This window comes from Panthera tigris, chromosome B2, assembly GCF_018350195.1.
Source record: "Panthera tigris isolate Pti1 chromosome B2, P.tigris_Pti1_mat1.1, whole genome shotgun sequence".
Taxonomy (NCBI): domain Eukaryota; kingdom Metazoa; phylum Chordata; class Mammalia; order Carnivora; family Felidae; genus Panthera; species Panthera tigris.
Genome location: NC_056664.1, coordinates 64,374,585 through 64,446,673, shown reverse-complemented (window position 1 = coordinate 64,446,673; position 72,089 = coordinate 64,374,585). Strand labels below are relative to the sequence as shown.

The following is a 72,089-nucleotide window of genomic DNA, read 5'->3' as shown; positions in this document are numbered from 1 at the left end:
CATAAAAGAAGGCATATTGTATGAGTCCATTTATCAGAAAAAACAGGCACCACTTCTTTATGCTATTAAACATCAGGATAGTGTTTAGCCTTGAGAGTGGGAACAAGTGGGGAATTCAGGTGGTTCCTTGACCTGGGTCCTGATTATCCGGGTATGGTCATTTGTGAAAATTCACTGTGGTACATACTTCTGATAGGTGGTATCTTTCTGTATGTATATTACACATCAAGAAAATGTAATTTTAAAAAATCCTCCTAGAAGTCCCCCACAGGCCTATTTTCACCATAATGAGTTAAACCAGAAGCAGTATGGAAGAGTGGCTAAGCATTTTGGATTTGGAATTCAGTGGCCTGTATTGGAGCCCTACCTCTATCAGTTACCAGCTGTGTGGCCTTGGGAAGTGACCCAATCTCTCCAGATCCCAGGTGCCTCACTGGTAAATTGGGGGTTATAAAAGTCCCACATCAGAGAGTTATTGGGAAGCATAAATCAAATGATGATTGAAAAACAGTGCAGGTTGCAGCACATGGCTTGATAAATGTGAGCCACAGCTCATTTGTATATTTCTTGCGCTTACAGGGAACCTTAAAACAGTTCTAAACATCTACTACAATTGTAATATTGCATATCTTTTCTTGGTTTCTATTCTGAACCTTCCTTCCCAACACTAAAATAAATTCAGTAATGGGGCGCCTGGGTGGCTCAGTCGGTTGAGCATCCGACTTCGGCTCAGGTCACGATCTCGTGGTCTGTGAGTTCAAGCCCCGCGTCGGGCTCTGGGCTGATGGCTCAGAGCCTGGAGCCTGCTTCCGATTCTGTGTCTCCCTCTCTCTCTGACCCTCCCCCGTTCATGCTCTGTCTCTCTCTGTCTCAAAAATAAATAAACTTAAAAAAATAAAAAAAAAAATTTTTTTTAAAATAAAATAAATTCAGTAAGGTCAGGGAGGATGCCTCATCATAGAAGGGGAGAGTTCAATGATTAAAGGTGTCAGGCAAGTAACACAAATGTATGAATCAGTAGTTGACAACAGTGAGTGAGTCCTAGGAGTCCTGGAGGAGGCCTGGAGTCCTAGGCCAAACGTATTCCAATTAAGTGGAAATACATTGTAAACAGTCTGACAACCAAACAGAATGCTTCTGCAAAGAAGGATTCATCCCCTAAGTTTCTGACTCCTACCATACTCTATCATGAGCATTGCAGTCAGGTAGCTCCCAATGGTGTTGGAGATCTGCCTTTTCTAGCTGTTTCACCTTGAGCGAGTTATTCTAACCTTTTTAGCCTCATTTTATTCATTTGTAAAATGGAAATTATAATATCTTACATTCTGCATTATGAAGATTAAATGGAATTGCTCTGCCCATGCCTGGCATAGAGTTGTAGTAGCTAGGATATAATAGTATTCTTTTATATCTCCCAACTCTTGATTAATGAGCAGCACTAAGAGAGTCAGAAAGATAAAATAATATTAAAAGCAAAAACAAACACACACAAAAAATAACCTTGTGATTTTACTGGTTGATTGATCAAGTGATAATGGAGCTCTACTCTATGTATTAGAAAAATGATATACGGTTTTTGCAAGTAAAATGCTAATGAAATTTGACTGATGACTATAGGCTGTACATTTGATTTATCTTTGGATACATGATTCTGATTTATTTGTCCAAGGTCTACGATTAAGTTTTGTTAATTTATTCAGAATAAATTAACCATTCCAGAATTCAGCTCTGATCTCGCCTATGATCACAAAACAGGATGGTTCTCAGTAGTCCATTACTTTGTCTTTCTCAGGATCCATTAATTCAATTTGAACAATGCTAAGCATCTAGCGTAAGTATGCACACTGGTAGCCATGAAAGATGATATAAATGTTATTAATTTTCAGCTCCTTCTGCAAAGAGTCTTGGAGTGAAATAAAGGGAATAAGCTGTCTAGAACTACCAAAGGCAGACTTGACTTGATCAAATGCAATCTTTTTTTTAGAACAAAGGTCTTTGGAAGTGCAAAAAGGCAATAAAGATCCAGGTATGTGTATAGAGAGTAAAATACAGTTGACCCTTAAACAACATGGGTTTAGAACCCTTGTTTTCTTAATAAAATTTTATTTTCTCTAGATTACTTTATTGTAAGAATACAGTATATAATACATACAACATGTAAATGTGTGTTGAGTGTTCATGTTATTAGTAAGGCTTCCAGTCAAGAGTAGGCTCTTAGTAGTTAAGTTTTTGGGGAGTCAAAAGTTATATGTGGATTTTTGACCACACGGGGGTTGGTGTCCCTAACTGCCACATGGTTCAAGGGTCAACTGTACATAGGAGAAAACTGAGAAAAAATCTATATTTAGGGGATAGAAAAAGAAAGATGACCCAGAAAGAAGACATAAATAGAGTAAACTCAGAGATAGGAGAAATCACAAAAAGTACTTCATTCTTTGAAAATCAACAGAAAAGAAAAATTTTAAGAAGAAAGTTGGACAGTGTCATCAAACCCCAGGGTGAATGGTGAGAATAGAGCACAGACCGCTAGATTTGGTAATGACTCATTCTTTGGGATTGCTAGTGACCTTTCTGAGAGCAGGCTTTGTGGAATGCTGAAGAAGAAAGGGAGGCAGGAAGGAGGAAGGAAGGGGTGGGAATTGAGGTTAGTTAGGAAGCGGAACTTTTTCTTTTAAGAAGTTGTACTATCATAGGAGGAAGACAAAGGTGTAGAATCAACAAAGGAGGGTAGCTGGGGAAAGAGAGGCCATGGAGACCAATCCTGTGAGAGTTTCACATGCATCCTAAGCCTTGAGAAGTAAAATGAGGTGCATGGAAGGGCAAGCTGATACACAGCCACATTGTGTTTGGGAAAATCCTCTTGGCCATACCAGAGAGAACATATTGGAATTTTGTTTGGTTTTGGTCTTTGGTTTGGTGTATTTATTAATTTTGAAAAACATCCTTCCAAACGTTGTCAAGAGGAATCAGTGTGGTAAGAAAGTGATTGAGAGTAGAATAAAACAAAGAAGACAAGATAATCAAAGACAAATCACAGGAAATGACTTCTTTTTTTTAAGTTTATTTATTTATTTTGAGATAAAGAGTGCATGTGTGTGTGCAGGCAAGGGGCAGAGATACAGGGAGAGAGAATCCCAAGCAAACTCCAAGTTGTTAGCACAGAGCTTTGTGAGATTGTGACCTGAGCTTTCATCAAGAGTCAGATGCTTAACTGACTGAGCCACCCAGGCACCACAGCAAACGACTTCTGCTGAGGTATGAGTCAACAGAGAGCAGCAAGTATCCAGAGATTTCTGTTGTTGTTTTTGTTCAGTGTTTGTTATCTTATTTTGTGTAGAACAAATAAATCAAGGAATTGGTGATCTTTATCCACCCATGAGGTAAAGCAGAAGGGACCTTTTCATAAACAGTGGAGTAGAACTATATCCTTTTTTTAAAAGTTTATTTATTTCGAGAGGAAAAAGCTAGAGAGTGAGGGAGGGTCAGAGAGAGGGAGAGAGAAAATCCCAAGCAGGTTGTGTACTGTCAGCACAGAGCCCGACGCAAGGCTCCCATCTCATGAATGGTGAGATCATGACCTGAACCGAAATCAATAGTGGGACACTTAACTGAATGAGCCACACAGGCACCCCTAGTAGAACTAGATCCTTAAGGGGAGTGGGAAGGCTTGAGAAGAAAAGGATGTAAGAAAAGGATACTACAGAAAGACAGGAAGATGAACTGGCCAGCACTGAGAAGGGTGGCCTCAAGGCAAACACTGATTAGCAAGCAGAGAGCCACTGGGCACAATTAGCACTGGGCCTTCTTATAGGAATGTTCATGAGCCCTGCACTGGGAAAACAAATAGTGAGGGAGCGGTGCACGCAAGAGTGGGGTTATATGTGGGAGTCAGTCAAGTAGCTAAGTCCAACCAAGAGAGAAAACGTAATGTGGAAATAGGAGGCATCACCACAAGAACTATGAAAAGGCATGATTAGCAAACAGATGGAAGGGTGTGGGTACACAAGGGAATTTCCAAATTTCAGGATTTGACCTGGAGTAGTTTAAGGATAAGAAGGTACTCATCAAGTAGCAAGTAGAAGTGAGTCTTGTTTTTTCTTTTTTTTAGAAAAGTGAATCTGGGGTGCCTGGGTGGCTCAGTCATTGAGCATCTGACTCTTGATTTCAGCTCAGGTCATGGTCTCACAGTTCATGAGTTCAAGCCCCACATTGGACTCTGTGCTGATGGCACGGAGCCTGCTTGCAATTCTCTGTCTCCCTCTTTCTCTCTGTCCCTTCCCTTCTCATGCTCTCTCTCTCCCTCAAAAGAAATAAATAAACATTAAAAAAAAGAAAAAATTAAATCTTTCTAGAGGACAACAGCTGAGGACAAACACTATACTGCAAAGAAAAATAAAGCAGCAAAAGAGAAATCAGGGTACCCTGAGGGTAGAGTGGGAGGGAGGCTGTTTTCTATCTGTTGGTCATGAAGGCATCACTGATGAACTGACATTTGAAAAAAATAGCAGAATAAAGGTAAAGACATGAAGTTATCTGGAGGAAGAGTGTTCCAGGGAAAGGAAATCAGCAAGTACAAAGGCCCTTAGCCAAGGCTGTGCTCTGGGTGTTCAAGATACAGCAAACAGACTAGTGTGGCTGGAACAGAATGGAGGAGGGGGAAAGTGTAAGGAAATGAGACCAGAGAAGTAGCAGGGACCTAAAGCATCTAAAGTCAGAACTTAGGCTTTTACTTTACAGAAACCCATTTGAGAGGGTTGCAGTATAGGAGTGACAGTATCTAACTTATGTTTTAAGATCTCTCTGGTTGAGGCGCCTCGGTGGCTCAGTCGGTTAATTGTCCCACTTCAGCTCAGGTCATGATCTCATAGTTTGTGAGTTCGAGCCCCACATTGGGCTCTGTGTGGGCAGCTCGGAGCCTGGAGCCTTCTTCAAATTCTCTTGTCTCCCTTTCTCTCTGCCCCTCACCCACTCACATTCTGTCTCTCTCTCAAAAATAAATAAACATTCAAAAAATTAAAAAAAAATAAAAATAAAATAAAAAGATCTCTCTGATCAAGTTGCTTATCACTATAGTATTTCAAATAAAGGTGAGATAACAGTCATTGGGGCATGGTATGGGGCTGTGGTTTTTAAACTCTGTATACTTTAATAAATAAATACATTCTTAGTTCCTAAACCCTAGAGATTCTGGCTCAGTAGTCTGGAGTGGGTCACAGGAACCTACCTTTTTCTTAGGCCCCTAAAGTGATTCTGATGAAATTGGTCTGTGGCCTGTAATTTGTGAACTCCCAGTACCATAAGACATCACACTAAATGACTCTATCACCTTTATCACTACTATAACTTACCTGTACTTTGACAACTAACTTGTTTTACCAGTGTGGAAATACTAAGCATTATAGGTTTTGGAAAAAATCAAAAGAATTCTGTGTGTATGTTATTATTACCTGCAAATTGTGCTGCATACATCTTTGTATCAGTAATATTTATAAGTATTTCAAAAATACGTCTGGTTGCTTTGTGAAGGTTAGCTGGTGTGTGTATGTGTGTGTGTGTGTGTGTGTGTGTGTGTGTGTGTTGGGGTGAGGAGAGAAAGCGCAAAAGCAGGAGACCACTTATGAAGTTATTATAATAATTCAGATGATGGGTAGTAATAGTGAAAGTGGCCAGAGTGGTCAGATTGTCAATATGTTTTAAAGATTTAGCTAAAAAGATTTATTGATGGAACATATGTGAGATGTGATAAAAAAAAAAAAATAGTCAAGAAAAGCTCTAAGGCTTTAGGCCTGAACAACGAGAAGAACGGAATTGCTTTTTGCAAAAATGAGTACTGGAGGAGAAACAGGTTTAAGAAGGGAGGTCTGGAATCAAGGATTTGGCTTTTACTATATACAGTTTGGGATTGCTCTTAGACATCCAAGTGTAGTTACTAATTATGTATGTCATAGAATGCCCAAACCTGAACTTCAGGGGAGATGTAAAATTAGAAGTCACTGGCATACAGATGCTATCCTCAGCCAGAGTGCTAGATGAGGCCAACTAGTGCAAGGGTAGGTGGTAAAGAAAAGAAATACACGAATGGAGCCACAGGGCACCACGGTATTGAGAGTTTGGGGGGATGAGAAGGAATCCACACTGGAGTCTATGAATAGAGGTAAGAGAGAAACTCAAAAAGCAGTGTGTTGGAAAGAAAGTGAAGAAGATATTTTTAAGGAGGAGGAAGTGATCAACTCTGTCAAATGCTACTCATAATTCAATGGTGTGAATGGCTGAGAAGTGAACATTGAATTTAGCAATGCATAGGTCAGCAATGCCCTCAGCAAGAGCTAGTTCCAGGCAATTAAGAGAGTTTACTGTTGTTTTCTTTAAGATGGGAGATACTGCCAAATATATGAATAAACAAAAAATGAAAAAAATTGATTATTCAGAAAATAATTATGTCCTTGAAGAAAGCAAAGATAGGATCTTTTGCACAAGTTAGGGGCACTGGCCTTAAATAGGAGCAGGGAAGTTCTTTACTGGGAAGTAGGCAGAGTATATAGACTGATAGGTCAACAGTGCAGAATTTCTCTAAGTTTTCTTTTGTTGGCTTCTATTTTTCTTTGTGAAATAGTAAATAAAGGTAATGGCTAAGAATACAGAGTGGGGAAGAGAAGCTGGAGGGTTAAGGAGAGAGAAAATATTACTGGCACTACTGGTGTAGATGCTCTTAGCAAAATTCAAATGTTCAGACTTTTAAAATAAGGTGCATCTAATTTTCTCATATTTTACAAAAAGGAGTTTCTGGTTTTGTTATGATATATTTATGTATTACGTTTTGTTTGTGACATCTGCATTTATAAAATGTGTATATTGGAGGATTAAAGCCAGTGGAAGAGGAGATGAAAATAATAGAAGAAGACTAATAAATTGATCCAGGGAGGCCCTCAGGGAATGAGAGGGTGTGGGCTTTAGAACACAAGTGCACAGACTAGTATTGGACAGGAAGGAAGGACATAAAGAGAGGAACAAGTGCATATGTGTGTCTAGGGAGGGATTTAAAACTTGATAGAGTCACTTTTCTCCAGGGAGATACCTGCAGCTGAGAATGATGAAAGCCATGTGGGCATAGTTGTCAAGCTAAAGAGAACAAGGTGGATGAGCAGCTGTGGGGAACAGGAGAGGATGCTGCACAAGCGTGTGCTAAGGATCGCTAAATGTCACTCAGTACCCAACTGAGCTTGGATAGTGCATATCTTGGGATTCAAGAGACCACATGGTTGTGTGATTTTCTCCCTGAAGTTAAAGGATAAATATCTGCTTACATGGAAGTCACCCCTTCCTAAAAATGAAGCAACAGGAGAAGCAAATGTGGCTAATATAAATGTACTTCTTGTGGCATACTAGATACACATTCATTGATTTATTCATTCCACCAAAGGTTACTGAGCATCTTCCATATGCTAGGAGCAAAACTAGGGCCTGCAGTTGAATAGAAACAAGCCATTAATCAAATTAGCTCACAAATACATGGAAAATGGCAATAGTGAGCTCACTGGGAAGGCAAGGGGCAAAGAACTATAACAGCATATAATAGTGATATTTTTTCCCATGGCAGGATGGAAGCAAAGATTACACAAAGATCTGAAGACTGAGTAGGAGTCCCTTAGAGGAAAAGGGTGCGGAAAATGTACCCTGGGGAGAGAAAACAACATATGCCCAACCCCGGAGGCGAGGGGGACACAGTGAGTACCAGGGACTGGAAACCTGAACGCTGGCAAGAGCAAGGACAGAATGAGACAAAAATGAACAGAGCAGGCCTTGAGGACCATGTTAAATATTTTCCCCTTACCCTTAGAGCAAAGGAAGCCACTGAATTTGTTGGCAGGAGAGTCTAGTGATGGGATCTGCATTTCCCAAAAACCATCTTGGGTGTGAAGGTGGATGTCTGGAGGTTCTGCAGGAGCCCCTAGGAGATGACACGGCTGGAACTGGTGGGAGGATGGGCAGTGATGGTGGAGGCAGAGAAGTGAGTGGATTCAAGAGATCACTGGGAGTTAACACTGTTAGTGCCTTGTGGTGGACTGGATAAAAAGGGTGAAGGAGAGGGAGGGGAAGAATATCCGATTTCTGGCTTGTTCAACAGGCTAGATGGGGCAGCTTTGAGAGGTGGGTAGGAAAAGGAGGGGTTCAGTTTTTGTCATATTCAAATAGACACAATCACAGTAGAAACCCTTATATAATTTGTTTGGCTTTAAAATAATCAGCATCAATAAATTTGTTGCTGATGCTAAATATAACCTACATTCTAGCATTTGGTTCTGATATTACATATGTCTGTTTTCAGATTTTGCCTGTTGAATGATAATCCTCTCATCTTGCAAAGAGACTTCATGGCATCATAACGTGTTTTCTATTAGGGAACTAAAAATTAACACCATTTTTATTGGTTAAGAAGGGAAGTTGCAGATGAAGGAAGACCAGGAGCATGTTATATAGTACACTGTAATAGTAATCATCTTAGCAGTTAACAAAGTCTCAGACTCCAGGCTAATTAATTACTTAGCCCCTCCAAACCCAAACTTATTCATTTTTGAATGCAAGACACAAAAACAAGAATAAATTAGTTGGATCCAAAATGTCTCCTAGTTACAAAACTTAAAAGAATTACTTAAACATAAAGTATACAGTAAATAGCTCGGGCTTATATTCTCTATTCTTAGATTTCTGAATTACTATATGAAGCCAGAGCTCTTCCACATCCTCCCCCCCAAAACAAACAAACAAAAAAGACACATGCTCTAAAGTGAATAAATGAAAAGCTTAAAACAAAGGCAACAAAGTCAAGAGAAGAAGAAAATGACAATTTATGTATTGTCAAAATAACACAATTGAAGAAATGAGTTATATATATTTTTAAATGCCAAAAAAAAAGACCACCAAATAAATAGGGGGTAGAAGGATAGCAGCAGAAAGAAAAAAACAGTGGAAGAATGATAACAGTGAGGTATTGACATTGACATAACCAAAAACACCTGCAATGTAATAGCTCCTGATATGCTGTATTAATAAGGCCAACCAGGTTTTTCTGAGTGTTGTTATTATAACTGAATAGTGTTTGTAACATTTATTATTTGTTCCTGATTATTCAAATAATGCATATGATTTTTAAAATATTAAAATTAAATAGCATGTAAAGAAATAACACTCCTAATTCCACTCACTCCAGATGTTAAAATTTTATTATATTTCCTTTTACTTTTTCAAAACTTTTTGAGGATCAATAATTTTTATAAATATAAGATTGGAATAATACATAACACATAAAATTCTGTGTACTGCTCTAAACACTTTTAAGCCTTTAGAGTAAACATTTCTGTTTCCTAAATATTTTTCAGAACATTTTTATGCAGAATTAACAAATAATGCATATATTGCATTATTTATTAAACTAATACCCTATGTTTGGGACTTTAGAGTTTCTTATTTCTCACTAGTTTGAATACTATAATGAAAATCTTTAAACAAATATTTGTTTGCCTCTCTGATTATGTAAACCCATCCCACTACAAACATCAAATAACATAAGCTGCTTTAACATTTTTGCACATATATTGTATTTATTTTGTTTCTATTCGAATTTTATTGAGGAATAATTGACAAATGGAATCATATATATTTAAAGCATACAATGTGATAATTTGATATATATATGTATTGAGAAATAATTACCAGGATCAAGATGATTAACACATCCATCACTCCACATTGTCAATTAACATTTTGTGATGTGTGTTGTAAGAACACTTAAGATCTACTCTCAGCAACTTCCAAGTATACAATACCATATTATTAACTATAGTCACCATGCTGTACATTAGATTCTCAGAACTTATTTTTTGAACTGAAAGTTTCAAAGTTCATACTCTTTAATCTATATCTCCTCATTTTTCCCTTCCTCCTGTCCCTGGCACCACCATTCTATTTTATTTTCTATTACTAAGAAATCAGCTTTTTTTTTTTTTTTTTAAGATGCCACATGTAGGTGATAGCATAGAGTATTTGTCTTTCTCTGTCCGGTTTATTTCACTTAGAATAATGCCATCCAGATTCATCCATGTTGTCACAAATGGCAGAATTTCTTCCATTTTATAGCTGAATAATATTACTGTGTGTGTGTGTATGCGTGCCCGCGTGCATGCATGTGCACACATGAGCCAACATTTTTTATCCATTTATTTGTCAAAAGACATTTAGGTTGTTTCTATATGTTGGCTGTTGGGAATAATGCTGCAATGAACATGGTAGTGCAGATATCTCTTTGAGATACTGATTTCATTTTCTTTGGAAATATACCCAAGAACGGGATGGCTGGATCATATGGTACCTCTAGTTTTAGTTTTTTGAGGAAACTCCATACTGTTTTCCATTGTGGCTGCACCAATTTATGTTCCCACCAACAATGCACAAGGGTTCCCTTTTCTTTACATCCTCACCAACTTTTGTTAGCTCTTGTCTTTTGATAATAGCTTTCCTAATGGTATGAGGTAATATCTCATTGTGGTTTTTATTTCAATTTCCCTGATGGTTAGTGATGTTGAGCTGTACCTATTGGCCACTTTTATGTCTTCTTTCGAAAAATGTCTATTCAGGTCCTTTGTTTATTTTGCAATTGTATTATTTGCTTTTTTGCTAATGAGTTTTATGAGTTTTTTAAAAATATATTTTGGACATCAACCCTTTATCAGATATATGGTTTGGATATTTTCTCCCATTCTACAGGTTGCCTTTTCAATTAGTTGATTGTTTCCTTTGCTATGCAGAAACTCTATACTTTGAGGTAAACCCACTTGTTTATTTTGGCCTTTGTCACCTATGCTTCTGGTGTCTGATTCACTAAATCACTGCTAAGACTAAATGTCAAGCATCTTACCACCTATGCTATCTTCTAGGAGTTTTACAGTTTCAGGTCTTGTGTTGAACACATTTGTAGTTAATTTTTGTGAGTGGTATAAGATAGTGGTCCAGTTTCAGTTTTCTGTATGTGGATATCCAGTTTTATTGAAGAGACCATCTTTTTCCACTGTGTATTCTTGGTGCCTTTGTCAAATATTAATTGACTGTGCGTGCATGGGTTTATTCTGTTCCACTGGTTTATGTGCTTGTTTTTATGCCAGCACTATGCTGTTTTTATTACCATAGCTTTGTAATAGAGTTTGAAATCAAGAAGTGTGATGCTCCAGTTTCGTTCTTTCTCAAGATTGCTTTGGCTACTCAGGATCTTTTGTGGTTGTATACGTACAAATTTTAGGATAGTTTTTTTTTTTTTTTTCTGTTTCTGGGGAAAAGACCATTGAATTTTTGATAGTGATTGCATTATATATCCTTGGGTAGTATGGACATTTCAACAATATTATTTTTTGCAATCTAACAACATGAGCTATCTATTTACTTGTGTCTTCTTCAATTTCTTTCATCAATGCCTTAAAGTTTTCAGGTCTTTAACTTCCTTAATTAAGTGTATTCCTAAACATTTTATTGTTTTTGACGCTATTGTAAATGGGATTACTTTCTTAATTTCTCTTTCAGACAGTTTATTGTTAGAGTATAGAAACACAACTGATTTGTGTATGTTGATTTTGTATCCTGAAACTTTACTGAATTTGTTTATTGGTTGTAACACTGAAGCCTTTAGGGTTTTCTATATATAAGATCATGTCATCTGCAAACAAACATGGTTTACTTCTTCCTTTCCAACTTGGATGTCTTTCGTTTAATTTATTATTTTTTTCCCTAAGTTCTCTGGCTAGGACTTCTAGTAGAGGTAGAGGTAGAGACAGAGAGAATGGGCATCTTTGTCTTTTTCCTGATATTAACTTTTTACCATTCAGTATGATGTTAGCTGTGTACTTGTCATATATGGCCTTGATTATCTTGAGGTATATTCCTTCAATACCTAAGATGTTGAGAGTTTTTAAATTAAAGGGTATTGAATTTTATCAAATGATTTTTTCTACATCTATTAAAATGACTCATTTTTATCCTTCATTCTGTTAATGTGGTATATTATATTTATTTATTTGCATATGTTGAACCATCCTTGCATCCCAGGGATAAATCCCACTTGATCATGGTGTGTGATCCTTTTAAATGTGCTCTTGAATTTGGTTTGCTAGTATTTTGTTGAGGATTTTTGCATCTATGTTCAACAGGGATATTGGACTGTAATTTTCTTTTCTTATGGTTTCCATACCTAACTTCAGTAACAGGGATTTAATTTAATTATCTTCAGTTTTTTGGAACAGTTTGAGAAGGGTTGGTAGTAATTATTCTTTAAATGTTTGGTAGAATTAACCAGTGAAGCTCTCTGGTCTTGTGTTTTTATTTACTCAGAGATTTTTGGTTACTGATTCAATCTCTTTGCTCATTAGACGTCTGTTCAGATTTTCTATACATGATTAGTCTTGGTAAGTTGTATGTTTCTAGGACTTTATACATTTATGTTATCTAATTTGTTGGCATATAATTATTCATAGTAGTCTCTTATGATTCTTTGTACTTCTGTGATATCAGTTATAATCTTTCATTTATAATTTTGAATCATCTTTTTTCTTAGTCTAGCAAAAGTTTTGTCAATTTTAATTATCTTTTCAAAAAATAAGACTTAGTTTCATTGATCTTTCCTATTGTCTTTCTAGCTTATATTTATTTCTGCTCTAATATTTATTATTTCATTCCTTCTGCTAACTTTAGTCTTAGTCTGTTCTTTTCCTGGTTCCTTAATGTATAAGGTTGGGTTGTTTATTTGAGGTTCTTCTTTTTTTTTAACACATAAAAAGTTTTTGTTTTCTTGAACTATAATCCTCCTGTAAATTCACATACAAACATTACAAAATTTCATATTCCAAAAAATACCAAAAAATTCACCATTTTACAGTGTACATTGAAGTGGGTTTTAGTATATTCACCATGTTAAACAACAATCACCACTAATTGCAGAACATTTCCATCTCCCCAAAAAGAAACTCTGTGATATTAGCAGTTAGTCTCAATTTTGCCCTCACTTCTCCCATCCCTTGGCAACAACTAATGTACTTTCTGTCTCTGTGGATTTTCCTATTCTGTATATTTCATATAAATGGAATAATACAATTTTGTGAACTTATGTGGCTTGCTTCTGTAATGTGGCATGTTTTCAAAGTTCACCCATGTTATAGCATGCATCAGTACTTATTCCTTTTTATGGCTGAATAACTTTCCATTGTAAGGATATATCATATTTTACTTATGTGTCCATCAGACGATGGACCTTTGGGTGATTTCCACTTTGGGGCTATTATGAATAATGCTGCTAATTCTGTGCTTAATTTTTTGAGGAACTGCCAAACTGTTTTCCACAGAAGCTGCTCCATTTTACATTCCCACTAGCAGAAGATTCTAATTTTTCCACATATCCTCCAACACTTGTTATTTTACATTTATTATTATTATTCTTCTTCATTATTATTATTATTATTATTATTATTATTAGCATCCTAATGGATATATAGTGGTAACTTATGTGGCTTGCTTATTTTTAGTTTTGGAATAGTGTTTTTTCTCTTCTTTTTTTTAATTTTATTTTTTTTAATTTACATCGAAATTAGCATATAGTGCACCAATGATTTCAGGAGTAGATTCCTTAATGCCCCTTACCCATTTAGCCCATTCCCCCTCCAACACCCCCTCCAGTAACCTTCTGTTTGTTCTCCATATTTAAGAGTCTCTTATGTTTTGTTCGCCTCCCCGTTTTTATACTATTTTTGTTTCCCTTCCATTATGTTCATCTATTTTGTCTCTTAAAGTCCTCATATGAGTGAAGTAATATGATATTTTTCTTTCCCTGAGTGACTAATTTCACTTAGCATAATACCCTCCAGTTCCATCCACGTAGTTGCAAATGGCAAGATTTCATTCTTTTTGATTGCCAAGTAATACTCCATTATATATATATATATATATATATATATATATATATATATATAGTACTCCATATATATATATATATATACACCACATATATATATATACACACACCACATATATATATATATATATATATATACACACCACATATATATATATATATATATATATATATATACACCACATCTTCTTTATCCATTCATCCATTGATGGACATTTGGGCTCTTTCCATACTTTGGCCATTGTTGATAGTGCTGCTATAAACATTGGGGTGCATGTGCCCATTCGAAACAGCATACCTGTATCCCTTGGATAAATACCTAGTGGTGCAATTGCTGGGTCGTAGGGTAGTTCTATTTTTAGTTTTTTGAGGAACATCCACACTGTTTTCCAGAGTGGCTGCACCAGCTTCCATTCACACCAACAATGCAAAAGAGATCCTCTTTCTCCACATCCTTGCCAACATCTATTGTTGCCTGAGTTGTTAATGTTAGCCATTCTGACAGGTGTAAGGTGGGTCTCATTGTGGTTTTGATTTGTATTTCCCTGATGAGTGATGCTGAGCATTTTTTCATGTGTCTGTTGGCCATCTGAATGTCTCCTTTGAAAAAGTGTCTATTCATGTCTTTTGCCCATTTCTTCACTGGATTATTTGTTTTTAGAGTTTTGAGTTTGATAAGTTCTTTATAGATTTTGGATACTAGCCCTTTATCTGATATATTGTTTGCAAATACCTTATCCCATTCCGTTGGTTGCCTTTTAGTTTTGCTGATTGTTTCCTTTGTTGTGCAGAAGTTTTTTATTTTGATGAGATCCCAGTAGTTCATTTTTGCTTTTGTTTTCATTGCCTCTGGAGACGTGTTTAGTAAGAAGTTGCATCAGTGAAAATCAAAGAGGTTTTTTCCAGCTTTCTCCTCAAGGATTTTGAAGGCTTCCTGTCTTACATTTAGGTCTTTCATCCATTTTGAGTTTACTTTTGTGTATGCTGTAAGAAAGTGGTCCAGGTTCATTCTTCTGCATGTCGCTGTCCAGTTTTCCCAGCACCACTTGCTGAAGAGACTGTCTTTATTCCATTGGATATTCTTTCCTGCTTTGTCAAAGATTAGTTGGCCATACGTTTGTGAGTCCATTTCTGGGTTCTCTATTCTGTACCATTGATCTGACTGTCTGTTCTTGTGCCAGTACCATACTGTCTTGATGATTACAGCTTTGTAGTATACCTTGAAGTCTGGCATTGTGATGCCTCCTGCTTTGGTTTTCTTTTTCAAGATTGCTTTGGCTATTCAGGGTCTTTTCTGGTTCCATACAAAATTTAGGATTATTTGTTCTAGCTCTGTGAAGAATGCTGGTGTTACTTTGATAGGGATTGCATTGAATATGTAGATTGCTTTGGGTAGTATCGACATCTTAACAATATTTGTTCTTCCTATCCAGGAGGATGGAAACTTTTTCCATTTTTTTGGCGTCTTCTTCAATTTCTTTCATAAGCTTTCTATAGTTTTCAGTGTATAGATTTTTCACCTCTTTGCTTAGATTTATTCCTAGGTATTTTATGGTTTTTTGTGCAACTGTAAATGGGATCAATTCCTTGATTTCTCTCTCTGTTGCTTCATTGTTGGTGTATAGGAATGCAACCGATTTCTGTGCATTGATTTTATATCCTGCCACTTTGCTGAATTCATGAATCAATTCTAGCAGTTTTTTGGTGGAATCTTTTAGGTTTTCCATATAGAGTATCATGTCATCTGCAAAGAGTGAAAGTTTGACCTCCTACTGACTGATTTGGATGCCTTTTATTTCTTTGTGTTGTCTGACTGCAGAGGCTAAGAATTCCAATACTATGTTGAATAACAGTGGCAAGAGTGGACATCCCTGTCTTGTTCCTGACCTTAGGAGGAAAGCTCTCAGTTTTTCCCCATTGAGGATGATATTAGCATTGGGTTGTTCATATATGGCTTTTATGATCTCGAGGTATGATCCTTCTATCCCTACTTTCTTGAGGGTTTTTGTCAAGAAAGGATGCTGTATTTTGTCAAATGCTTTCTCTGCATCTATTGAGAGGATCATGTGGTTCTTTTCCTTTTTTTATTGATGTGATGAATCACGTTAATTGTTTTGCAGATACTGAACCAGCCCTGAATCCCAGGTATAAATCCCACTTGGTCATGGTGAATAATTTTTTTACTGTATTGTTGGATCTGGTTGGCTAATATCTTGTTGAGGATTTTTGCCTCCATGTTCATCAGGGAAATTGGTCTATAGTTCTTCTTTTTAGTGGGGTCTCTGTCTGGTTTTGGAATCAAGGTAATGCTGGCTTCATAGAAAGAGTTTGGAAGTTTCCTTCCATTTCTATTTTTTTGGAACAGCTTCAAGAGAATATGTGTTCACTCTTCCTTAAATGTTTAGTAGAATTCCCCTGGAAAGCCATCTGGCTCTGGACTCTCGTTTTTTGGGAGATTTTTGATTACTAATTACATTTCCTTACTGGTTATGGGTCTGTTCAAACTTTCTATTTCTTCCTGTTTCAGTTTTAGTAGTGTGTATGTTTCTAGGAATTAGTCCGTTTCTTCCAGATTGCCCATTTTATTGGCATATAATTGCTCATGAAATTCTCTTATTTTTATTTTGGCTGTGTTGGTTGTGATCTCTCCTCTTTCATTCTTGATTTTATTTATCTGGGTCCTTTCCTTTTTCTTTTTGATCAAGCTGGCTAGTGCTTTATCAATTTTGTTAATTCCTGCAAAGAACCAACTTCTGGTTTCATTGATCTGTTCTACTGTTTTTTTGGTTTTGATAGCATTAATTTCTGCTCTAAACTTTATTATTTCCTGTCTTCTGCTGGTTTTGGGTTTTATTTGCTGTTCTTTTTCCAGCTCCTTAAGGCATAAGGTTAGGTTGTGTATCTGAGATCTTTCTTCCTTCTTTAGGAAGGCCTGGATTGCTATATACTTTCCTCTTATGACTCCCTTTGCTGCATCCCAGAGGTTTTGGGTTGTGGTGTTATCATTTTCATTGACTTCCATATACTTTTTAATTTCCTCTTTAACTGCTTGGTTAGCCCATTCATTCTTTAGTAGGATGTTCTTCAGTCTCCAAGTATTTGTTACCTTTCCAAATTTTTTCTTGTGGTTGATTTCGAGTTTCATAGTGTTGTGGTTTGAAAATATGCACAGTATGATCTCGATCTTTTTGTACTTATTTAGGGCTGATTTGTGTCCCAGTATATGGTCCATTCTGGAGAACATTCCATGTGCACTGGAGAAGAATGTATATTCCGCTGCTTTAGGATGAAATGTTCTGAATGTATCTGTTAAGTTCATCTGGTCCAGTATGGTCTCTCAAAGCCATTGTTTCCTTGTTGATTTTTTGATTAGATGATCTGTCCATTTCTGTGAGTGGGGTGTCGAAGTCTCCTACTATTATGGTATTACTATCGATGAGTTTCTTTATGTTTGTGATTAATTGATTTATATATTTGGGTGCTTCCACATTTGACGCATAAGTGTTTGCAATTGTTAGGTCTTCTTGGTGGATAGACCCCTTGATTATGATATAATGCCCTTCTTCATCTCTTGATACAGACTTTATTTTAAAGTCTAGATTGCCTGATATAAGTATGGCTACTCTGGCTTTCTTTTATTCACCATTAGCATGATGGTTCTTCATCCCCTTACTTTCAATCTGAAGGTGTCTTTAGGTCTAAAGTGGGTCTCTTATAAACAGCATATATATGGATCTTGTTTTCTTATCCATTCTGTTACCCTATATCTTTTGATTGGAGCATCGAGTCCATTGACGTTTAGAGTGAGTATGGAAAGATATGAATTTATTGCCATTATGTTGCTTGTAGAGTTGGAGTTTGTGGTGGTGTTCTCTGGTCCTAGTCTTTGTTGCTTTTGGTATGTATGTATGTATGTATGTATGTATTTATATTTTCATCTTTTCTCCTCTCAGAGAGTCCCCCTTAACATTTCTTGCAGGGCTGGTTTAGTGGTCACAAACTCCTTTAATTTTTGTTTGGGAGACGTTTTATCTTTCCTTCCATTTTGAATGAGAGCTTTGATGGATAAAGAATTCTTTGCTGCACATTTTTCTGATTCAGCACATTGAATATATCCTGCCTCTCCTTTCTGGCCTGCCAGGTTTCTGTGGATGGGTCTGCTGCAAACCTGATCTGTCTTCCCTTGTAGGTTAAGGACTTTTTTTCCCTTAAGTCCCTTAAGGACTTCCTTTCCCTTTTCTCTCCTTGCCTGAGTATTTTGTGAAATTGACTATGGTCAGTTTTTGTTGCATCCTATGAGAGTCCTCTGTGCCTCCTGGATTTTGATGTCTCTGTCTTTCCCCAGGTTAAGCAAGTTTTCCAGTATGATTTGCTCACATAACCCTTCTACCCCTTTTCCTCTCTTCCTCTTCTGGGACCCCTAGGATTCTGATGTTGTTCCTTTTTTAATGAGTCACTGATTTCTCTAATTCTTAAATCATGCTCTTTTGCCTTAATCTTCATCTTTTATTCTGCTTCATTAGTCTCCATAAGTTTGTCCTCTATATTGCTGATTCTCTGTTCTGCCTCATCCATCCTTGCCACCGTTGCATCCATTTGAGATTGCAGCTCAGTTATAGCATTTTTTAAATTTCATTCTGACTAGTTTTTACTTTTTTTATCTCCGCAGAAAGGGATTCTAATCTATTTTCGACTCCAGCTAGTATTCTTATTATCGTGATTCTAAATTCTGGTTCAGACATCTTGCTTGTATCCGTGTTGGTTAAGTCCCTGGCTGTCATTTCTTCCTGCTCTTTCTTTTGGGGTGAAGTCCTTTGTTTCGTCATTTTGAAGGGAGAAAAGGAATTAATGAAGTAGAAAAAATTAAAATTAAAAAATTAAAATTAAAAAATATTAAAATTAGAAAGGTAAACACACACACACACAAAATCGAATAAATTTTGCTAGATCCTAGGTGTGTTTTGGTCTGGGTTTTCAAAGTGGCTTGAGATTAGAGAAAAAAGGAGGAAAGAGGAAATTGTTTGAAAATTTGAAAAAATGATTACACTGAAGTAGACTAAAATGAAGTGATGGAAGTAAAATAGAATTTGAAAAAAATTTACACAAAAGTAAAGAATATGGTAGAAAAAACTAAAGAAAAATATTTTAATAAAAATTAAAAATAAAAACGAATTTTTCTCTTTCTATATTTAAGAAAAAGAAATGAAAAAGAGAAAAAAGAAAAAAAAATAAAATATTTTGAAAATTTGAAAAAATGAATACACTGAAGTAGACTAAAATAAAATGATGGAAGTAAAATAGAATTTGAAAAAATTTACACAAAAGTGAAAAAAATAGTAAAAAAATTAAAGAAAAATATTTTAAATAAAAATTGAAAAAAAAATGAATGTTTTCTCTTTCTGTATTCAAGAAAAAGAAATGAAAAAGAGAAAAAAAAGAAAGAAAATTGAATAGATGGACATGTTAGCAGACTGAAATATGACTGAAATTACTTCATTTTCCCCTAGATGTCAGACTATGAAGGACTTTATAGTCCATATAAGCAGGCGGTGAGACTTCTGTTCTTGAAGAGTGCGGTTGGCCCAGTTGGGTGGGGCTTAGTGTAAAGTTTCCATTCTCCACTAGATGGCGCTGCTAGACTGCTGGGGTGGATTGTTGTGGGGGTTGTAGGTGCATATGCGCATGCACAGAAGCAGTGAAAATGGTGTCACCTGGCTACCCAGTCTCTAGTATCAGAACTCTGTTCTCCCTGATCAGCAATCATGCACCCTCCCTTTGTCTTCAGCTTTCCTCCACTCCCTGCTTTTACACTGTCTGTGACCAAGTCCCAGGTAGTACCTCTCTCCTGAGTTTTGTCTCAGATGCAGCTGTTTTCCCCAGCCCCTTACTTCTGAGGGACTGCGGCTTTGACCCATTCCACCCCTCTGCAGAGGGTTTTACTAAGCAATTGCCGAATGCCAGCAGCACCCAGGAATGTTCACAGGACCGTGCTGCTGCCAATGCCCAGAGACTGCGGCCAGGTGCCAGCCCACCCCAGAAAAGTTTGTGAGATAGTGTAGCAGCAGTGTTTCAGAGACTATGGAAAATCACAACACACATCTGGCACCAGCCTTCACCCTTAATGACCTTCCAGCACCAGCAAGTGTGGCCATTCTCTGGGGTCTGCTGGGCCCAGGTGGCCTCACAGCCTCTACCAAATGTCCTTCCAGCAGTGGAACCACTTCTCCCTGTGTGGTCCAAGAACCTCCTGGAGCCCACTCTGCTCCTGGGAATTTACCCTTCCCACCAGAGCACCACCAGGTATTGAGCTGCAGAGTTGCAGACTCTGTGCTCCCTCTGTTTACAGTCTTAATGGAATTTAAACCCTCTCCTTTCTCTTTTATCCTTTCTCCCTTTTTAGTTCAGTCCCTGTGGCTGTTTCCAATTTTCCACTTTCTCTCTCCAGCTGCTTTTGGGGGGGGGGTGTTCTCCCATATTTTCCCTCCATCTCCGTCCTCTCTCTGCCCGCAAAAGCAGCTCCCTGCCCTCTGTGGCTTCTCTCTCCCCAAGTTCACCTCTCTGCGCTGTGTACCTGCTGAATTCTGTGGTTCAGGTTGTGCAGATTGTTGTGTTAATCCTCAGATCAGCTTTCTAGGTGTGCAGGATGGTTTAGTGTTGGTCTGGCTGTATTTCTTGGACACGAGACACACAAAAAACTTCCATGCTGTTCTGCCATCTTGGCTTCCTCCTCTCTTCTTTTTTTAATGTAGGTACATTTTGCTATAAACTCCCCTCTTAGAACTGCTTTTGCTGCATCCCATTAGTTGTTTTTCATTTGTCTAAGATTATTTTTATTTCTTCTTTGACCCATTAGTTGTTCAGTTGTTGTTCAGTTGAAACATATTGTTCAATTTCCACATATTTATGAATTTTTCAGCTTTCCTCCAATATTGATTTCTAGTTTGTGGTCAGAAAAGACACTTGATATGATTTTAGTGTTCTTAAATTTGTTAAGAACTGTTTTATGAAAGCCTAACAAATGATCTCTCATAGAGAATGTTCCATGTATACTTGAGAAAAATATGTATTCTGGTGCTTGTTGGGTAGAATATTTTGTATATGTCTGTTAGGTATATTTGGTCTAAAGTATAGTTTAAGTCCATTATTTATTTAAAAAATTTTTTTTACATTTTATTTATTTTGAGAGAGATACAGACAGAGAACAAATGGGGGAGGGGCAGAGAGAGGGAGACACAGAATCAGAAGCAGGCTGCAGGCTCCAGTCTTCAAGCTGTCAGCACAGAGCCCGACATGGGGCTCAAACTCACAAACTGTTAGATCATGACCTGAACCTAAGTTGGACACTCAACTGACTGAGCCACTCAGGTGCCACTCAAGTCCATTATTTCTTTATTGATTTTCTATCTGGATAATCTATCCACTGTTGAAATGGGGTATTGATGTCCCCCACTATTGTTGCACTGCTGTCTATTTCTGCCTTCAGATTTGTTAATAATTGTTGAATATGTTTATGTGCTCTAATATTGGGTGCATATATATTTAAACTGTTATAGCCTCTTGATGAACTGACTCCTTTATCATTATACAATAACCTTGTTTGTCTCTTGTTAGAGGTTTTGACTTAAAGTCAATTTTATTTGATATAGGCATAGCTACCCTTGCTTTCTTTTGGTTTCCACTTGCATGGAATACCTTTTTCAATCCCTTCACTTTCAGTCTATATGTGTCCTTAAAGCTTATGTGAGTCTCTTGCAGGCAGAAAATAGTTGAATTTTTAAATGCATTCAGCCATTTATGTCTTTTAGTTGAAGAATTTAAACCATTTACATTTAGAGTAATTATTGATAGGTAAAGACTTCCAGTTGAAATTTTGTTGTTTTCTGATTGTTTTATAGTTCTTTTGTTTCTTTCTTCCTCCCTTACTGTCTTTCTTTATGAATTGATTACTTTTGTAGTGTTAGCCTTAATTCTTTTGTCTTTATCTTTTGTATTTATTATAGGTTTTGCTTTGTGATTGCCATGAGACTTTCATAATACATCTAAGAGTTATAACAATCTATATTAAGCTGATAATAATTTAACTTCAATTGCTTAACAAAGTTCTACACATTTACTTTCCAGAGATAAAGGTAGAGAGAGATGATGATGAGTTGATGAGGGGACAAGGGGCAGCCCTCTTACTCTACCTTTTGTGGGCTAGTCTTCTAGCCCACAATTTCTATTTTTCTCAGTTACTGCACTCAACGTATGTTGTTACCCAGAAACACAAACACAAATGCAAATCCCAATATAAGAAACTTGAATTTTAAAAACAACTACTTTTATTTTCTTTACATTTAAAGACCCAGGGGATTTATATAGTTTGTCATGCAGCCAGCTTTCCAAAAAGCCACTTCAGATATTTGTCTATCTCTTTAAAAATTCTCACTTTAAGCATCGATAACATTTCTCCTTTCACCCAGTCCCTTTACTGTCTTTATGCTTCCTTTTCAGCTCTGCCCCCTCCACTTTGCCACTCTGCTTGATATCTTACCTCCTATACTCAGCCCTGGCTGTGGAATCTTGTCTACCTTACCAAAGATCTTCCCTAATAGGAAACAGCCTTTTGAAATTCTGGAAAAAAATTCTTTACTTCATGAAACACATAACTATTAGTTTAGAATCTAACTTAACTGCTAGATTAGAAGCTCCATGTGAACTAGCATTTTGTTTACTCATTATTCTATATCCATCATCTAACATAGTATAGAGCACATAGTTAAATCCAATTAATATTTGTTAAATAACTGAATGTTTAGACTTTCCTAGTGTGCAGTGGAAGAAGAGCTATGGAAGGATCATGGCCAGGATAGAATAGGAAAAAAGGGGCAAAGGCAAGGGAAAGGCAAGGGGCTGAGAATACAGTATTGGAAAACCTAAATAGTATCCTTTAGTCAAGCTGGAGAACCTCTATTTTCTGACCCATCCCCTTCTCATATTCCTGGAGATCCATTCATCAATTGGACTGTGAACATAGCAAGACAAAGAAATCTTCCAGATTCTCAAACATAAGTAGCTTTTCCCTGCTAGGTTCCACTCAATCTTTCACTGATTACTACTGCTGTTGTCTGTCAACATCTTCCTGTGGAAAAAAGTATTTACAGATCCTGATAGGGATTTTCCATCTGAAATCATAAGAATTAAATTTTTTTTAATGTTTCTTTATTTTTGAGAGAGAGAGAGAATGAGCAGGGGAGGGGCAGAGGGAGAGGAAGACAAAATCCAAAGCAGGCTCCAGGCTCTGAGCTGTCAGCACAGAACCCAACACAGGGCTCAAACTCATGAACCACAAGATCACGACTTGAGCTGAAGTCAGACACTTAACTTACTGAGCCACCCAGGAGCCCCTGAAATCATAAGAATTAAAAGGGCTTTGTCTATTTTCTTTTTTCCCCAGATAAATGTTTGTTTTATTGAATAACTGATCTGTGTAACTGCTGAGACCACTATGTAGAGACAAAAGAGAATGAGTTTTATTTCTTGGTCTCTTCCTCCTTCGACAGAGTCTTGATGATTTCCTCCTCCGCCTGGAGCTGCTCCTCACTGTGCTTCCATGCTTCCTAGGTATTAGATAGGCAGGCCTCAGCCTGGTCAGCCAGAAGCTTCTTGTGAGCCTTGTCTGCCTTCAGCTTGTGGATGTGTTCCATGAGAATCTGCTTGTTTGTGAACACATTACCCTTCATTTTCAAGTACAGACTGTGATACACGTGACAGTCAATCTTCTTAGATTCACAGTATCTTTCAAGCAGCTTTCAATTAGATTGAGTTTACTCAATCTATACTTAGATTCACAGTATCTTTCAATGCAGAATTCTCATCCTCTTCATCAGGTTACCTTCTCAGGCATTGGAGCCTGGGCAGTACCTTTTCTCTAACCAATGTGCATATGCCTGCCTTTCTGGTGGGCCAAAGCATTTTTCTTGCACCAAGCCCAGGAATGGGCAGTCACAGTCTTCCAGATGATCAGCCCATCTTGGATCAGTTTCTGGATCTGCTGACAGGAGTTGGCATTGGCGATTTCATTGGTTTCATTGGGGTCCAACCAGACCTCCATTTTGTCACAGCAGAAGACACTGAAAGCAAGCCTCTTCTGAAGTCTGAGCATGCTCGTGGCTGCAGCCACAGTGGCAAACAGAAAGCAAAAGGGCTTTGTATTTCAAGAGAGCCCTTTAGACAGAAAGAGGGCAGATGTTCAAGGCATTTGTGTGTCAAAACGAGTACTCATGGCTTTGTCCTTATTGAGGTCTTTTGAATCTAAGTGCATGGAGAAGGGATTCTGGGTTTTTCTTGTTGGAAAACATATATGGAAATAATTGGTGATATTCAATGCCATCTAAGTGTCAGAAAGAAAAAAAATGAAAAATATTCCATGTATGGAATTCTGTTTTCTAGAAGGCATGGTTTAGTTTTATTTTTTGTTTTTATCTGTTACAAGAAAAGAAGATACATTTTTCTGTGCTTTGACATTTAGTTTGACAAATACAATAATCAGAATTTGGTTTTCAGTCAATTCAGCTTAATTTGTATCTTAAAAGTCAAAATTGGCTTAGAAAAAGTCATCATTCTCAACATATCCTCAAATAATAAACACAAACATATGGGGAAGCCACCAATAATTTCTTTTTTCAAAATCTTACCCCTTCATTACTACCAGTACCAGTAAGAAATAGAACAAATGACCTAACAGAGAACACAATTTTATAGAGTTGTATCCAGTTTGCGTGGTGAGAAGGGGTAGTTTCCCTGCATTCCCAACTATATACATTCCAGAATTAATTAGTAATAATAGAAGCATTCTCCTGAAAATAACACATATCTTTTAACCAACTTTTCTATGTGAGAAACATGTCTTTCTCTTTCACAATCAGAGCACAAAGTCTTAATACCCAAGCAGTGTCTATTATTATGCTCAAAATAAACCTCATTTAATTTAATGAATATTAAAAAACACTTCTACCTAAATGGGATTAATATGATGTGATATAAGAGGAAGAAAAAGGGGAAAAACTATAGAATATAGGAAGAAATGTACAGCCTGTCAGTTTAACACGTACAGAGAAATAATGGGCTATGTTTGAACCATTGAAGGAATTTGGCAGTTAAATATCTATAGAATATATTAACAGACTAGTCCATGTGATACCTGACCCCAATTCTTCTCAGACATCCTAATACCTCACACAAGCTCTCAGATATTCAAGCATATTCTCTAAATCTTAACTAGCCTCACATATTAGTGGAAGGAAGCACCTGCCTGACTATATGGGGAAAATATTAAGTTAGGGTATATGACATTGCATCATTGCCTACTCCCCCTCATACATGAGTTTGCATTAGGATCAGCCTGTTGTGACATGAAACACTTGGCTGTAATGCATAATAGTGAAAAGACTAAATGTTTCCCAAGTGAAGTTCACATAGCATGACTGTTATTACAAAGCCTAAGCAAATAACTTTGGTAAGTAATATGTCTATGGAATAAATAACTATTGGAAAAACATTTCTGGGTTTATTAACTGAGCTAATGGAGTAATATATTATGGCACCTCAGGAATCTAAATTTATTTTAAAACTATATACTGCAGATGGCTAAATGGTGGCCACAAAAAAAGATATGTCTATGTCCCAAACCCTAGAAGCTATGATATTAACTTTTTTGGAAAAAGGGTCTTTGCAAATGTAATTAAGGATCTTGAGAAGATACTTTTAGATTATGCAGGTGGGTCTTAAATCCAATAACAAGTGTACTTATAAGAGACACAAAGAGAAGAAATAAATACATAGAGGAAAAGACAATCTGAAGACAGAATCAGTGATGCAGCCACAGTCTAAGAATGCAGACAGCCACCAGAATTTGGAAGAGGCAAAGAACAATTCTCTCCTAGACACCCAGAGAAAGCAGAGCCCTGACAGTGTTTGAACTTATGGTCTGAAGAACTGTAAGAGAATAAATTTCTGTTGTTTTAAACTACCCAGCTTGTGGTGATTTGCTATGGCAGCCCCAGGAAACTCATACAGCCATCTAGATTACTGTGTATTTTAAACTCGTATGGAGAGTGAATTCCAGCTATAGAGAAAACTGCTGGACATGTCCTCAGGATATATGACTTCTTATAATTCAGGTTCCACCCAGAACTAAACGTGTGACCTTGAACAAGAACATTAGCCTTCCTGTTACTCAATTTCTTTATGTGCAGTTGGTCTAGATGATCTTAAAGCTGCCTTCCAAATCTAAATTCTACATTTCTGTTAATAACTGACAGTAGAAAACTGAATAAGGAGAAACACAGCCAGCATTTTGTAAACAGTCTCACACATACACACCAGATCTCAAATACACATACATATACACACACACATTCTTATAAACACGCTTTTGAATTTGTGTTATAAGGAGAGAGGGAGAAAAAAACAAGATTAGCTATAATTGCTCTCATTTATATGCCAAATGTTGTTTTATGTAATCCTTATGATAAACTTGCTGTTGTAGCAGTCTGGGTCCAATCAGGAGATAGAAACAGCACAGTGGTTTAAACAGGGGAAGTTAATATAAAGGATAATTAAACTAAGATAAAAGAGTAACTGTAAGATCAGAAGAAACTCTGTATAGTATTCCAAAGTTGAGGGAGAGTACCCAAGGAAGGACAAACTTGAAGGAGGATTGGACCTTGTTGGAGAAGATGTGGTTTAGTCACAGGACAGCAGAACAGTTTGCTAATCTGGCCAGCTGGAGTAGGTCTGGAGTTGCCAGGCAAACAGCAGACCATCTTCCAGAGTGCTGGCAGAAAGCAGGCTCTCAGCAACTGGCCAGGGTGTGCAATGGGAGTCTGGTGCCGGCTAGGGCAGAGGTCTTCAGGGTGTGAGGGATGCAGGAGATCTGAAGGAACACTACCTATTATGTATTGCTCTGCCCTTGGTGGCTGCATACAGGCTGCATAAAGCTCTGGGTTCCATGTTGAGAGGCCTGCAGAAAGGATTTCATCATGCAGAGCTGCAAAATCAGAGAAATGGATTTCTGGGTCTGTGACTGGGGCAGGCTCCACCAGATGTCCTCACACCCACAATGCAGATCTGCCCAGCCCACACTAGAAATCCTAAGAAACCATCTTCCTCCTCGGTGTCCTTCTAGTACCCTCTGTCAAGAAAATTTAACATTGGCCCCAATTTAATGCTAAAAAAAAAAAAAGAATTCCTTTATCACAGAGCATGTATTAAAGGATGCATATAGAACTGAGAAACAATAAATTGATAACTGACACACTCGAAGAATATAATCACACATGGGGACACCAATGTTCAGAGAGGTGAATACAGTCACTAAACCGCAGAGCTAGAAATTATATCCAGAGCCATAAATGGTTGATAATTCCTGAAACTATGCTCTAACCACACCCCAAGATGAAAGTGTGATGAAAATTTCCCACTTAAAGTATTTTATACTTAATTGTACTTCTTGTGATCATATGGTAAACTTCATCTGATGAGAATTTTGCTGCACCCATTTTGTTAAGAAAAAGAAATCACAAGATCACTCACCCCTATCCTATGCTTTCTACCCTTCCCTTCACCCTCAGGCTGGGATAAATGTCTCCTTCCTTTGTGAAATGCCACCCTCTTCTTGGCAAAGACATCTTGGATTTCTTCATAACAAGCATCGCACTCTAAATTATAATTATCTGCTACCTATGTGTCCCTTACCCTAAAGCTCCAACCTTCCCAATTGTGGAGACGGAGCCTTACTCATTCATCTTTGTAGCTAGGCCTGTGTCCTGGCTCATACGAGATTTTTAATGTAAGAGAATTGACCTGAATGAAAGAGAACAGATCCATATCAGGGATTCACTCAAATAAGTCATTTCTAGGATATAATTCAGGGTCAAAGACTGCTGATCAAGCGGCTGAAGGACACACACCAGTCATTCCCGTGGGACACTTCATGGCATGGTATATAAGGTCTACCATGTGCAAAGGATCAGAGGTGAATTTCCAAAGCTATGACCTGGAAGGAGGCCCAACATACCTGAAAAGACTACTCTAAACAGGAACAGTAATCAAGGGCAAGATGGCAAGCGACAAAAGAAATAAAACTGGGAGTATGTAGTTGAAAGACTTAAAGTCTGGAAACACAAGGAGAGCTAATACAGAAGAATGTTGTGAGCAGGTTAGAGGGAATAGCCCAGCATGACCCACCTCTGGCACCTTTGCAACACCCTCTCAGGGTATGTTTATGGAGTTGAACTGAATTGATTTAAAAGGTCTGGAATGACACATTCAGCACATCCTCCAATATTATAACAATCTGCTTGACTCACTGCCTCTGAAGAGCCTCACATTGGTGTCTAAAGTCATTTACACATTCAGATTTGAGCCTACTCAAAACTGAGCAGGTCAGCTCCACAGCCTTAGGCAAGGTTCTGGGTGAAATCCTCAGCCTTACAGTAAGTATCTCTTTACCCAAGTAGCTTCCTAATATTACTAGGAATTTTTACTCTTTTTTAAAATTGAGATATAATTAACATACAAGTTTCAGGTGTCATATTGGTTTTAGATGTCCAACAATATTATTTGGTGTATCTATATTTTGCTAAATGATCACCACAATGTTTAAGTCCATCACCATACATCATACACACAAATACCATACATACATCACCATACATACATCATTGCAATTTTTTTCTTGTGATGAGACCTTTTAAAATTTACTCTCAGCAACTTTTAAATATATAATACAGTACTCTTTTTTAAAAGTTTGTTTGTTTGAGGGGGGTGGTGAAGGGCAGAGAGAGAGAGAGAATCTCATGCAGGCTCTGCACTGTCAGTGCAGAGCTGAATGTGGGGCTCGAACCCATGAACCATGAGATCATGACCTGAGCTGAAGTCGGATGCTTAACCAACTGAGCCACCCAGATGCCCCCAATATACTACAGTACTCTTAACTATAGTCACTGGGCTACACAGTATATCCTCAGGACTTATGTAGGTCATAACCAGAATTTTGTACCTTTGACCCCCTTCATCCATTTCACACCCCATCCCCCATCTCTGGCAACCACCAAGCTGTTCTTTGTATCTATGAATTCCAGGGTTTTTTTTTGTTTGTTTCCACATATAAGTTAAATCATACAATTTTTGTCTTTCTCAAGCTGACTTGTTTCCCTTAGCACAATGCCTCTCAAGATCCACCCACATTGTTGCAGATTGCAAGATTCCATTATTTATTTTAAAGCTGAATAATTTTCCATGTGTATATATATGTGTGTGTGTGTGTGTGTACACACACACACACACACACACACACACACATATATATACACACACCATTTCTTCTTTGTAATACACACACACACACACACACACACCTTTTCTTCTTTGACCATTCATCCACTGATAGACACTTAGTTAGCTGCCATGTCTTGGCATTATAAATAATGCAGCAATAAACATGGGGGTACATACATCTTTTTGAGTTAGAGTTTTTGTTTCCTTCAACTAAATACCCAGAAATGAAATTACTAGATCTTATGGTAGTTATTTTTAATTTTTTGAAGAACCTCCATGTTTTCCATAGTGGCTGCACCAATTTACATTCAAACCAACAATGCATGAGGGTTCCCATTTTTCCAATCTTTTTGATAACAGCCATTCTGACAGGTGTGGGGTTTTGATTCACCCATTGTGGTTTTGATTCACATTCCCCTGATGTTGAGCACCTTTTCATATATCCATTGGCCAGGTGCATATCTTCTTTGGAAAAGTCTATCCAGACTCCATGGCCATTTTTAATCGGATTTTTTTCTATTGAGTTGTAGGAGTTCTTTATATTTTTTGGATATTAACTCTTTGTTTTTTATCTAGGTGCCCTCCTCTCATTCTCCCAGTTCCTTGAAGAAAAAGGACCTTGCCTGTCCCTCTCTCCTCCATTTTCCTTAGAGACTAAAGTTCTAATTCCCACGTGTCTACCCATATGACTTACACCTATACCTTCCAAAGATTACACTCTTCCTGGATCTAGAACACTCCTCAATTTACTGCCAAATCTCTTCTTTACTTGCAAATCACCTATTGCATTCTGTTGGATTCCTGGTTGTCAAATCCCCACTAGCCAGGACCTTCCTGCTGGGACTTTCCCTTAACTATATGCCACGCTTCATGCGAGAATATATTTGTGTTCAGTTTTCTAAAGGCTAAATATCTTTTATCCAATCAGTGTATTGACAATTGAGCTCTCGTTAAACTATACTGGCCACATCTTTGTAGAACAAAGTGATTACTGATGTTCAAGATACTACTGAAATACTGAACTACTACTAGAATCATAGATATATGAGAAATACTATATTACACTGAATTTTCTTTATTTACCAGGTAAATAAATAAAATACTAGGAAGATTTTCAACATAAGGCATAACACAAGATATATCAAATTAATATTAATTTAACCAAGAATCCAACTAATCGTAAGATCTATTATACTCAAATTTTTATTGTCAGTTATCAGTTATAACACCATTCAAAACAAAGTGCATACATGTTTGCATGTATATAAACATACATATCACCACTGTTTTGGTCCCAAATGCAGTTGATAGTTGTGTTTTGTGGGGCACCTGGGTGGCTCAGTTGGTTAAGCATCTGACTTCAGCTCAGGTCATGATCTCCAGATCATGAGTTCAAGCCCTGTGTTGGGCTCTGTGCTGACAGCTCAGAGCCTGGAGCCTGCTTCCAATTCTGTGTCTTCCTCTCTCTCTGCCCCTCCCCCCACTGGGACTCTGTCTCTCTCTCTCTGTGTCTCTGTCTCTCTCTCAAATTAAATAAACATTAAAAAAATTAAAAAAGTAATTGTGTTTTGTTTGTTTATTTGTTTTGTTTGGCTCATTCCTCCTTACAAAAATTTGATTTGTAGTACAACAGAATTTTGCGACATTGATTTTTGCAATGAAGTAACATAATGAGGATCTAGAAGACATCCACATTCTGCTCACAGGGCTTACAAGACATCTAAATGATCCCAGATTCACTTTTGAGCACAATGAAGTTTCTCATAATTTACTATAGGCTCCATAAATTTTCAAATTTTTATTTTATTTTTTGGCAGATCTAAAATCTGAATAACTGGACTTCTGCTTCCAACCAAGACAGGTAACCAGGACCAGATTTACTCTCCATCCTTGGTCAACTAGAAGACCAGTCTAACTATATGGACCAACAGCTTTTAGACATTGAACAACAGATAGCACAAGAAAGTGATCTCTGAGAGATAGGAAAGGAATAAGGTGAGCCATGGGATTTCTCCAGCTCACTGCCAGCACAGCATGTCCAGGCCACAGTGAAGGGAGTCTGAAAACCTTCCTGAGCTAGGAGACAGAGGTAAGAAATTGCAAAGACACAGTGGGTAGAGTTTGCAGGGCAAAATACTGGACAGGAAAAAGTTGCACAAAGAGAGAAGCACTGCAGAGAGGGAGGGGAGAAGGAAAAGGGAAAGAGGGAGAGGTGGGAGGGAAGGAGGGAGAGAGTAAGAGAGAGAGAGAGATGTGGAAATTGGCTAAGGGTTTCCCTTGACTTTTCAGCTGTGTGCTGATGAGCACTTATGTGTAAGGAGACCACCTGAAGCAGAAAGAAAGCCACCAGAAAAGATCAGGGAGAACCATCTTCAGAGATCACACAGAGCTGAAAATAGTTCATATTCCCGCCAGCCAGAATAGAAAAAAAAAAAACTCATAATGCAAAACGCATTATGTAGGGTATTCAGAAAAGTATTTCTTCAGCAGTGGGAATATTCAGCCCTACGTTTAAAGGCTTCTCTGATCTCACTTAACTAAGCTTAAAAGGAACATCTTAAAAGATTAAACTCTTTCCAAGTAACTTAACTGCAACCCAAAGTAAAGCTCAAGAATATTTAAAAGAAAACAAAAATATCAGCCCTCAACAACATAAAATTCATGTCTGGCATCCTATCGAAATTAAAGATATTCAAAGAAGTGGGAAAATATGACCCATAATGAAGGAAAAAAATCAATCAGTAGAAACAGCCTCCAAAATGTCATAGATGAAAGAACTTGTAGAAAACAGACATTAAAGCAGTTATTTTAACTATATTCCATATGGTCAAAATCTGAATAAGTTAATTACTCTTGGCAATAACACTGCTCATTGAGTTTTAAGGTTTGGCCATATATATACACCAAAAGCATGCTTATTTTATTGTTATTATTACAGAAAATTTCAGAGACTGTAGCACCTAAACAGAAGGAGTGTATATGTCATTTTCTTTTTTTTTAATAAGAATATGTTTTTCTGAATTGGGTTGACTAGGAAGTTAGTAAACTATTTCTGTCTACTGCACGGGAAAGAAAAAATATATTGCTGCTTGGACTAATTTATCTACTTATTTTATTGATTTACGGAACTACCAATGTTAAAGCACATTTGAATCTTTGAGAAAAATTAAAAGCATGAATCATCCAAAAAGACCATCAGTGTAGTGGGATTTCATTAAAAGCCAAGGTTTGAGTATTTAAGAAAAGAGAAAGTCAGATGTCAGAGCATACTGTCATACTTAGCAGATAAGAAACATGTTTGAGGTTATGGTATGTGTTCATAAAAAGATGGCATAGCTTGAATTATAGCCAGCTCAAATGAACCCTAAGGTGAGTATGATGCATGTTTAAGCAAAAATTACATCTACTCCAGATAGAGGGTATTATTCACTTGCTTTCCTGGTTTACAAAATAATCCCCTCCCAGCTGGCCAAATTACCCAAACCTCTTAAAGTGCCCACAAATGGGGCCCAGCCTAGTTCCTTCAGCTAAACCAGAAAGAGCTTGAGGGGAAAATGGGTGGTGTTGGGGTGAGGGCAATCTATGCTATTCATCTTTTTACATATCCAAAAATGCAGGGACAGATAAGACAATGGTGATTTTTTATTGTTGACTTGTCCTCACATGCATCCCCTTCTCCCCATTGATTTCATGAGCTCATCCCAAATCACTCAGAGAACTATAATGAGCTCTGTCACCTTAAGGCAAGTCAGAATTCGTGTTTCTTCTAATTAAGACTCTGAAATATGTGTCCTGATTCTCTTACAGAAGTAGCCCAGACTCAGTAGACAATCTCTCTAGGTACCAAACCTGACTTCATTATTCACTGGCTGTGTGACCTTAGGCACTGAGCTTCAGCTTCCTCATCTGTAGAATGGAGATGAGAACAGTAGTACCTACTTCACGGGTTTTTGACTAAGAATGAAATGAGATAACTTATGCAGGACACCTCGCATTCTAAGGACTTTATAAATGGTAGCATTTTTTACCCATTCAAACATATTTACTGGTATTTCATAACAGGAACACTCCCCCCACCAATAGGACTACTTCTTATTATAGCCTACTCTTCAACAACACACACACACACACACACACACACACACACACACACACACTTTTCTCATTTCCATCTGCTTTTTCTCATACTTTTCCTTTTCTAAAATGTCTCATGTGTCATCACTTGGTTAACCTACACATTTGTTAAATCATTATGGGTCCCACCCGAATCATTAAATTTTAACTGCTCTAATCCTTGTTATAATTAATTAAGTGACGTACCAAAAAAGAAAGAATTAAGAAATGAAAATATAAGGCATACAGGGGTGGCCCCGGCTGGGAGGCAAGTGAAGGTGTTCTGCAGAGTACTTTCCCAACCTGCCCAGGCATGCCCAACTCTGTAAGGCAAAAACTTCAATGGGAGCCTTCCCCCTAAAGCCTCATGGTGAAACAGCTGTTTGACACATTCAGAAGGAAGGATGTCAGCTCTACATAGGAACACGATGTGAATGGAAGAGACCTGTCATTATACAAACAGTAAGGCACTCTGAACAGACACAAAAAACAACTCTCATCTCAAAAAACCCAACACTTGTGTCACAGTACTAGAAGTTAGATCCTAGCAAATGGCGTTTGCTGAATGAAACCTTCAAGCCAGACAATGATCTCTTTGGACCTATTACCTTGCATTTGCAATCAGACTGGATCATCTCCCATTTGAGGCTCCCCAAGACTTCAAGCAATTTTTCAGTGCTCCTTTCAGAAAGGCACTCTCTCTAGAGAAATGCAGTATTTATATACAGTGCATTGGATCTCTAGGAAACACCAGAATTATCAGTGAAGAATCTATTAAATGGCTCAAGGGCTACTGTGAAGCATCCTTCCATGGCTTGACAGTAAAACTCCTAGAACCAGTTCCTGTCTCTGTAAGGAGGAGCTCTTTTAGAGTCAATGATAACACACAGAACCTACAAATTCATGCAGGGCACATCCCAAAGTTCTTAAAAGAAGAGAAAACCTGGAGATGTCTTCTGTATTGTGGGAATAACAATGATTGATCTTTACCCAAGAGATTCCTGGAATTTTGCCTTTGGGTAGGCCTCTTTGACAGATGGTATGGGGATATTCAGCTTTGCCAGGTATGGCAGTGATTTATATAACTCATGCTATGAAGACAAAGTGAACAAGCCACAGAAAATATCTTCAAGTGACTATTTAGTTTTTGATAACAGTTGTACTCCAGAAGTAACTAGTGTTTCGCTGCATCAGTCCCAGAAGACTTTCACCCGTGATATTGGACACGCATTTGGATTTTGACACTGCCAGTGGCTCGCATGACTATTGCAAGGCTGCAACCATTTGGAAGGAGCTGACTGGCGCTCCCTCAACCTTTGCCTTTATCTCACTATGCAAGTTGCAGTGTACAAAGCACTGGGGAGGTGGATTGATGATGAACCTGCTGACAGCCCTGTAGTTAGTATGAAACACAGTTGCGAGGATAATGGGAATTTACCAAAACCTGTGGATGCCTTTGGGAATGGAAAGAGTGGACAACAAAATGCCTTGCTGTTGTCCAAAAATAATGACCTTCATATACGAGTAATTAAAATAAATACTTGCACATTAAAAAAAAGAAATGAAAATATAGTACATTCAGGTTTTTCTCTTCTGTTTCAGAAGTTTGCAAAAGAGGAATAGTAACTTTCTTATCGTATTTTGGTTTTTATCATTAATACTCTTTACTTACCCAGAGATGCATGTTTAAGCAGTTCTTTCATTGCCTGGCCCTAGAAGTACATGTAAAAGCTATAATTAGTAAGCAGTTAGCTACCAAACAAAACAAAACAAAACAAAAACAAAAAACTCTGATTTTAGATATGAGGTAAAGACAAAATTATCCCTTGAAATCTAACAAAAAAATCAACAGATGATGAATGATGTCAACACTACAGTAGTAACTTACAATGGGACAGGTTTTATAATTTTTTCTTTGTCGAGAAACAAAGGAACCCCCTCCTCCCCATATCCAATTAAGAAGACCACAGTGTTTAGGGGCACCTGGGTGGCTCAGTCGGTTAAGCGGCTCAGGTCGGGGTTCAAGCTCCACATGGGGTTCTGCGCTCATGACAGGGAGCCTGCTTCAGATCCTTTGTCTCCCTTCCTCTGCCCCACCTCCCCCTTCCCTCTCAAAAATTAATAAATGTTAAAAAAAGAAGAAGAAGAACAGTGTTTCTTTAATACAACATAACATACAAAATTTGAATCTGGTGTTAGGGAAAGCTGTTGCTAAGTCAATCAATGTATCTTATTGTATATTGTAATATCCTAGCCAGAGATAAGACATGTTAAAATAAGTCCATTATATTACACAATTCTAAAACTAGGAAATCATGAAGCAATAAATTATCAAATTTCATTCAGTTGTCTCCAGAAAGATACTTTTCTCATCCTCATGGGATGATATATGTCATTGAGGTAGAGATGTTTGCAGACTGAAAAAAAGTGGGTTCTCCACTAATCTAGATTGTTGGAAATGTCTCCCAATAATGTGTATGATCTTTGTTCAGTTATGATGCTGGCCAGTCAGCACTCTGATCTCTAATCTGATTTCCTAAATGGATTTGCCCAACACAATGAGAACTGGAAGCAGTGTGACCTTGTGGTAGGTTTGCTATTGTGTAAGATTTAGAGTTCTGTGTGTATTCATAATATGATATCTGCTTGAAAATCAGTGTCTTCTGAATCTAGGTATTATGTATCAACCCTGTGACTCACTTCACCTCTCAGAGAAGTAATAAAATTGTGTCCCGAACTTCAGAGTTTGAGTCCAGTTCCAGAGCCTAGAATGACCCAACAGGATCTGGCCAACCTGCAGGACCCAGCCTCCACCCTAGCAACCACCGTCCCATTCTTGCTTATTAGCTCTTTAAAGACAACACTGCCGTATCTAAAGAGATCACCAGTAAAAGCTGCTAGCAAAGAAGGGTAATGTTCCTCAAATTGCAGAGCCGCTTTCTTACTAAGCTCCAGCAGTGCTGAACATATGACTGACTTTGTTCCCTGAGCCACAATGCTGTTTCTCTCCCTCTGCCAGGAACACCCTTTTCTTCTAATGGCTTGATTGACTTACACTCACCAACTCCAGCAGGTTTTCTTTGACCTACTTTCCCAAGCCCTGCCCCATATTCACACACACACCTTGGTTAGAAACTTTTATCAGGTACTTCTTAGAAACAATCTTGCTACTGCATCTGCACACCGTTTTAAAATTATCCATTTACTGGTTTGCTAACTGTAATGTTCTTAAGTGAAATGCAGGCTTTATTCATCTTTAAATTCCTAGCACCTTGCATTGTGCTTAATATCCAGGAAGCCTTCAATACATTTTTGATGAAAAAATGCTTTGTTAACTTATTGTAGTAGGAGACGAGAAACTTTTCTACACAAGTACTTTTATGGAAATTTGAATTACATTTCCCAATAGAGCTCAACCTTCATAATACTTGCATAAAATGACAGTTCCGAACAGGGGGTGATTCTTGGGTCAGCAGATAGTTATATTTCCCAGTAAATATATTTTAAAATGCATATTTTATATGATATTTATATAGTACTTTCTGGGTACCAGGAACTAGTCTAAGTGCTTTATAAATATTAACCTGAATTATCTTCATATCAAACCTATAAAAGAGGTGCTACCACCCCCACCCCCCAACTTATAGCTGGGGAAATAGAGATACAGAGAAGTTATGTAACTTGGCCAAGATTGCTCAGCCAGTAAGGAGAGGAACCAGGATTTGAATCCAGGCAACCTGGCCCAGAGCCCAAAGCTTTCTCTGCAGGCCTAATAGATTTGCCAGTAAGTCTTCATCCACAAAATGAGTGGGCATGCTTGTATGTAGGGTCCTTGATGTTTAAGTCATTTCCTCCCTTTCCTCCTTGTCTAGCCTTCTTAAACAGATGTCTTCTAAACCTCACACTTTAGACAAGTATTTTATTGAATTACTTTCCTCTAAGGAGCCTAGTCTATTTTACAAAAAGGAAAAATGAAAAACAGAAACAAAAACAGGAGCTCAGTAATCCTCACAAAATCCATTGAGGAATGTACGTGTTAAGAAAAGGAAATATTTTTAAATGGATATTTAGTTAGATTCTTACCCCCTTAGGATAAGACTGAATAATGATTTCATTCTGCCCTGAGATTGAAAAAAAAGTGCTCTTGTAAGTCTTGGAAAGGAAGCAAAAGGATATAAGGGCTCTCTGTGAAAACCTTCTATTTCCATTTTTTTGAAGTTCAAATCCTGTGATGATTAGCTGCAGCTGACCTTGACTCTCACACTGCTTAGGGAGGGATATGCTATCATAGAGATCAGAAATCAAATGAATTAGGCTCTCTCTTCAGCCTAACACTTTAAACTGCAGCTGGAAGAAACCATCTTTAGGCTAGTCATCCCAAAAAAACTTTGCACAGAGGCATCTTTGCCAGAAGGAATAGGGCTTCTTTGCCGACACTGCAGTAGAGTTATAAAGGAGAAAAGCAGAGAAAAGAAACCTGCCAGGACTAATTGAAAACTGTGCAATAAAATGAATGTTATCAATTAAATTGTTGTGTTCTTAAAAGGATCAATAGGGGTTAAAGAAAAGATGTTTTACCACTGTTTAGAAAATTGATCAAAAAAACTCCTCAAGAGATTAATTTAGAAAATTGTGTTTTTAGCAAGCAAATGTGTAAGGGCCAAATTGTGTGGCCAAATAAGCCCTTGTTCTGTCTCTTGGAAAATAAGGAACTCTTATTACAAAAGAAGATTGAGAGGGACTTATGCTTTGCAAAGTTGGGATTTTAAGGACAAAATTTACCCTCTAATCAAAAAAAGAGTGGAATATACAGAATGTTTTTCAAAAGGCTAGACCACAGGCAAGAAAATACAGTGACCATGAGAGACAGGAAATAAATGAGATTAACCTTATGACTACCCCAGTTTACTGCCTTGAAAAATATTCCAGGTGATGCAGCAGGGAGGGGAAAACCAAATGGAGACAGGCAACTTTCTATTTTGGGGAGACCAAGGTAGTTTGTTCTCAGAAGAGAGTATTAAAGAGTAGAGAGATACACAAAAAGAGATTTCTAGATACTGGCAAATGATCCCCTAAAATATTCAGTTGAGTGCTGTTCACTGCATGAATATGAGCAAATTACACTAGCCTAGAGAAAGAATTACCCAAAAGGATTAAAGGGAACAGTACATGTGGCTCATAGCAGATCAAAAATTGTGTTTTCTCATAGCAGCCAGATTGGAAATTCTCATAATTGACAGGACACTGTATAGAGTACTGAAATAGGTCTTATTTCAGTAGTGGTAAATAACTAGACTTGGAATAAATATGCTCTTGTTCCACATAACAAATCTGAAAAGCAAGGCCTGAGAGGATCAAATGGCTCACAAGTAATTTAACTGTGTCACAGAATAAATCTAAATAATATTTGTAAGAATACAAAAGTATCCAGACAAGATAAATTTCGATGCTTGAGAACAAATAAAAAAATTACTAATCATGTAAAGAAGCAAGAAAATAGAAACCATCATGAGAAAAAAAAATTAATCAACCAAAACTGATCCAGAACTGATATCGATGTTAAAATTGTTAGACAAGAATATTAAAAGTTGTTATAACTGAATTCCATATATTTAAAATTAAGAAGAAACATGGACAGTGTTTTTGTAAAAAGATCCAAATCAAACTTCTGGAGAAGAAAACTATAATGTGTGAGATGAATAATACACTGGATGGGATTAAGGGCAGATTAAACATTATAGAAAAAAGCCAGTGACCTTGAAGATGTGGCAATAAAAACTAACCAAAATGAACATAGAACAAGGAATTTTTTTAAATGTTCAAAGTATCAGTGAGTGTGGGACAATTTCAGCCAAAATCCCTGAATGAAACAAAAGCAGAGGGAAAAGAAAAACTATTTGAAAAATGTCTAAAATGTTCCCAAATTTGTTGCAAACTATAAATCCACATATCCAAGAAGCTCGATCAACTCTAAGTACAAGATATATGAAGCAAGCTACACCAAGGCTCACATCATAATCACATTGCTCAAAGCCCATGATAAAAGGAAAATCTTAAAAGCAGCCAGAGAATAGACATATTACCTATAGAGTCACAAATGTAAAGATAATATCAACTTCTTATCAGAAACAATTAAAATAGAGCAACATCTTTAAAAAACTAAAATACAATAAAAAGTCCCTAATAACCCAGGATCCTATGCCCAGAATCTAACAGAAAGACAAAATGAAGTCCTCTTCAGAACTACAAAAGGTGAAAGAATTCATTATTAGCTTCCACCTTAAGGAATACAAAGAGAATATCAAGTTAAATCCAACATAGGCAGAATAAAGGCAATAATAAATTTAGAGTGAAAAAACAAATGAAATAGAAAACAAAAACCAATAGAGAATATCAGTGAAACCAAAAGCTGGTCTTGGAGAAAATCAAAATTAGTAAAATTAATAAACATTTAGCCTGACTGATGAAAAAAAGACAGTAGACGTGATTATCAATATCAGGACCAATAAAGTATTACTAAGGATAGACTCTATAGATATTAAAATGATGATGTGTGAGCATTAATATATAAATGACATAAACAACTTTATACCAATAAAATCTACAACTTAGATGAAACTGACAAATTCTTTGAATGAACAAACTATCAATGCTCAACCAAGAAGTGAAAAATAACACAAATAATCACATATCTTTTAAGGTAGTTGAATGTATAGTTTTGAACTTTCCCACAATGAAAACTTCAAGCCCAAATGGTATACCAGTGACTATTACCAATTATTAAAAAATAATAAGATCAATTCTACATAAACTGTTTCAGGAAAATTGAAGAGGAGAGAGTACTTCCCAAACCATACTACATCCTGCTACCAAAACCAAAAAATTATAAGAAAAAATAACTATACTAACATCCTTTATAAACATAAATAAAAATTTCTATCAAAGTTTTAGCAAACTGAATCTGACAATATCTAAAAAGCATAGTATATTATGACCAACTAGTTTATGCTAAGAGTACAAAGTTGGTTTAATATCTCACAATCAATATAATTCACCATATTAACTAAAAAAATTATAAAAGTAAAGAAAAAAAGGAGTGCCTTGGGGCTCAGTCAGTTAAGAGTCCTGCTCTTGATTTTATCTCAGGTCATGATCTCACAATTCATGAGATTGAGCCCTGTGTTGGGCTCTGCACACAGCCTGCTTGGGATTCTCTCTCCCTCTCTCCCTGTCCCTCCCCCCATCATGTCTCTCTCTCTCTCTCTCCCTCTCTCTCTCTTAAAAACAAATACATAAACTTAAAAAAAAGACAAACCTAAATGGCCATCTTAATAGATGCAGAAAAAGTGTCTGACACTTTTTCACAGTCATTCCTGATAAAAGCTCTCCGTAAAGTAGGGATAGAAGGGAACTCTCTTAATCTAATAAAGAACATCAAGGAAAAGTCTATGACTAATATAGTAATGGTGAAAGACTAAGTGCTTTCCTCCTCAGATTAAAAACAAGACAAGGACATCTGATCTAACCATTTTTATTCAATATCTTACTGAAGGTTCTAGCCAGTATAACAGTGTAATAAGGAAATACAAAGAAATGTAAGGCATCCACACTGGAAAAGAATATTTAACATTTCTTTATTCAGACGTAATCATCTATGTAGAAAATCTGATGAAACCTCAAAAAACTACACTTATTCAAAAGAATATATAAAAAACAATATTACTTACATATTTCAGCACAATACTATCAGAAATTAACACTTAAAAATAATGTGACTTACAATAGTATCTAAAAATATGAACTCTTTAGGGATAAATTTGACAAAAGATATAAAAGACTGGTACACTGAAAGCTACAAAACAATGAGAAATTAAAGACTTAAATAAATGTATATCTTGTTCATTAATCAGAAAACTCAGTAATAAGAAGCCAGTTGTCCCCAAATTACTTTATAGATTCAACACAATCCTGATCAAAAATTCCAGAAAACTTGTTAGAAACTGACAAGTTAATATTAAAATTTGTATGGAAATGCAAAGGACATATCACAGAATTGACAAAGCAAATATTTGCAATAGCAAAGCATAGAATTGCCAAAGAACAACAGAGGAGGACTTCCATTATCCGATTTCAAAACTTCCTATACAGCTACAGTAATCAAGCAGTGTGGGGTTAGAATAAAGACAGACAAATAGATCAGTGAAACATGAGACTGTCCAGGAATTGATTCAAATATTTACAGACAACAGACTTTTAACAAAGATACAAAAGCAATTGAATGGAGAAAGCATTTTTTTCTTTCTTTGTTTTCTTTTTTTTTCCAGACAAATAGTCTGGAAAAATTGGATTTCCATACATAAAGTAAAAACAAAAAAAAACAAAAAAAAAAGAAAAAACCCACTTAAATCTTACCTTACATTACAGGCACAAATTAACTCAAAATAGATCACAGACTTATATGTAAAGCCAAAAATTATAAGATGTCTAAAAGAAAACACAAGAAATGATTGATATTCAAGTTTAGGTAAAGGTTGATTAGAGACAACAAAAGCATAATTCCCCAGAATAAAAGTAATAAATTGGATTTCATCAGAATTAAAAACTTCTGCTCATCAAAAGGCCCTGTTAAGGAAATTAAAGGACAAGCCACAGCCTGGGAAAAGATATTCAAGTTATGTATTGGATAAAGAATTTATATCCAGAATATATAAACATGTTATTCAGCTCAATAATAAAAACATAAATAGCCCAATTTGAAACTGGGCAAAATATTTGAATAAATATTTTTTAAAAATATACATATGGCTAATAAGTACTGAAAAGATGTTCAGTATCATGTTCAAATCATTAGGGAAATGGAAATGAAAACCACAATGAGATACAACTACATATCAACTGGAATTGCTATAATCAAAAAGACTGACAAAGCCAAGTGATGTGGAGATACCAGGATCCTCATGTATTGCTGATGGGAATGTAAAATGTATAGCCACTTTGGAATACAGGGCAGTTTCTTAAAGTATTAAACATAAACTCATCATACATTCCAGTAATTATATTGTTAGGTTATCTACCTACCTACCTATAAGAAATGTCCAAAAAAGACTTGCAAATGAATGTTCATAGCACTGATATCCATAATAGTAAAAAACTGAAAGCAATGCAAATGTCTATCAAGTGATGAATGTATCAGCAAAATATGCGTATCTATACCATGCAATATTATTCAACAATCAAAAGGAATGAAATATGAATGCATATAACATAGGTGATCCTCTAGCCATACTCTTAAAACTATATCATATGATTCCATTCATCTGAAACATCCAGTAAGAATAAATCTATGGAAACAGTAAGCAAATCAGTGGTTCTTTGGGCCTGGGATTTGGAATAAGGAGTAACAGCAAATAGATTTGAGGGATGTTTTGGGTGATGGAAAGTTCTAAAATTAGATTTGGGGGGTGTGGGTGGCTCACTCGGTTAAGTGTCTGACTCCTGATTTCAGCTAAGGTCATGATTTCACGGTTTGTGAAATGGAGCCCCGAGTTGGGCTCTACCTTGACAGCACAGAGCCTGCTTGAGATTCTCTCTCTCTCTTTCTCTGTCCCTCCCCTGATCGTACTCTCTCTCTCAAAATAAATTAACTTAAAAAAATAAAATAAAATAAAATTAGATTTGGGTTATGAATGAACAATTCTATAAATTGGCTAACAATTATTTACTTGTCATAAAGGGGGATTTTATTGTATATAAATTATAATAGGCCATAATAAGGCTGTTTAAAAAGACTATATGAATATTTATTTTTATTTTTCCTCCAGATAACCTTAAATAAACTAATAACAAAAGTAAATTTAATGACTTTGTATTAATGATTTTTTTCAGTAGTAACAAGAAATTCTATCAAGAAATAGCCAATCTGGGCCTTTTTTAGTTTGCAGAAGTATATAAACTAATTGATTTTCTTCTTTTGTAAAAAACAAAACTGTAAGTAAGCAAAAAATTTGCAAGACTAATTACTCATTTTCAGCAATTTTACACCACTATATATTTGTCAAACTAGAGAGCCATCCTATAATGTAAATAGATAAAATATTTTAGTTTATTTCGAAAGGTAAAGAAACTTAAGGCAGCATTGAGTTAAATGATTTGTCAAGTCATAGGACCTCAGAATTGGAAGAAAACTTTGCCCCTAGAATAACTACTTACTATTTAACGCCCCTTTACAATCCTTCCTAAGAGCTCATCAAATCTTTGTTGGAACACCTTTCATAGTAGAGAACTTGCTATCCTCAAGAGGGGAAGTTTCCATCTTTGCAAAGCACTAATAACTAGAAGGACCAAACATGGACCTTCATAGCTTCTATCCATAATATGAAGTCATTTGGTGGAGATTTATACCAATCTCCAGATATCCTGGTTTCCACTACTTCACACAAATGTACCACACAAGTATCGCATATAAAAAAATGTGGATTGACACAAGCCAAATCTCCATCATATATAAATTCCTTGAGATGTGGGACAGAGTTCATCATATATACCATTGTATCCATAGAATCCATCACTGCATCTGGCAATTTAGGTACTCAATCAATGATTTTGAACTAAACTGATAATTTTATAACACAAAACAAGCATATGTAAATCGCCTGAGCAATTTTTCCACATCTGTATTCCATACACATTTATTTAGTGCTACTGTTTTGCAGAAATTAACATCCCTTCTTATTATATGTGACATACGAACAAAATATAAGAAAGTGTTAGACTAGGTAAGTTAGGGACTAGGTGATAAAGTTAGTGATTTTATTGATGTGACCAAAAATGACCCTGCAACATGCCACATGATGTACAATGAACTTCGCTTTACAACCACTTTTATTATTAGAAAAGAATATTTTGACAGCCTACGTCACCTAATTTAGAATCCAAGTTATTAGAAGGCTTAATTCATGAGAGGTTTTATTTTGAATTGCACAGTGATTACATGAGTCATAGAAATAACCAACATAACCTGAATTATTAGGGTGAGAATAATACCTGTCATGTTACATATGGAAAGGCAACATGTTGCAGTGCAATAACACACACATTTTAGAAGTCAAAAGACCTACATGCCTGGCTTCTATTAGCTGTAGGCAACTCATGCAATAACTTCACTTTGCTCATCTATGACAACAACAGCATTACAAATCCTGCTACATATGCATCAAAATATAATCATAAAGATCAAACAAGATGGTATGAAGGCAATTGGGAAACTGAAGTGCTAAACAAAAGTGACAGAGAAAGATTGCATTAAATTGCTGGAGATTTGCTTATCCATATTTATTAAATTACATGACATAATGCTTTGATAACCAAAATGTTCAATTCCCTGTGAAATAGCAAGTTTGTTCTATTTTTTCGTGTCAGCAATTTTACAAATGGCTGTCATTATTCAATAGGAAATACTATGCCTTAAATACTAGAACAAGTACTTTATACCAAGAGAGTGCAGAGTAAAAAGATTCTTTCCTTGTAATAAGCACTTGATAAATATATTCATTTGAAGAGATGCTCTCCGACATCCTTAAATTATCATTTGGGAGAAAATTAATTCTATGGCAACTTCCAAAAATTATTTGTATCTTCACTGATTTTTTATTTAAAATTTAGCATAATTCTTAATTGGTTTTTTGAACCTTGAACACTGTTGGGAATCTGACAAAAGTTAGAAAATCTAGTAAAAAGCATATATGCACGCCCATTTTAAATTCTGCTTACAGTATCAGTAGATTCAGGGGCTCTGCAGCCTAAGAATTGAGGTACAGTCCACAGATGCCACGTTCAGAACCTCTGTTTCAAATTTTCATGCACATTCTTAGTTATACAATTAAAGGCTATAGAATAAGTGAAGCTCTCCCCACGAACCTCCTCTTTCTTTGGTTCTTTAAACAACATTTCTTTACATTTGCAAATTTGCAGCTTTTATTCTTACCATAGTGGTGTATCCAGCAAACAAACAACACAAAGTCATTATTCAATATGAGACAGCACTTGTAAATAGTAATGAGGTGGAAAATTAATTAAATGTGGCTGAAAATTATAAATTATTTAATGTTACTTCAAATTCTGTCAGTAAATAAAGCTGCAGGATGGGGTGGGGATGGGGAGTCTTTCTGGAAGCACTTTACCTTTTGCAAAAGTATCTCTAGAATTCAAAATAGCAGCCACACAAATGTTTCAGGAACTTAGGTCAAAGCCTTTTTATTCCTCTTTGGAAATTAGCAATAGTGCTGGTTCCAAATACTTTGCACAGTTCCTATAAATCTTGTGATATGTTATAAATGAATCTGGTAAGTAAATTTATGAAGGTATTGAAGGCCCCAGCCCTCTTTGCCAGGCCCTTAGAGGAATTTGACTCTCCAACAATACTGCTAATTAAAATCTTGCCTACAGACAACCAACTTCAATGTGTTCAGGGATATTTTCCGTGAAAGTAACACCACAATTTTAACATTAAAAAAGTGTTTTAATTCTCAACCACTTTAATGCAAATATCACCAGCATAACTGAGATCTTTCCCTGGATTAATCAGGTAACTAAGCCACATATACAGAAAAAAATGTTTTTGGTGACGGAAAAATGGAAAACATACCTGAATCAATCTCTTTTATAGTTCTATTCAGCTAAAGTATTTCACAGTAAAACTACAATCAGATTTTTATTTTTCACCTGGAAAGAGCTTTTACACATGACACACTAGGAAAATCTGTTTTGAGCTTAAAATTGATATCTGCTTACATTATAACAGATTGTGTAATCACTGGATCTAAAACACTCAGCAGCCTGCCTGTGATTAGGAAACAAGGATTCATGTCCTACAGGCAGTCTGCTTGTCAGGTTTTTTCTAGGGAATTAGTCCTCATTTCCGTCCTTCCTGATCCTTAAAAAAACAGATTTTTTTCCCCCAGAGAGTAAACTTGTTGAAAGATTTTACTTTCTCGAACACCTATGGCCAAAATATATCCTGTTTACTGGCCAATAATGCAAAAATCTAATATTGTATGTTAGAAAGTACCCCGCTTTCTGTCTTTAGAAAAACCTTCAATTTAAGTGAAAATAAGGAGAAAGTTGAACCAAGAATTTGGCAACTAAAGAGATTTGACATCTAAGTATTTTTTAAATATTTTAAAATTTGTAATAGAAATATATTCTTGATTCCAAATGCCTTTCCTTGATGCCAAATAAACAATTTAGATACTATTTTCAAAATCTTATGGACAGAAATATGTCTTTAAACAATTAGCAAGAAGTGCCCATCCCCAAGTAAAAGGGTATTTCTTTTCCTCAGGCCACAGAGTAAGATTCCAAGCTTTGCATCTCAAAAGTGGATGACATATGTTTTGGTACAGTAAGGAAATTTTAGGAAGGTGGCAGAAGGAAAAAGTGTCTCTCATGCCTGCTTGGAATTTAAGCAGCCGGTTATGAAAAGCCAGCTAGCTAGCTCTAGAGCAATGTCCAGAAAGGTGTTTTTTGTACCATGCTCTTGCCCTATCTGGTTGGTCTTGCCTTCTTCCCCCCTACAGGAAATTGCAGTACCATTTGGTTCTCTGTGCCCATGCCACTACAAAATCTGCACAATAAATGCCAATAAATGACCAGAATTATACGTTTGAGGTCTGTAAAATGGGATGACCAGGTCTGCTCTGTTCTTCTCCATATCCCTGTAATCTAGTACCTAGCCTTACTCAGAACAGATGCTCAGTCCATACTGATGACAAAATTAATGAATGTTGACTGAAGACAGCTTGAAAGTATTTATCCTTTCAAGGGCTTATGTGATTTAACAAGTGTCAGAGTCTCAAGCTGAAGTGATAAAGATTAGAAGGTGAATTTCAATGATCAATCAGCCTGATGGCAGAAGCATAGGAGTCCCAGGAGACCATCAAAGGCTCAAGGATCACTCCATGTCATTTACAATCAGAGATGGTTCAGTCTCTATGGGTAAGTGTGCCCTGTGTGTCTTATAGTCCTTGGTTAGGGGCTAGAAAAAACACTAGGCCTACCTCCAATTAATCTCTCCCTCATGTCAGAGAACAAAATAGATTTTTAATGTTTATTTATTTATTTATTTTGAGAGAGAGAGAGACAGAGACAGGGTGAGCAGGGGAGGGGCAGAGAGAGAGAGAGGGAGAGAGAAAATCCCAAGTAGGCTCCACCCTGTGAGCACACAGTCAGATGCTGGGCTGAAACTCACAAACTGTGAGATCATGACCTGAGTCAAAATCAAGAGTGGGATGATTAACCGACTGAGCCACCCAGGAGCCCTAAGAATAAAATACTTTTGTACTATAGTATTCATGTTTGTTGAAGCCCAATCCCCAATGTGACAGTACTTGGAGGCGGGGCCTTCAGGAGGTGATTAGGCCATGAGGGTAAAGCCCTCGTGAATGGGATTAATGCCCTTTATAAAAGAGGCCCCAGAAAGCTCCTTTGCTCCCCCTTCCACCATGTGAAGTTACAGTGAGAAGACAGCCACTTGTGAACGAGGAAGTGGCTCCCACCAGACACCAAATCTGTACTTCCCAGCCTCCAGAACTATGGAAAATAAATGTCTGTTGTTTAAACCACTCAGCCTATGGTATTTTTGTCACAGCAGCTCAAATGAGCTAAGACATACGACAAAGCCTGGGAGGTGGGCTGGAAGTAGATAGTAGACACTGAGGAGGAGAGAGCTTCCCAGAGAACTTGAAAGAAGTCTGTGTGATACTTTCTTCATCACTAAGCACCTTTTCTCTATTTTCCTTCTGACTTGTTCACTAATTTAGGGTCCATACCTAAACACCTCTGGACAGACTACAGTAAGCTATCCTTTTTTTAATGCTTATTTATTTTTGAAAGAGATACAGAGAGAGAGGGAGAGATCTTGAGTGGGGAAGAGGCAGAGAGAGAGAGATACAGAATCAGAAGCAGGCTCCAGGCTCTGAGCTGTCACCTGAGCAGGGCTCAAGCTCATGAGCTGTGAGATAATGACCCAAGCTGAAGTTGGTTGCTCAACAAACTGAGCCACCCAGGCCCCCCAGTAAGCTAACATTTTTGAGCAATTACTATCCGCCCAGCCTTGTTCTAAGTGCTTGTCATACAATCTACACAATAATTCTAAAAACAGGTATTATGTAACCTCCCCCTTCCCCACTCCATGAATGAACTATGCCCAAAGTAACGCAGCTTATAAGAAATAGAGCCAGAGAAACAAAATAAATAACAATTATTGATAGCTCATTATGTATTAGGGCTTTATATACAGTATTTCATTATTTCTCACACAATCCTATGAAACACATACTTCTATTATTTCCTCTTACAAATGTACAAAATTGGACTTGAAATGGTTTTGTAACTTACCCAAACCTACACAGCTAATAAGTGACAGGGCCAGAACTAGGGATGCAGGATTCCAAGTTCCTTCCATTTACCCAGTCCTCTGTCCTCATCACACACAGGTTCCAGGATCATAAAAAGGCTAACATTTATGGAATCCCTATTACATGTCAGGTATGCTCCTAAATACCTATATTAACTCAGTTGATCCTCCATGAGCTGGGTATAATTACTATTACTATTACTGATGCCATTTTGCATTTTGAAGAAATTGAGGCAAACCAATTTTCTCAGACACATGATGAAAAAATGTCTACACTTAGGCTTGGACCCAACAGCTTATCTTCAGACTCCATGCTCTGAACTATTGCAGCATTATGCTGCTTCTGAATGTTCATATGACTAAATTTAAATAGCACTTATTTAGAAATCATATTCATATACCCACTAGAAGTTAACCCTAAGTCCAAAGCATTTTATCATATTCCAGGTAAGTTTTATGCAAAAATAGCATAGCTTCCCCATTTCCTATATTTTCATGGTAAAGCTGGGGTGGAGAGGACTTCAAAAAATTTAAAGGGCCAGACACTTGTTTAGGGACAAGACAGGAGAAGCTGGAATATTGACACCTTTTGTCTACAGGAAGCTTGGGAAGACATTCCTGCTTCAGCACCCCTCCTGGCTGAGGACCAGGAAGGGTTGGAGAAGTGTGTCCAGCTGGAGAAGTGAGAGTGAGGCACTGAGCTGTGATGAAACTGCTAGATGGAGTTAATCCTGGTAGGAAGTTCTTTGGAATCCTACCCCAAAGATGGAGCAGGCAGTGGGACATCTTCAGCTAACTTCCCTTTCAGGGAGATAGCAGGGAGCTGGAAACTCCAGGCCTTTCCTTCCAATATAGCACCCTGGACCTCAATCTTCTACTTGTGTCCTTTCATCTTTGGTCACACCTCACTTAGAACTTGCTCCCTGGCAGCAAAAGGCAGAAGTCATTATGTATTTTCACTGTGTATCATTGTTATTATTTTGTTAATTAGCTGAATTGATAGAGCACTGAATTAAACCAAATTAGCAAATTTTTCCATGGGTATGCCCCCATCTGTAATAGTTACACTCTTTTAAAGTATTACCAACTAATCCCTAGAGAAACTGGGATGGAGGGAGGAGAATATTTATTTATTGGTTGATTTATTGATTGATTGATTTAGTATTATTTATTTCATCTCCATTTAGAAAAGGTATGTGCTGTGTACTTTATTTCTAACTCTCGGCAGGTTTCACATGATCATGACTTACAGAAGTGATGAAAATATGTTAATTAACAAGGTTGTAACTCCCTAGCTGTGCTCTTAGTGTGATTCATGCTGTATATTAGTGGGAGGTGGGGGGAGAAGGTTAAATGATATGCAATGTTTTACACTGCATAATAATTGTTACATTTTGACATGAAATCAAACATACCAATACTAGAAAAGGAGTGCCCCAAATGCCCACTCAAAGAGCCAGTGGTGTTTTTGAGGAATTTTAAGCTCCCTGGATTATAGGAGGTCATGACTAAGAGGATGAGTGGTAGGTAGGTTGGCTGGGGAAGTTTGACCCAAAAATCTGGTGCAACATTCCACAAAAATAGGATAGTTATTAACGAGTGGCAACAGTGGGGAAATGATTACTGTGGGTTTGAAACAAAAAATTAGTAAATCATAACACTAAATGGAGAGGCCTGTGGCAGGTCTTGGAAGTGAGTTTAGAATTCTGCAGAACTGAGTTGTGGTTGCAAGTGAGAAACAGGCTGGTGGGCCCCCATGGCACCTGACTCTGCCTGGCCCTGGGTGCTTCAGGGAGAAGAAGCCTGCAGTACAGCCTAGAATCTTTCCTGCCAGTACAGTACACCAAGGGCCTTGCCCCCTTTCTTCTCTTGCCTTCAGAGCCACCTCTGCAGCAAACCCCAGGCTGAGAAGTGCTCTGGGGACCTGGGCTCCACCACTGGGTTGCACCAGCAAGGAGGGTGCAGCTTCCTTGGTGAACTCGGTTGAGGCAGGGGGAAAGAAGGGGCACCCTGGCTGTGTTTGAAGATGTGTGGTCCACAACATATACCACTTACTTGATTGTTTCCTGATACCTGAAAACAGTAAAGATCTACATGTTACGTGAAAATGTACCGTATTGAAAAATAAAAACACAACCCACAAATTGCACAAAAATTCGTATAAGCATGATTGTTTTACAAAAGGAGGCAAGAACACATTAGAAACGGGGTGTTATATGATTGAAACAGTCTGCAACGCATAAATGTTTCTAAAACTCTCCCAGAATTCCTGCCTGGTTTGTTTAGAATCCAGATGGTCCGCATTGTGTATTTTCATGTAACCAGCCATCCTAGCTGCTTGGGAATCCTGTGATGGTCACTAAACGGACTGCTGGCTTCACAATAGACAAATGACAGAAAATTAGGCATGAAGAGATGACAGAATCTCCTTCCTTTCCATACTAAATGTCTTGAATGTGAAGACTTGCTATCAATTTTAAGAGGAAAGTTTTTTGTTGGAGGTGAGCACCAAAATAGCATTGATTTATGACAAACCTATCCAATTCCATTAAAATGAACACAGTAGTTTCAGGCACTAATAAGTTATTACAACACTAGGTAATAAGGCAGTTCCCTTCATGACTTGCTTTATAGCATGGGTGCTGACTGGGCTCCTTCAGTTTTCCTGGCTACTGTTAAGATTATGCTCACAAAAACATACATAGATGATACTCTTTTTTATATACTACAACATTTCAGATTAAAAAAAAATTTTTAACGTTTATTTATTATTGAGAGACAGAGAGACACAGAGCTTGAGCAGGGGAGGGGTAGAGAGAGGGGGAGACACAGAATCCGAAGCAGGCTCCAGGCTCTGAGATGTCAGCACAGAGCCCCACGCGGGGCTTGAACTCACAAACTGCAAGATCATGACTTGAGCCGAAGTTGGTTGATTAATCAACTGAGTCACCCAGGAGCCCCCAGATTTTTTTAATGTTAAGACTGAAATGAATGCAAAGAAAACAGGCCAGGGTATTCAGAGAGGAAAACTAAACTCAGTAGATGCCAATGTCACAACTGTGAAGACGACCCTTGGGGGTTCTCCTGGGTGGTGTCAGCAGAGGGAAGCCTATAAAATCTCAATCTGTTTTTGTATGAGCAAAGACATGCCTCATAAGTTGAAGCAGGGATTTAAATTAAAGTCCTGCTCAAGCTGAATTGTCTACATGTGGATAGGAATATCTCAAGATTGACTGTATAATCAAGTTCTAAATGTTATATTCTGGTGTAGGGGGCTACAGGAGTTTTAAAGCGAGTCAGTTCTCCACTAAGAACCATCACTATAACTCTGACCTACCTCCTTCTTGATGCTTCAGATTTCTCTCTTGGAAACTGGAGGAGAACAGAAGATTCCCTGGGTCTATCCATATCTAAAATTCTATCACTCCACAAGTATACACTGGAGCCATGGAAGCCTCACTAGGTGGTTGGGGGACCAGGTGGCAAACGGCAGCCAGACTCTGAAGAGAAGTGAAGGGTATAAAGTTTGATAAAGCCTGTTTTTAAGATGTGGAATAGATGCAGCCTAAGTCGCAAATAAGATAAGTTTGAGAAAGCCAATAAGGAAACCATACTTTTATCATATACATTAAAAAATTTTATTAAGTACCTCCTCACCTTGCCAGGTACTTGGAACACAGAGGAGGTGGATTCCCTGCTTTTACCTTTCTTACAGTGTATTAGAGACATAGAAAAGCAAATATGAAGCAGAATAACAAAGGACGTGCAATGTAGATATTGCTAGGTGGTAAAGTCATGGGTGATGTTTATGATTTTATTGTTAATTCTGTTTTGTAAGTCATCCAAAATAAAATGCATTTTTCTAATGAAATATATTTTTAATTTTTTTAAGTTTATTTATTTTGAGAAAAACAGACACAGTGCAAGTTGGGGATGTGCAGAGAGAGAGGGAGAGAGAGAATCCTAAGTAGGCTCTGTACTGGCAGCTGACGCAGGGCTTGAACTCTTGAAACAGAGAGATCATGACCTGAGCCAAAACCAAGAGTTGGACACTTAACCGACTAAGCCACCCAGGCACCCCAGTAATGAAAAAATACTTTTTAAAAATAAGAAAATATATTTTAAAAAGATACTTCACATAAACATTAGATTTTATGTTAGCAGGGTGGTATTACAAAATCCTTTGAGAGTTAACAGAAGAGCTACCTGAAGCTCAGGTTAAGTAGCTTATTAAGATCACAGAGCTATAGTGAAAAACCAGAAAACTGGCATGCACATAAGTATATCTTACCAAAGTTTTGTTTGTTTGTTTGTTTTAAGCAGGAGAGCTAGGATTAAAGCTAAATCCTCTAAGTCTCCAAATCCCAGGCTCTTTCTACCACCTGACAGTGTCTACTAATAACAGTATGCAATCTCGAGGATCAAGGTAAGAACTGAAATACATTCAGTCATAAAAAATGAAATGGGAGAAACCTGTGTAAAAAAAACTTCTTCAAAAATGTGAGTCTTACTGTCTTGCTTTTACTCTCCTGTATCACTCTTAATTTTTTTAAATTTCTTCCTTTCAATGTTTTCTTCTATCTCTATTAAAGACATAAATAATATTTGGGAAAGAAATAAAGGGAAAAAATAACATATTCCCACTATACTAAAATGACTATTGTTGATAATGTGGAATGTTTTTTTCCTAGAGTTTTAGGGGTTTTAAAAATTATTATAATTATACTGATACCTAATTACAAGTCTTTGGTGGGTTTCTGCTATAATTACCCAAAGTTATCATTAAAAATTTAGTCAACAATAAGGGAACAGCCCCAAACTAAAAGATTAAGAAATATATCAAATAAACAATCTAAGATCAACACTTCCATAACACTATGCCATTAAACACTAGACACGTGAAAGGCTCATTCAGAAAAAGGTTTAGTGGTAAGAGAAATTTAGGGAACATTTCAGATTCTTATCCCATTTTTGGAGATTCACAGTGCACTTTGCAAAAATCTGAGAGAAGCAGTGTTTAAGGAAGAAAAAACTTCTTTAAATTTTAACTCAACATTTCCTAAATTTATTTGCGCATAAAAATTTAAAAAATATTTTACACTCATTAATGCCTTTTGGAATAGGAACAAACTTGAGGATACACTTTTCCAGTTCTTTCCAGTGCTAGATTTTAAACGACAACGTTATTAGACCTGACTACCCATGCCATACAGTACCCAATAGGAAAAGACAAGTAGCTTCCAAGATCAGCTGGGCCAGAAGCGAGAGGAAAGTGGGGACACTGTGGAACTCTGTGCACTTGGAAAATACATCCAGAAATGCAGCATTCAGCATTCCATCCTTCCAATCTTTAAAGTGTCTGTTTAACAAAATATTTCAAGATTCTAAATTTTCCCTGTCAGAGATGTCAGCCAATGAAAGAAGCCTTGAGAAATCACTAGCAGAAGGTGAAACATTGACATTATTTGATGATTCTTCCTTTATTCTTATACATTTCCTTCTTAACCTTGGGGCCTTAAAAACATTCTTGTTTTGTTTCACCCTATTCCTATCTCTATATTCAAGTACAAAAGTCTGTTGATCCTACATGTAGCATATCTTTCATGTTCTTCCTTTCGTCTCTATCCCACCCTCTCGCTTATTTACTTAATAATTCTCCTTTGGACACCTACTCCATTCTCCATTAGACATTTGCCAGAAATGTGGTATCTGCCCTGGAGAAGAACACACCTAGTCGGGGGAGACTCATTCAGGGTTATCATCTCTCACCAATACCACTGTATTAGATCTTTCTTGCCCTCAGGCCCTTGTACTCTAGTGTATCCTCTAAAATTCCCATACTTATTCATTCAAAACCTAAATATGATCATGTCACTCTCTGTCCTGAAGTCAAATAATGGCTGCCAAATGTTATCTATGTACATTTAGGTTGAACTACATAAAACTGTCAATATTCCTACTAAGATGACAATTTTGCGTGGTTCAACACAATAAAATGAAATTTCCATTTTTCCATTTGTTGGCTACCGTTTTATATGAAAATCTTGAGAAGGATCTTTTCCAAATCTGAAAGGCATTTTAGATATCATCAAAAATATAGACTATGAGGCATAAATAAAATCTGTTTTGTGAGCCCCAAATCAAAAGCCATAGGGCACACCCTTCAATTTCTGGCAGTGATTTAAAATCTAGACGCTTCTCACATGGACAACTCTGTGGTTTGCTCTAGCATCAACTCCTGCTACATGTATCCATAACCCAATAAACTTCCTGCATGTTCCAGTTTTTTTCTTCATGTTCTACTTCCTCCTTGGGTTATTATGAGGAGTAAAAAATATACATAAAAAAATAATCTATGTAAAGTAGGTGACAGATTACATTTACTATTAGAAATAGGCCTAATTCTCACTTTTGCAAAAACAAACAAACAAACAAACAAACAAACAAACAAACAAACAAACTTCACTTACAACCCCATTGGAAGTAATCTCTCTGCACTGTTCTCCTAGCATTTCCTTTGTATCTCTAATAAAGCACATATCAGGGTCTATCTTGACTTAGAATTATTTATGCATGTGTCTATTTTCTACCCTGGATTATGGACCCCTTCTGAGCAGAGATCATATTTTATTCATGTTCTCACCTACATTGGGCAGAGGGCCTTGCACTGTGAAAGCAGTTTGCCATGCAAAAAGCACTATCAACTTGATGATGTTTTGCATCAAGCATATGCTGAATTGTATTGAATTCTTTGTTAGTGAGGGTCAATACCACTCCTCTCTGGGAATAATGGTCATAAAGTTAGAAGTTAGGAAATTCTTCTTTCAATGAGAAGGACTGCCTGGATGGCAGATATCTGGAACCCAAATGCATTGTTCTCCCTAGTACAATTCTACTTTCCTAAAGGTAGAATTATCTTTTTGCCTTAATCATAGTGTAAGTAAATAGTCACCTTTCCTAATGCAACATTCATTTCCTCTCTTATGGTTTCTTAGACAAAGACATGAATGCATAAAATCCCAATTATCTAAGTAATTGGGACAGTGAAGAGTTAAGGAAGCATTCAAGACAATGCATGGTCTATGACTTCTTTTTCAGTGTTTTCAGAATTCAAAGCTATTGAGAAGGGCAAACCATGGAGGGCCATTCCTGTGAATTAATTCTGCTCTTAGTCCAAGCCTTTCCTTCACACTTAAGGAGAATAACATCCATGGAAGTGAAGAAACATGCTCAAAAATATTGTGGTGAGAGGCAACATTGCTGTTGTGATGGATTTAGGCCAACCTATATGGAAAGCAAGGGGTCACTTTGAGATGGTTCCAGAATCTTTTAATTTTAGGCATCATATTTCTCTGATCCCAGGAGTTATGTTACCCTTGCTGTCAAAAAACTGACAGAAGGACAGTCCAGGATAGACAAGAGAGTAAAATTGTAGCTTTAAATGCTGTTCTATGAGATGCTGCTCCTGGTGGTTTCCAGAAAGCCAGAAAGGCATTAAAACCAAAGACTGCTATGGAGAAGGTCACTTTGAAACTCAAGTTTTGAGAGCATCATATGGTATTTTAGACATTAGAGGAGATAATCTTTATTGTTCTATGGAACTTGCAGCTGATAGGACCAATTGCAAAATGCTAGGCAACCTTGACTCACCTGACATGGAACCAGAGGAGCCAGAGGCACGAAAGCGTTCATTTTTATCTCCTTCCTTTTCATCACACTTGCTACTTGTTCACCATGTCAGCTATGTAGGAATCAAACCTCTTTAACCACACTCCCTTCCCCATTTAATTACCTCCCTATCACAATCTTCTGCCCTTTCTTCTGCTTTCCACGACCAGCCTTAGCATCCTTCCCTGCATAAATCTAGCCACATCCAGATTCATTTCAGCCATATCCCTTACCCCTTATCTGTTCCAAAATACGGAAAAGAAAGAAAAACTCCTTAACATTCTAAATCACAGATGGCAGGAAATCACATGTGTTAAAATTAAGTACAAATATACCTGACACCTCATCAGAGGCAGTAAAGTGCTATGGTTAAGAGGGAAAACTGATGCCAGACTCTGTGGTTCAAACCTTGGTTATACTACTCCATCATTTAACCTCTGCATACCTCAGTTTACCGAACATTAAATTAAGAATGGTATTGATACCAATTGCATTAGTTAGGATAGTGAAAAAATAACAGCCCCCTAAATGAAAACAGAAATTTACTTCTCTCTGATGGGGGGCTGTGGGGCTGATGAGGTTGTTGTGTGATTATGGGATTAGGTTCCTCTGTCTTATTAAGAACCAACCACCCAACAAACCTTTCAGTATAAAAAGCTACACAATAGGAACAGTGTTGAGCAATAGAATTTTTCTGCTATTTTCAGAAAAATCAATATGTATACATCAAAGTATTAACTAGGAAATTAGGAAATTGTGGAATTCAGAAAAATCAATGTTTGCTTTGGCATATATTTGAAAGGAACTGAATTTCTTAACAAAGAGAGATGACAATTATAGACCTACTTTCTTTACAAAAGATCAAGGGATTTAATTTGTTGGCCAAATTGTTCACTAACATTTATGGGTACTTCTAAGAGAACAAAGAGATTCTTCTAACCAAAGTGTGGAAACCGAAGTAAAACAAGTAAAGGCAATCTTTTTAACCAACAAGTGGCAAAACTTTGGCCATATCAGATGTGTATAAAGTAGAGGCTTTTCTCATATAAGGACTCATTACGTTCTTAAGGTTATCACTGGCCCTTTGGGACAGTACAGAAAGCTTATTTCTGTACCCAACAGATGAATGTCTACTATCATGGAGTTTTACTACAATATTGCAGACTTAGGTAGAACAGAGTACTGGTTTTGGAGTTAGATCATTTGAGTTTATATTCTAACCTTACTTATTATCTGTATGACCTTGAGCAGGTTCTTAACCTCTGCGTGTATTAGATTTGTCATCTGAAAATAGGAAAAATAATCATACATGCCCCATAGAGTAATTATGATGATGCATTAAAAATAATATGCATAAAGTTTTTAGAGCAGAAGCATTGAGGAGTTGTTGGCTATTTAATTATTAACATTACCCAAGTCTTTTAAAGGTTTTACAGCATTACAGACATTAACTTCTTACTTTTACACAGCTTTACCAGTCACAAAATTCTGTTGTATACACTATCTTATTTGATTGTCACGATTTCGTCACGTTTTCAGGGACAATACCCCTATTTTAAAGGCAAGAAAACTAAAGCTTAAAAAGAGGAAATAACTTTCATAAGGTTGCCAACCCTCCAAACCAATGGGCTCGAGTCAATAACTTGGTATTCTTGCAAGTTAGCTTCCCTTGGCTGTAATCAGAGGAACAATGGTGGCGATGATACATGAGCCTTAGATGATATGGTCCAGATAGCTCCTTCTATGGACGATGACACATAGCCATGCTTTCCTTGACACCCCTGACTGGGCCAGGGAGAGCACATGACTTTACGGCAGTGCAAAAGCTCTGCCCAAACAAAGATGACAGCCACTTTCTGTTTTCTCCTTTGGAAATTTGAGCATTTCTAGTTGTGACAGCTGATGTTAGAAAGAGCTTCACCTCTACCTCATAATCTTTATCACTTTCACCTCAATTTCTTAAAACAGACAATTTTCTTAATAACGAAAACTCAACTTTAAGGACCCTCTTCAAACCTAATTGTTATCCCTAAGCCCCATCTGAACAGAAATTCTAGAGATGCCACTGAAAGGAGACTGAAAAGTATAGTGAGGGAGGCCAGGGGCACTCAGGGAAGGGCATGTTTTTCATGAAGACTGCTTAATAGTGATAAAACTATTGCTGGGTAACATAGCAGAAGTTTCAAGAGCAGAGCAGGAAATCTAAATCTAAATTCTAAATCATGGTAAAGGCAAAGTTCAATAAAATTTTACTTTATATGGACAAGAAGTTATCTTAGTTCTAGATTGTAACTCAGTGTTGAATCCTGCTTATTTGGGAACCCATGACTCTTCCCTTAGGGCCCACCGGTCTCTTTTGCTATTACAGAAGTGTCTCAAAGTAACTCCATGATGTCTCTTACACAAGTGTCTGTAACTAACTCAATGGCATCTCTGTTTCTTGCAACCAAAGACCGAGACAAAAAGAAATGTAAATTATCAATTAAGATCTCTGTTAGGGTTTTAAAACAAAAATACCCTATATTTTACATATGAAACCATACAAACAGAGATGCACAGAAAGCTGATCTGCCATGAGAGGCACAGAAAGACCCAGGAAAACATGCAGAGAGTCAGAATCTCTGAGTTCAGCTGCTCCTTCCCTTGAGTTTTCAGAGACATCCAATGGCCTTATAGCAAATTCTCTCTTTTTTCCCTAAGCTAGCTTAAGTTAGATTTCTGTAGTTTGCAACCCCAAATAGAGCTAATGTCTAGATTTCTCATCCAAGAATTCTTTGGGGGAATTCAACTAGATAAACTCTGGATATGTAATTCAAATATGAACACACATATATATGGGCCTGAACAAGCTTAGACATGTAGGAAAGCATTAGGTCACACTAAAAACCCAGAATTTAACCTTAACTGCCTGATTTTGAAAAGATAGTCATGCATACAAGTGATATCCAACTAGAAAATTAATTGTTAGTAGAAAAATGTTCCATAAATATTGTAATGTTTCTGAGTAAAGGGCACTGGCACCTGGGTTAAAGGATGACTGAATAGCAACCCTAAATATAGAGCCCTCCAGAGAGCTAGACAAATTTGTTTACATTCCAGGGTGGTGAAGGTAGTAAGGTAGAGACCTTCCCATGCTCCAAGAGCATTTGTTTACATTCCAGAGCAAAGATCTATGCACCACCCCCCTGCCCCAACCCTGTACTCTGTCCCTTTCTCTTCCCAGAGGAGAGGATGGGAAGACATGTCAGCTGCCCTATAGCCTATAAAAGCTGTGAGTTTCACAATGTGGTGTTCCTCTCATGGAGTACCTATGCAGGTCCACCTAGCTCTTTCAGAGCTGTCACATGGGGAAACTATGACATGGGGACCAGATACAAGATGCTCTGTGAGGAAATAAGAGGTATTTTTTTTTTCTGATCCGTATATGGCAGTATAACTTGCTAACTTGCAAGTAGGGTAATATCTCAAACTCTGCCCAGTTTCAGACTTAACACTATATCCTAGATTGCTCAAGGTAAGTTTACACCTCCTATATAGAATAATAGACCTCATTTCATTCTTAAAACTGTCCCTGTTCAGAAGGTAAATGATATGTTCACCCAACATACAACTCACATAATCTCAAGAGGTATCCTTCAAGAAATGCAATATTACCTAATTTTCTGCAGGTTTGGGTATTTGGTGACTCATTCTTTTTATTTGCCAACTCCGATTGCCATTAGGTTACAATGCTAACTCAGGTTATATTGCCATTGAAATAGTAAAATTGTCCCTTGAGGCTTCTCCCTTTCAATTCCTCTAGAACTTGGTACCTGTGTTGAAGCACACATCTTCTGCTTTGTCTTGCAGTATATTTATGTACGCTTCTCGTTCCCTATACCTGTCTACAATATTTTTCTCCACTGACATCCATAGTCTGGACTTATGCAAATGAATAAAATACCTCTTGGATAAGGCAAATAATTATCCTCAGATTTAACTGCTTCAAGGTTCAATTTGTATTCAGGTTTACTAAGTATATGGTTTACCTGTGCCCAAGTTGTATGACAACTCTCGTGTGGCAATTTAAACAGGGCTGATATTGATTTTTCTCCACAAATGGGAGAGTGAGACACAATATTAAATCATTTATCCCAAGTTAGTGGCAAAGGGAAAACAAAACTACAAAATATAGCTACTGGAATTTCTGTTCAGCATTCTATCCTCAGTATGACTGTGTGTTTCTATTTTGCGTGTTTACTCTGTAAAGTATTTATTGTGTGATATATATAATGTATTTCATTCATTATAAAGCATGTTTCTGAAATATTGGTCCTGCCTTCTAACACATTAATAATAATTCATTCATAAGAACTATTTTTTAATTTACAGTATTGATTTTATATATATTCATATATATATTTAATATTCTGGAAGTATATTGATAGGTTCAGAAATAGAAGTGGTTTTTTTTCAAATTTAGGATGCAAATGCATTTAACTATATTACAAAATTTTCTACCACTGGAAGACAGTATACCGCAGCCTCAAATTACAAAACTAATGTATATTAAAGTAAATTTAATTTAAATTACAAAATTTTCTACAACTGGAAAAAATCATAGTCTAGCCCCCTGAAATTACAAAAATAATGTTTTCCCTTTGCCATTCATTCTCAAACAAAATAATTTAAGTGTATCCCAGACAACCATAGAGGTCCTAGGATCCTTCTTATATTTATGAGAGAAGCTACCTACTGGTAATGATTTATTTATATTCTATTTATTTTTGCGAGAGAGAGAAAGACAGAGAGAGAAAGAAAGACAGAGTGCATGTAGGGGAGGGGCAGATAAAGGGGTAGACACAGAATCTGAAGCAGGCTCCAGGCTCCGAAATGTCAGCACAGAGCCCAATGTGGGGCTCAAACTCACAAACCATGAGAACATGACCTGAGCCGAAGTCAGACATTTAACTACTGAGCTAACCAGGCACCCTGCTGAACTCCTACTTTTAATCCAATTCTTAACCACCACCACAACTTCCACCACCACCTACTCCTCAGTCCTTCCCACACTGGTTTCAATCCCTTGACATATATTTTCCTTGCAGTGAAGATCCTGTCCCTTGTCCTTCATTGGTCTTCCATTCTATAGGCTCTTGCCTGCTGCCATCTGCTAGACCCAATGTCTCCTCCAAAGATCTTTCACGCAACTCTTCATGTCCCTGTCTAGGCCTCCAACCAGTCATTTGGACCTCCTCAGAAAACTCAGCATCCTAATACTTTATCCTACAGAGTAATGTTCTCTTTCTTTTGGTCTTTACCTCTTCAACCCAAATTAGGCATGTAGTCTTTTTTTTACCATTATTATTTTTATGTTAAAAGGAAACATGTTGTCTTCCCAAATAAAAAGGGCAATTGTGTTCAGGGTTAATATTCAAACTGTTTAGCAGAAAAAAAAAAGACAAAGGTACCAAGCTACCAGAACTGACCATAGTGAGGCTGCAACTCTGTACATGTGCTGCCAAAATGAGAACAGCAAAGCTGCAATTCTGAGCGACAATCCAGTGGGAGAGGGATTCCTCTGACTTCTTCAAGCAGTGACTCTCAAACCTGGCTGCATATTAGAATCACCTGGAAAGCTTTTCAAGCCCATCAATGATTGGACCCAAGCCCAGTCCAGTTGAATTGTAATCTCTAAGGAAGGGGTCCAGTATTGGTATGTCTCAGAACCTTTGCAGCTGATTTTTTTTTTATTGCAAAATGATCACTACAATAAAGCTAGTTAATATCTGTCACCATACATAGTTGAAGAATCTTTTCCTTGTGATGAGAACTTCTAAGATCTACTCTCTTGGCAACTTTCAAATATGCACTATTGTACTATTAACTACAGTCACCAATTTTGCAGCTGATTTTAATGTGCAGACAGGTCCAACAATCACTGGGTTGGATGAATGAGATATGCAGCCATGACTATTACTGCTCAAACTGTTGCCAGTTCTTGACATAGCTTTTCTTCTGTTCTTCTGAGGCCCATAGGGGGGAAGTGAATTGACCAAATTCAACACAAGAATCAGTGGCTAAATAGAAACACTCTCTTGATTTTCTGATTCCCAGACCAGTCTTCTTTCCACTGCACCAGGACCCTACAGTATAAACTTAGCATGCTGCATATTACCACATTATATATGTATTTGTTACAGTCGCCACTTGTGATTAGTCACATGATTCTATGTATACTTATTGACCTACTTTCTCAAATGCTCACCAAAGGCAGTTGTTGAGGATGAACAGGCTTTCATCCTGATTGGTCTTGGCTATTTAAGATCCACCGTGCAATGTCTTGCAATAAGTAGGTAGTAGCGTTATTGTCCTAATTGTCATTGCAGACTGAGGAAACCAAAGCATAAACAAAGAAGAGGTACAAAGCATAGGAGGAAATGCTCTGTAACTCTGATCTCATTGCAATATCCAAATGCCATCTTGTACCAAGAGGAATCTGTGGGAATGCAAGTGAGCAATATTTACAGCATCTGTGTAAGGGGATAGCTGAACCAGTAGTGCAGGTTCAGTAGGAGTAGAGAAAATTTATGTTCAGTTTGTTCCCTTATTTTAGAGATGAAGCCAAAGTCATGCAGTGGGTTGGGATGCAGAACAACAAGTAGGAACTTGGTAGCCTGATTATCACTGGACTGCTATATCAACTCTACTGTGATGTAAGATGTAGTGCCCCTTAGAGCATTCCTTATAAAGGAAGGGAGAAGGGAGGGAGGAAGACAGAGAAAGAGAGAGATTATCTATATTCATTGTAATTAATCCATCAAACTTGTCTCATCCTAGTATCTGAATTTCATTTCAGGCCATCTGCGAAAAAATAAAATAAAGTAAAATAAAAAACAGACTTTTTAACTATCAAGCAAAATGACCTCCCCAATGGTATTTAATAATATTAAGAAGTAATCTATATATTAATTTTAATTTCTCAATTTCATGTAATATTATAATGTTAATTTGATATAAGGTATAACCATTGGCCTATCGGGGCTGGAAAATATAATCCTTCCAAGATAGTAGTTGACCCTTCAACAACACAGATTTGAACTGTGGGTCCACTCATACACAGATTTTTTTTATAGTACAGTATTGTCAATATATTTTCTCTCCTCATGATTTTCTTAACAACATTTTCTTTCCCCTAGCTTACTGTATTGTAAAAATACAGTATGTAATACATATACAAAATATGTGTTATCAACTCTTTCTATTATTGGTAAGGCCTCCGGCCAACAGTAGACAATTAGTAAAGTCAGGTTATACTCAGATTTTTGACTGTGCAAGGGGTCAGTATCCCCAAACCCCTTGTGTTCAAAGGCCAACTGTATTTAGACCATTGAGGCTGTGGGGTAGGATTAGGGTGAAAGGAATCTCTGGTAAGTTTCTTCCCCTTTTCCCAGAGGCATGGGGAGAATTACTCTGTGCAAAATGCCTTGGGCTCTTCGAAGGAGAGCTGCCATAACAGTATAAATTTACAATTGTTTTGGACATGAATAGGAACAGGAACTCTAGTGACACTAGTAACTAACACAATTCTGAATTTTGAGGGTAAAATCCTGTACTCTAGTTCTTCCTAGGTCAGTTTTGAATGTTATAAATACAACCCCAATTATAAAATGTTTCATTATAGCAGTATAGCAAGCTTATTTGCCATATGCCTAGTGGTGTGAAGAGCTTTTCATTCCGTGAAAACAAAGATCTCAGAGCCAATAATAAGCAATGTTAACAGGGCCTTGCTGTCATATTTAATGTGTAGAGAAAAAAAGAAAGAAAGAAAATCCAAACTGCAGCCTTAGGCTGGCAGTCTGTAGCTCAGCCTCTCTGCATTTTAACAGGACTAAAATATTAAATATTTAGGCTCAAGGGATCTGTGATAGTTTAGATCCAGCTGTAATATTGGTTTAACAACCAGGAAAAATAACTTTTCACCTCAGAAGCAAAATTAAAGTAACAATCATTAAACTGGTATAATTGAGTGTTGTAACTTTGAACTATGATTCAAATAGAGGTGTACATTTTCTCATTGTTTCAAATTGTCAATAATTAAAGACATCATTTGGGGCGCCTGGGTGGCTCAGTCGGTTAAGCATCCGACTTCGGCTCAGGTCATGATCTCGCAGTCCGTGAGTTTGAGCCCCACGTCAGGCTCTGTGTTGACAGCCCAGAGCCTGGAGCCTGTTTCAGATTCTGTGTCTCCCTCTCTCTCTGACCCTCCCCCATCATGCTGTCTCTCCCTGTCTCAAAAATAAATAAATGTTAAAATAAATTTAAAAAAGACAACATTTAATGTAGTTTATGTAGCAACCATTAAATAACCCAAGAATGGGAGTGCCTAATAAACTGTATAAATGTATTTTACTGATGCACAGTTTTCTACATAGCTCTATGTGTACATATAAATATACCTCATTAATCCAGACACCACTAGTTTATGGAGTGGATTAATACAGACACTGAGTATTTTTGAAGCTGTTCAGACACAGAATCTATGTTTGGATTAAAGATGCAGCATTTAAATGAGTTGAGTGCTGAAAGGAAAAGAGAAAGAAGCTCATTGTCTTAAAGATTCTTTTAGGTTAGATTTTTATAACTGGATTACTATTTTGAAATTGAAGTGTTAATTGCAGAGTGTGTTGAAAGTCACTGAATGAAAAGTATTCTGGGAGGCAGAACAGCACGGCTGTTAGAGTGAACCTACTAGGATTGAATCCTAGCTCTGCCACTCACCTAGCTAGGTAAGCTGTATTTAATGAAATACGACTTTAATGAACAAAAGGGGGAAAGTACTTGCAATTCAGTCTGCTCAAAAAATCTTGATCACACGATTACCATGTCATTGGTCTTACCCAGACTCTGACTCAAGTAGACAATGATTCATTAAATAATAGAATCCCAAAGTATCCCTGATACTCAGGTATTGATTCCACAAATAAACCTCATCACTGGCTCAAAGATATCCTAAAATAAGGCTGTCTGTGAGGTAGAAAGCCAGGACGTGGCCTACAAGGCCCCAAGAACCAGGCCATTTTGGCAAATCATTGGACATCTCTGTGCTCCATTGTCCTTCATTAGTAAAACGGAGAGAATGCTAACTCTTAACATTTGTTGGAAGGATTCAATTAAATGAAATAATGCTTTGATAAATGGAAATTTTATTGATAGGAACATAATGACATCAACATAATTTTTAAAACAAACATTTGGTCTAAGAGAAAATGTTTTAATAGTAGTCATTTGAACATAACTAGGGTATTGAAATTCAGATAATCAACTTTTTTTTTAAGTGAAAGCAGCAGCATCTGTTGACCTATTCTAGAGTTATTTAGTGGTTGCTAAATAAACTACATTATTCATAGTCTTTGCTAGTAGTCCAAATTCAAAAAGTAAATAATTTGCACAAAACCACATAACTAGATAAAATCTTAAATGTATTGGTCAGGGTTCTCCAGAGAAACAGAACCAATAGGAGATACATACATGTATACATATATTATAGAGTATTGATTCAAGTGATTATGGATCCTGAAAACTCCCACAATCTGCCCTCTGCAAGCTGGAGACCCGGGAAGGCTGGTGGTCTAGTTCAAAAGCCTGAAAGCCCAAGAGCCAGTGGTATAGATTCCAGTCCGAGTTTGAACACCTGAGGACCAGAAGTGCCAAGAGCAAGAGCAGATTAATATCCTAGCTCAAGCAATCAGGTAGAGAGTGAATTCAATTTTCCTCTGCCTTTTTGTCCTGTTCAGGCCCTCAACAATTGGATGATGCCCATCCACACTGGGGACCTGCAACAATCTGGTCATCCCTTGGCCCAGTCAAGTTGAAACATAAAACTAACCATCACACCAAGTGTCTTGCTTCCCAGTTCATCATCATTCTTTTATGATTGTGGATTTTATTCCTCCTCCTTTTGGTTCCCCTTATTTTTTCTATTTGCTGAATCATTTTTTCATGAAATCTTACTTGAAATCCAGAAAAAGTTGGAAAGGATCTTTGGCCCCCCATCAACCCTCAGAGACCCTATGCCCTTGAGCCACCTTTTTGAGGGAACCCTCAGGCTCTGTGTAATACAGATGGAAAACCATTCTGTTCCACATTAATGTAGTTTCTACAGTCTATTTGAGAAAAGTAATTAAAGAATTGAATATTCTTATTCACACTTGAAAGTAATAAATCTATTTGGACATTATACTAAATTTAGCAAGGCTTCTTCTATTATTAATTATTGAAGGAATATCAGATACATGTATTAAACTTACTAAAAGCCTTTTTCTTCATGGAGCTTGTATGACAAAATATGACAAAATGTGATAAAAATCTAATTTAGAAGAGAACACATTTTCATGTGACTTTCTAGTATTTTAATGCCTTTCATGCCATATTTTATTTCTCTTGAAAAAAATAGTGGTTAGAATATGACTATATGTGTGTGTGTGTGTGTGTGTGTGTGTGTGTGTGTGTGTGTAATTATATATATCTTGCTCTTATATATGTAAGAGAGCAAGCACGAAACAAAATGACTACCTAGTACAGTTGGGCTAGCACCAAGCCTTTTACGTTTATTTTCTCGCTTGATTCTCATGTAATGGCCTCAACGATGCCTGAATAAGAATGAGGCCATATTAGTATTAATATTCAATTTTGTTTGTTCTGTTTTTCACCTGCTAAGCACAGAATTCCTAGTCCCATTGATATTGAGCATTATTTTTTGTGCTTACTTGCCATCCTTGTATCTTATTTGCTGAAATGTGTGTTCAAGCATTTTGCCAATTGTTTACTTGGTTATTTTCCTAATATTGAGTTTTGAAAGTTCTTTATAAAATCTGAATATAAGCCTTTTAGCGGACTTATAAATATTTTCTTTACATCCGTGGCTTTTCCTTTTGATCTCTCAGTGATGTCTTCGAAACAGCAGGAGTTTTTAATTTTGATGAAGTCTAATTTATCACTATTTTGTGTATTATCTAAGAAATCCATACAATAACCCTCATCATGGATCATTATTACATGCTTCTTTGCATGCATTGTAATTTATTGGATGCAAGACATTGTGATTTTTACCTTGTTGAGCAATGCTGAATATTTTTGTAGATATTCTTGGCTTTTGTTCTTGGATGCAGTAAAGTTGCTTGCAAGCAGTTTGACCCTTTAAAATCTAAGTTTTAAGGTTTTTTTAGGCAGTACTGGAACAGTGCTCAGTCTAAAGCTAATTATTCCTAAAACTGAAGGAAGGCCTTTATGTACTCTACCCAATACCCTACTAATTATGAAATTTTCCAGTCTGGCAGGTAGACACTGGTGCTGTTTCTGGCCTTGTGTAAGTGCAGACACTATTACCTGAAATCCTTTCAGGAAGTTATTTTCTGGGCTCAAGTCATTTGCTCACTTGAATACACTGATCCGTCTCTCCTAATTCCCAAGGGGCACCTTCAGCGTTCTTTCTCTGTAAGGACCTCTTCTGTTCAATATTCTATCCAGCAAATTCTAATAAAGTTTCCCTGGACTCTCAGCATTGTCCCCTCAACCCAAAATGTTCACTGGTTTCTGCCTGGAAGCATTCTCAAGGTGTAATATGGATAATCATATGACTCAGTTTGTTCATTTGCTCTCTCTCAGGAGTTACTATGCTTTATTATCTAATGTCCAAAGACTTGAAAACTATTGTTTCAATATATTTTGTACATTTTTTGTTGTTGTAGTTTCGTGCCAGAGAGTATACCCAGTCCCTGTCACTATGTCTTGGTCAAAGTATAAAACTTCCTCCTGATTTTTAATTGGAAGCATGGTTACTTTAAATATGTTGGAATAAGAAGACTGACAAATACAAACACAAACCTCATTTTAAAGTGCCACTTTGGAGAATCCAAGGGCAATATGAAGACACAGGGATTAGGGGAGAAAAGGAAGAGCTGACACGTTACAAATGGTTCTGAATCAACAGAACACAAAGGTCTTTCCTTTCAAGCCATCCCATTGCACAGCACTAGCAGCATCACAGCACATGTTATATAAGGCTGACCTACCTTAAAATGCATGAATCAACCTTTATTTAGAATTAATTTTTGATCCTTTGACCTTTTATGAATTCTTAGCATCAAAATGTCAAAAGGCTTTGAAAGTTTAATCAAAATGATGTCATTCCTTCTCATGGTCAAATCTGCACTGTGCCTTTTGATAGTGCCTATGAATATTACAGCTATTTTAACTCTCATTAACTCTCTTATATTTCTTATATAAAGGATAAGGTGAGGAGACTAAAAAGTGATGTATACATTGATTAAATGACCACAATGTCAAATCTAAACAAATATTGACCTGCAACACCTAAACCATCAATCAAATGATTTTGGAATTGATCTCAGAAAAAAATATATGGGCCTGCAAGAAAATCTGTCCGATTTTTTTGCCCTTTCTTTTCTGCCTATACTCTTGGCTTCTATTCAGTTTTGTGCTTCTAAACTTTGCCCTGCAAAGCTTGAGCAAAAAAAAAGAACCCAAGGAAGGGGCATCTGCTGCTTACTACTAAGAGTTGTGCCAGGCAGGTTGCAGAGGCAATAGGATCTCAGTGAACTGGGGCAATGAAGCCAATCAAGAATTAAGATGACTCAGGGGAGCCTGGGTGGCTCAGTTTGTTAAACATCCGATTTAGGCTCAGGTCGTGATCTCACAGTTCATGCATTCAAGCCCCAAGTTGGGCGCTGTGCTGACAGCTCAGAGCCTGAAATCTGCTTTGGATTCTGTGTCCCCCTCTCTCTCTGACCCTCTCCTGCTCACACTCTGTCTCTGTCTCTCTCTCTCTCAAAAATAAACATTAAAAATATTAAAAGAATTAAGATGACTCAAAATAATTTGTGCTCTAGTTGCCTAATGCAGTGACATCAGTTGGCGACATAGGAATAAATTCCTAAGCTACTGAAGCTGTGTGGCAGAAAGTAAAGGAATTACCACATGCTGTAGAAATTACCAAACCTAGAGAACTTCAGAATGGATATCAGAGGTCTTACTCAGACTTTGCAAGGTGAACAACCGCAGTCAAGTTTTAAATGAATTATACTGAAGACAAAAAAATAGGAGTTATTAGTGGCTTATCAAGTATCTGCCACTGTGTTCACACCTTGAGACATATTTCAGTCAAACCTCACACCAATCATGGAAGGGTTGTACTACTGTCCACATTTCACAGAGGAGAAAACTAAGGCAGTAATTAACTAATTAACTGAGACACTATTTGAATCTAGGCCTAATTCTAAAGACTTCTTTATTTTTTTAACGTATTCATGTTTGAATACATAATAGATGCACATGGTACAGAATTAAAAAGGGTAAAAATGTCATAAAAGTAAGTTTTCTTCCAATCTATTCCCAGATGCACAGTTCCTCTCCCAAGTGACAACTTAATTAATTTCTGTATACTTCTACAGATGTTTTGCCGACTATAATGGTAGACACATCCATTTTTCCTTACAGTTGCATTAGTATTTGCTTCATGTATTTTGATGGTCTGTTAGGTTCATAGTAGTTTAAAACTGTTATATCTTCTTAGAGAATGGACTCATATTATAATTTTGTGATGCTCCTCAGTATCACTAATGATCTTCCTTGTTCTGAAATCTACTTTGTATGATATTAATGTAGCTCTTCTATCTCTCTTTTGATGAGTACTAGCTTGTTTTAGCTTCTTCCTTCTCTTTCCTTTTATCTTAGTCTTTATGTTTAAAATAGATTACTTGTTCTGCCATTGCAATTTTATGATGGATCCAAGAAAGGCATTAATTTTCATCTGTCCAACCTTTTAAGGTCATGGACAATAACTTCCAAACTGTTTACAGGTCAAAGCTGAAACCAGAAGTTTTCTCAGCCTAATTATTTTTAAAGATAATTTCTTCTCAAAGACAATGAACGTACATTTTAATACAGAGAAAGTCTTATCTTTCTCTGACTTGACTATGGCAGTAGAATATGCATTGAACACTTAAGAGTTATATACATTGCTTTAAAATATGATTAAAAAAGAGTTACTAGGATTCAGCTGTATATATCATTTAAGGTTGGATTTACATTTGTTGTAAGACTGTTCTTACTAACTATACATTTGGTACTAACTCTGAGAAAGCATTAAAATCCAAGGAACCTAAGTTAAACAAAGACCTATATTTTTTTTTGAAAAGAAAACATATATAATTTATTTGAAAAACACTGCAAACTGTCTTAAAGTGATCTTAATTGTTCCTTGGCCATAATTTTCTTTGGCTCTGCATCCTGCTATTGGTTTGGGACATTACATAAATGCAATTCCATAATTTATTAAAGAGAAGCCATCCGTGGGTGCCTGGGTGGCTTAGTCGGTTAAGTGTCTGACTCTTGGTTTTGGCTCAGGTCATGATCTCACGGTACATGGGATGGAGCTCCACATCAGGCTCCTTGCTGACACAAAGTCTGCTTGGGATTCTCTCTCTCTCTCTCTCTCTCTTTCTCTCTTTCTCCTTCTCTCCATCTCCTCTGTCTCTATCTCTCTCAAAATAAATAAAATTTAAAAAAGAGAGAGAGAGAAACCATTTGTACATTTTATAGAAGTGTTTATTAATCTAACCAGCCTTTTTTTAAAAAAGCTTATTTATTTATTTTGAGAGAGTGAGGTAAAGCATGAGTGGGGGAAGGGCAGAGAGAGAGAGAATCTCAAGGAGATTCCATGCTGTCAGCACAGAGCCTGATGTGGGGCCTTGATCTCACAAACCGTGAGATCATGATCTGAGCTGAAATCAAAAGTCAGTGTTTAACCAACTGAACCACCCAGGAGCCCCTAAGCAGTCTTGATTGTTACCCTTGGACCCCACTGTCAGGGATCATACTAGTGATTTTATTGGCAGGGACAAAAAAAATCTAAACAAGGTAACAGTCAAGCATTTTCTAGGAGTTTTTCTTATTCCATAATAAGTGATAACTAAGATTTATTAGAGTAGACAGAGTAACTAGCTATGGAAAGGCAAGATCTCTGAAATCTACAGAAGTGACATAGTTCATGAGAATTTTGTACAATTATCAAATTTCAGTCATGAAAATAGATTTGTGATACCTTTTGCTTAAGACATAGTTGGAAAAGATATCATTCCTGATAAGTTATGACAATTTCTTCCATTAAGAGAATTTTTTGAGTGAGCTTTTTTTCACTGCATATTGTTTCAGTTATATATTGCTGATTAACCACCCTAAAACTTAGTGACTTAAACCACAACAGTTAATTTTTCTTAAGATTCTACAAGTTGATTGATTCTTCTTCTGGTCTGTTTTGACATTACTTATGTGGTTGCATTCATCTGGTGAGGAACCTGAGGATGGGCTCAGCTGTGGCAGATGGGATTGCTGAACCAATCTTTCCCCGAGTCTCCACCTGGGCTCCATCAGCAAAGCATTACAGGAGGGCAAGTTTCAGTGGAGAAGCTCTCATAGGGCCTCTGCTTGGCATCATGTTTGCTGATACCTCATTGGCCAGAAGCCATACAGTCAATCTCAGAAACAACTGGGAGGAAAAGGGAAGTGGATGCTGGGAAGTTTGATTCATTGGGAAACATTGTTGTAAAAATCTCTTCTAGTCCTTCTTCT

At 37.0% G+C, this 72,089-nt stretch overlaps 2 pseudogenes; one reads left to right on the top strand and one right to left on the bottom strand.

Moving 5' to 3' along the window:
* Positions 1 to 23,413: 23,413 nt before the first annotated feature.
* On the bottom strand, positions 23,414 to 24,089 carry LOC102972391 (annotated as a pseudogene).
* Positions 24,090 to 33,944: 9,855 nt separating this feature from the next.
* On the top strand, positions 33,945 to 34,887 carry LOC102972105 (annotated as a pseudogene).
* The last annotated feature ends 37,202 nt before the right edge of the window (positions 34,888 to 72,089 follow it).